This window comes from Aegilops tauschii, chromosome 3 (genome assembly GCF_002575655.3).
Source record: "Aegilops tauschii subsp. strangulata cultivar AL8/78 chromosome 3, Aet v6.0, whole genome shotgun sequence".
In the NCBI taxonomy this organism is placed as follows: Eukaryota; Viridiplantae; Streptophyta; class Magnoliopsida; order Poales; family Poaceae; genus Aegilops; species Aegilops tauschii.
This window is the reverse complement of record NC_053037.3, coordinates 122,776,134-122,848,222: the sequence shown is the minus strand read 5'-3', so window position 1 is coordinate 122,848,222 and position 72,089 is coordinate 122,776,134.

Here is a 72,089-nt window from a genome sequence, read left to right as displayed (position 1 = left end):
ACCAAAAGAAGCCCCCGGAGTAAAAGAGTTGGGCCAGGAGAGTCTCGGGCTGCCCACGAGGGTGGGGGGCGCGCCCACCCCCCCTAGGCGTGGCCCCCTGCCTCGTGGACAACCCGGAGACCCCCCTGACGTGAGACCTACGCCGAAAAATCCTATAAATACTGAAACCTCCAGAAAACAGAAGAGATTGGGAGTTCCGCCGCCGCAAGCATCTGTAGCCACCAAAAACCAATCGGGACCCTGTTCCGGCACCCTGCCGGAGGGGGAATCCCTCACCGGTGGCCATCTTCATCATCCCGGCGCTCTCCATGACGAGGAGGGAGTAGTTCACCCTCGGGGCTGAGGGTATGTACCAGTAGCTATGTGTTTGATCTCTCTCTCTCTCTCGTGTTCTTGAGGTGGTACGATCTTGATGTATCGCGAGCTTTGCTATTGTAGTTGGATCTTATGATGTTTCTCCCCCTCTACCCTCTTGTAATGGATTGAGTTTTCCCTTTGAAGTTATCTTATCAGATCGAGTCTTTAAGGATTTGAGAACACTTGATGTATGTCTTGCGTGGGATACCTGTGGTGACAATGGGGTATTTTATTGATCCACTTGATGTATGTTTTGGTGATCAACTTGCGGGTTCCGCCCATGAACCTATGCATAGGGGTTGGCACACGTTTTCGTCTTGACTCTTCGGTAGAAACTTTGGGGCACTCTTTGAAGTACTTTGTGTTGGTTTGAATAGATGAATCTGAGATTGTGTGATGCATATCGTATAATCATACCCACTGATACTTGAGCTGACATTGGAGTATCTAGGTGACATTAGGGTTTTGGTTGATTTGTGTCTTAAGGTGTTGTTCTAGTACGAACTCTATGATAGATTGAACGGAAAGAATAGCTACGTGTTATTTTACTACAGACTCTTGAATAGATCGATCAGAAAGAATAACTTTGAGGTGGTTTCGTACCCTACCATAATCTCTTTGTTTGTTCTCCACTATTAGTGACTTTGGAGTGACTCTTTGTTGCATGTTGAGGGATAGTTATATGATCCAATTATGTTATTATTGTTGAGAGAACTTGCACTAGTGAAAGTATGAACCCTAGGCCTTGTTTCAACTCATTGCAATACCGTTTACACTCACTTTTACCACTTTCTACCTTGCTGTTTTTATATTTCCAGATTACAAAAACCTATATCTACCATCCATATTGCACTTGGATCACCATCCCTTCGCCGAACTGGTGCACCTATACAATTTACCATTGTATTGGGTGTGTTGGGGAGACAAGAGACTCTTTTTTATTTGGTTGCAGGGTTGCTTGATAGAGACCATCTTCATCCTACGCCTCCCACGGATTGATAAACCTTAGGTCATCCACTTGAGGGAAATTTGCTACTGTCCTACAAACCTCTGCACTTGGAGGCCCAACAACGTCTACAAGAAGAAGGTTGCGTAGTAGACATCAGGCCATCAGGGGGCCCATGAGGCAGGGGGCGCGCCTAGGGGGGTAGGGCGCGCCCCCCACCCTTGTGGCCAGGGTGTGGGCCCCCTCTGGTATTTCTTCCGCTCAATATTTTTTATTATTTCCAAAAATAACTTCCGTGGAGTTTCAGGACTTTTGGAGTTGTGCAGAATAGGTCTCTAATATTTGCTCCTTTTCAAGCCCAGAATTCCAGCTGCCGGCATTCTCCCTCTTCATGTAAACCTTGTAAAATAAGAGAGAATAGGCATAAGTATTGTGACATAATGTGTAATAGCAGCCCATAATGCAATAAATATCGATATAAAAGCATGATGCAAAATGGACGTATCAGGCGCCCCCCTTGCCCAAACCGAATTGGACTAGGGGAGGGAGCCGGCCCCCCTCTTCCCTTCTCCCTCTCTCTCCCTTCCCCTTTTCCCTCTTCGGTGGAAGGAAGGAGGGGGGCCGAATCCTACTTGGACTAGGAGTCCAAGTAGGACTCCCCCCATATGGCGTACCCCCTAGGCCGGCCACCTCCTCCTCCCCCCTTTATATACGGAGGCGCGGGGGCAACCCAAAGGTACAACAGACATCTCTTAGCCGTGTGCGGTGCCCACCCCCCACAGTTTACCACCTCGGTCATATCGTCGTAGTGCTTAGGTGAAGCCCTGCACTGTTAACTTCATCATCACCGTCGCCATGCCGTCGTGCTGATGGAACTCTCCCTCATCCTCAACTGGATCAAGAGCTCGAGGGACGTCATCGTGCTGAACGTGTGCTAAACACGGAGGTGCCGTACATTCGGTGCTAGGATCGGTTGGATCATGAAGACGTTCGACTACATCAACCGCGTTACTAAACACTTCCGCTTTCGGTCTACGAGGGTACGTGGACACACTCTCCCCTCTCGTTCCTATGTATCTCCTAGATAGATCTTGCGTGATCGTAGGAAAATTTTGAAATACTGCGTTCCCCAACAGTTTATAGTTGGAGTCAAATGACTCATCAGAAGAATATGAAGATTCACATGTAAAGCCAGATACGGTGGATGGATCTACGGGAGGTCCCTTTGCAGTGACCCATGAGGTTTTGGGATACTGCTCAGGTTTCCAGTAGGTCCCATCAGCATTGAGTTTCCTCTCAAAGGCAATACCCTCTTTCCTAGGGTTCCTGTTGAGGATCTGATTTTTAAGCACATCACAGAGAGCCTGATGCCCCTTGAGACTTTTGTACATGCCTATCACATAAATTCCTTCAGCCCTGCATTGTCAGTAATACTAGTGGTATCCTTAGATGAGGAATTTGTGATAGCAGAGACAATTGAAGAATTTGCAGCAATAGAAGCATTTGAACTTTCAGGTGAAGAATTAGCAGATTCACGTTCAATGCATTTTAAACATGGTGGAATGAATTCAACCTGAGTGAAACTGATCTGTTGAGCAAGTAGTGAATCACGCTCCTTCTGAAGATCTTCATAACTCACCCTTAGCTTCTCAAGATCCTGCTTTCTTTGAAGAAATTCATAAGAAAGCTTCTCATGATCAGATAAGAGAGTGTTATGATGACTTTGAAGGTTGTCAAACTTAGACTGAAGTCTGTGAAGATTATCAGTCAGAGTTTGAGTTCGATCCATTTCTTCACCCACCAGGTCATTGCTTTTGTCTAGCATATTTTGAACCTTTTCAAAAGCCTTTTGTTGTTTCACAGCAATCTTAGCAAGTTTAGAATAGCTAGGCTTAAGGTTTTCATCAAATTCATCCTCACTTGATTCAGAGGAGGGGTATTTGAGTACCTTGGCACCTTTTGCCATGAAGCAATAGGTGGGAGCATAGTCATCATCACCATTGTCAGCGGTGTTGGGGAAGTCATTTTTCTCAGAATTGAAGATGGCCTTGCTGACGAAAGCAGTAGCGAAGGCTAGGCTCGCCACACCAGAGTCTGACTCCTTAGATGCCTCCTCTTCCTCATTTTCTTCGGATTCAGCTTTAGAGTCCATTTCCTTGCAAATGGATGCCCGAGCCTTTTTGGAGCTGCTCTTATTGTGATATGAAGACTTTGAAGATTTTGACGATGAGGACTTTGAAGATTTCTTCTTCTTCTTTGAGTCATCAGAACTGTAATCCTTGTTATTTCTTCTTCTTTGATTCCTTCTCCTACTGAGGAAAAAAAGTAATGTAGTGACCAGGTTTCTTGCATTTGTGGCAAGTTCTCTTCTTGTAGTCACGAGATGAGGAATCTGATCTCATGTCATCACCTCTTGAGGATTTACCAAAGCAACCACGCCGTGAGAACTTCTGGAATTTCCTCACGAGCATTGCTAGTTCTTGACTCAGTTCTTCAGGATCACCAAGGCTGATACCAGAATCCTCACCTTATAATTGTTCTCACACAATGCCTACTGTACCTTATCATTTCCACAATTTATATTGAGCAATATAAGCCATAGAAACTAGGAAACAAGCAAACTATGCATTGAAAACAGAACCTGTCAAAGACAAAACAGTCTGTAATGATCTAGACAATGACCATACTTCTATTACTCCAAAAATTCCGAAAAATTAGGACAACGTAGGAAATTTGAATATCAATCATCTATAAAAAATCCAGAATATATCACGTTCTGGTGAATTTAAACAATTCTTCTACTGGAAGGAAAAGTTTCTGTTTTTGCACAGAATCAAGTCAGCTATCATCCACACTATCCGAAAGGCTTTACTTGGCACTTTATTGAAACAAAAGCTATAAAACATGATTACTACAGTATCTTAATCATGTTAACACACAAAAATAGTATGGGTGAATATTGGGTTGTCTCCCAACAAGCGCTTTTCTTTAATGCCTTTTTAGCTAGGCATGATGATTTCAATGATGGTCACATAACAAATAAGAATTGAAACATAATAGGAGCATCATGAAACACATGGCAAGCACACTTAAGCCTAACCCACTTCCTATGCATAGAGATTTTGTGATCAAACAATTTATGGGAGCAAGAATCAACTAGCATAGGAAGGCAAACCAAGCAATGCTTCAAAACTTGCAACACATAAAGAGGAAACTTGATATTATTGAGACATGTAAAAGCATGTGTCCCTCTCTCATAATAATTTTTAGTAGAATTATAAATGAATTCAACAATATAGCTATCACATAAAGCATTCTTTTCATGATCCACATGCATAAAAAATTTATTACTCTCCACATAAGCAAATTTCTTCTCATTCATAATAGTAGGAGCAAACTCAACAAAATAACTATCATGTGATACTTGATTAGCATAATCATTCTGAGCATTTAAATCATGATGACAAGTTTCATGGTTATCATTATTCTCTATATCATACATGTCATCACCATAATCATCATAGATAGCAACTTTGTTCTCATAATAATCAATTGAAACCTCTTCCAAAGTAGTGGATTTATCACTAAATAAAGTCATGACCTCTCCAAATCCACTTTCATCAATATTGTGAAAAGATTCAACACCCTCCAAATTAGTAGGATCATTACCTAGAGTTGACACTCTTCCAAACCCACATTCATCATTGTAATCATCATAAATAGGAGCATGCCACCATTATAACAAATTTGCACATCAAATCTTGGGGGACTAAAAATATCATCTTCATCAAACATAGCATCCCCAAGCTTATGGCTTTGCATATCATTAGCATCATGGATATTCAAAGAAATAATAGTAGCAACATTGCAATTGTGCTCATCATTCAAAGATTTTATGCCAAACATTTTATTGAATTCTGGTTCTATGAATTGAGCACAATTTTCCTTTCCCTCATTTTCAAGAAAGACATGCTAAAGACGAATAATATGAGGCAACCTCAATTACATTTTTTGTAGATTTCTTTTATAAACCAAACTAGTGATAAAACAAGAAACTAAAAGATTCAATTGCAAGATATAAAGATATACCTTCAAGCACTCACCTCCCCGGCAACAGCGCCAGAAAAGAGCTTGATGTCTACTATGCAACTTTATTCTTGTAGACTCGTGTTGGGCCTCCAAGCGCAGAGTTTTGTAGGATAGTAGAAATTTTCCCTCAAGTGGATGACCTAAGGTTTATCAATACATGGTAGGCGTAGGATGAAGATGGTATCTCTCAAACAACCCTGCAACCAAATAAAAAAAGTATCTTATGTCCCCAACACACCAAATACAATGGTAAATTGTATAGGTGCACTAGTTCGGTGAAGAGATGGTGATACAAGTGTAGTAATGATAGTAGATATTGATTTTTGTAATAGGAACAATAAAAAACAGCAAGGTAGCAAGTAACAAAAGTGAGCACAAACGGTATTGCAATGCTTGAAAATGAGGCCTAGGGTCCGCACTTTCACTAGTGCAATCTCTCAACAATGCTAATATAATTGGATCATATAACCATCCCTCAACGTGCGATGAATAATCACTCCAAAGTTTTTATCTAGCGGAGAACATAAGAAGAAATTGTTTGTAGGGTACGAAACCACCTCAAAGTTATCCTTTCCGATCGATCTATCCAAGAGTTCGTACTAAAATAGCACCAAGTTATCCTTTCCGATCGATCTATCTAAGAGTTCGTACTAAAATAACATCATATGATACACATCAACCAACTCTAATGTCACCTAGATACTCCAATGTCACCGCGAGTATCCGTGAGTTATTTATATGATATGCATCAAACGATTTCAGATTCATAATACTCAATCCAACACAAAGAACCTCAAAGAGTGCCCCAAGATTTCTACCGGAGAAACAAGGATGAAAACGTGCATCAACCCCTATGCAGGGATTACCCCAATGTCACCTTGGGAATCCACGAGTTGAGTGCCAAAACATATATCAAGTGAATCAATATGATACTCATTGTCACCACAGGTATTCATAACAAGACATACATCAAGTGCTGTCAAATCCATAAAAGTATTCAACCCGATAATAACGAAATCTCAAAGGGAAAACTCAATTCATCACAACAAGATAGTGAGGGAGCAACACCATAAGATCCAACTATATTAACAAAGCTCGTGATACATCAAGATCATGCCAAATCAAGAACACGAGAGAGAGAGAGAGAGATTAAACACATAGCTACTAATACAACCTCTCAGCCTCGAGGGTGGACTACTCCCTCCTCATCATGGTGGCCGCCGGGATGATGAAGATGGCCACCGGTGATGATTTCCCCCTCCGGCAAGGTGCAGAAATGTGGTCTAGATTGGTTTTTCGTGGCTACAGAGGCTTGCGGCGGCGAAACTTCTGATCTAGGCTTATTTCTGGAGGTTTCCGTATATATAGGAATTTTCAGTGTTTGAATCACGCGAATATGGGCCTCAGGGGGCCCACCACCCACCAGGGTGTCTTGTGGGCAGCAGGAGGCCCTCTCTGGTGGTTCTTTGCTCCATTATTTCTCTTTTCTTCCCAAAAATATCGTCAAAAAGTTTCGCTGCATTTGGAGAACTTTGATTTCTGCGCAAAAAAGCAACACCACGGTAGTTCTGCTGAAAACAATGTCAGTTCGGGTTAGTTCCATCCAAATCATACCAAAACCATATAGAATTGTTGTAAACATGGCATGAATACTTCATCAATTATAGATACGTTGGAGACGTATCCGCGAGCGCCGCTGGAGTTCCGACCTCTTTGTGCCTCCCCCCATGTCCGACGTCCTTGTCTTCCCCCACTCCATCACAAAAACCATGCCACCCCTACAACGAACCGCATCTCATCCGAAACCACCGCGCTGGCAACCCTGGAACGAGAACGTGGAGAGGCGCTATCTAGCGGGGAAAAGAGGAAGAGACAGGTAGAGAGATGGTGGGTGATGCGGCTAGAGGAGAGGCAATGACGACCACCCGCTAGCAGAGGAGGAGAGAAGAAAAGGGGAGGAGGAGGGGCACGGCGGCGGCGGTGTGCCTAGGAGAAGAAGGGGAGCGCGATGGCGAGACGCGGGGCTCGCGGAGGGAAGGGGATTGGGGGCTAGGTTTTCACCGCGCGCTCCACATGTCGTGTTTTCTTGTACGCAGGACAGGAGGATAACTCACTTCATTTCCCGGGCCTACACTCAACGAGCCCCATGCTACCTCTTGAGCACTGCGTTGGTTTTCCCTTAAAGAGGAAAGGGTGATGCAGCAAAGTATTGTAAGTATTTCCCTCAGTTTTTGAGAACCAAGGTATCAATCCAGAAGGAGACTACACGCAAGTCGCCTCGTACCTACACAAACAAATAAGAACCTTGCAACCAACACGATAAAGGGGTTGTCAATCCCTTCACGGCCACTTGCAAAAGTGAGATCTGGTAGAGATAATAAGATAAATATTTTTGGTATTTTTATGATATAGATTGAAAGTAAAGATTGCAAAATAAACGACGACAGAAATAGCACGTTGGCGGGAGATTAATATGATGGAAGATAGACCCGGGGGCCATAGGTTTCATTAGTGGCTTCTCTCAAGATAGCATAAGTATTACAGTGGGTGAACAAATTACTGTCGAGCAATTGATAGAAAAGTGCATAATTATGAGAAAATCTAGGCATGATCATGTATATAGGCATCACGTCCGCGACAAGTAGACCGAACGATTCTACATCTACTACTATTACTCCACACATCAACCGCTATCCAGCCTGCATCTAGAGTATTAAGTTCATAAGAATAGAGTAACACATTAGGCAAGATGACATGATGTAGAGGGATAAACTCAAGCAATATGATATAAACCCCATCTTTTTATCCTCGATGGCAACAATACAATACGTGCCTTGCTGCCCCTACTGTCACTGGGAAAGGACACCGCAAGATTGAAACCAACGCTAAGCACTTCTCCCATGGCAAGAAAGATCAATCTAGTAGGCCAAACCAAACTGATAATTCGAAGAGACTTGCAAAGATAACAAATCATACATAAAAGAATTCAGAGGAGATTCAAATATTGTTCATAGATAATCTTGATCATAAACCCACAATTCATCGGATCTCGACAAACACACCACAAAAAGAATTACATTGAATAGATCTCCAAGAAGATCGAGGAGAACTTTGTATTGAGATCCAAAGAGAGAGAAGAAGCCATCTAACTAATAACTATGGACCTGAAGGTCTCTGGTAAACTACTCACACATCATCGGAGAGGCTATGGTGTTGATGTAGAAGCCCTCCATGATCGATTCCCCCTCCGACGGAGCGCCGGAAAAGGCCCCAAGATGAGATCTCATGGGTACAGAAGGTTGCAGCGGTGTAAATAGGGTTTCGTGGTGCTCCTGGATGTTTTCAGGGTATCTGGATATATATAGGAGGAAGAACTAGGTTGGTGGATCTGCGAGGGGCGCACGAGGGTGGGGGCGCGCCCAGGGGGGCAGGTGCGCCTCCCTGCCTCATGGCATCCTCGCTTCTTTCTTGATGTCCACTCCAAGTCCTCTGGATCACGTTTGTTCCAAAAATAACTCTCCCGAAGGTTTCATTCCGTTTGGACTCCGTTTGACATTCCTTTTCTGCGAAACACTGCAATAGGCAAAAAAAGCAATTTGCAGTGGGCCTTCGGTTAATAGGTTAGTCCCAAAAATAATATAAAAGTTCTTAGTAAATCCCATTAAACATCCAAAACAGATAATGTAATAGCATGGAACAATAAAAAATTATAGATACGTTGGAGACGTATCAAGCATCCCCAAGCTTAATTCCTGCTCGTCCTCGAGTAGGTAAATGATAAAAACAGAATTTTTGATGTGGAATGCTACCTAGCATATTTCTCTATGTAATTTTCTTTATTGTGGCATGAATGTTCAGATCTGAGAGATTCAAGGTAAAAGTTTAGTATTGACATGAAAATAATAATACTTCAAGCATACTAACAAAGCAATCATGTCTTCTCAAAATAACATGGCCAAAGAAAGTTGTCCCCACAAAATCATATAGTCTGGATATGCTCTATCTTCATCACACAAAGTATTTAATCATGCACAACCCCGATGACAAGCCAAGCAATTGTTTCATACTTTTGATGTTCTCAAACTTTTTCAATCTTCATGCAATACATGAGCGTGGGCCATGGACATAGCACTATATGTGGAATAGAATGGTGGTTGTGGAGAAGACAAAAAGGAGAAGATAGTCTCACATCAACTAGGCATATCAACGGGCTATGGAGATGCCCATCAATAGATATCAATGTGAGTGAGTAGGGATTGCCATGCAATGGATGCACTAGAACTATAAGTGTATGAAAGCTCAACAAAAGAAACTAAGTGGGTGTGCATCCAACTCGCTTGCTCACGAAGACCTAGGGCATTTTGAGGAAGCCCATCATTGGAATATACAAGCCAAGTTCTATAATGTAAAATTCCCACTTGTACATGAAAGTGACAACATAGGAGACTCTCTATCATGAATATCATGGTGCTACTTTGAAGCACACGTGTGGCAAAAGGATAGTAACATTGTCCCTTCTCTCTTTTTCTCTCATTTTTTTGTTTGGGCCTTTTTCTCTTTTTTTATGGCCTCTTTTTTCTCTTTTTTTTCTTTTCGTCCGGAGTCTCATCCTGACTTGTGGGGGAATCATAGTCTCCATCATCCTTTCCTCACTTGGGACAATGCCCTAATAATGATGATCATCACACTTTTATTTACTTACAACTCAAAAAATTACAACTCAATACTTGGAACAAAACATGACTCTATGTGAATGCCTCTGGTGGTGTACCAGGATATGCAATGAGTCAAGAGTGACATGTATGAAAGAATTATGAATGGTGGCTTTGCCACAAATACGATGTCAACTACATGATCATGCAAAGCAATATGACAATGATGAAGCATGTCATAATAAACGGAATGGTGGTAAGTTGCATGGCAATATATCTCGGAATGGCTATGGAAATGCCATAATAGGTAGGTATGGTGGCCGTTTTGAGGAAGGTATATGGTGGGTGTATGATACCAGCGAAAGGTGTGCGGTATTTGAGAGGCTAGCAATGGTGGAAGGGTGAGAGTGCGTATCATCCATGGACTCAACATTAGTCATAAAGAACTCACATACTTATTGCAAAAATCTATTAGTTATCGAAACGAAGTACTACGCGCATGCTCCTAGGGGGATAGATTGGTAGGAAAAGACCATCGCTCGTCCCCGACCGCCACTCATAAGGAAGACAATCAATAAATAAATCATGCTCCGACGTCATCACATAACGGTTCACCATACGTGCATGCTACGGGAATCACAAACTTTAGAACAAGTATTTCTCAAATTCACAACTACTCAACTAGCATGACTCTAATATCACCATCTTCATATCTCAAAACATTTATCAAGTATCAAACTTCTCATAGTACTCAATGCACTCTATATGATAGTTTTTATTATACCCATCTTGGATGTTCATCATATTAGGATTAATTTTATAGCCAAAGCAACTACCATGCTGTTCTAAAAGACTCTCAAAATAATATAAGTGAAGCATGAGAGATCAATAATTTCTATAAAATAAAACCACCACCGTGCTCTAAAAAGATATAAGTGAAGCACTAGAGCAAAATTATCTAGCTCAAAAGATATAAGTGAAGCACATAGAGTATTCTGATAAATTCTGATTCATGTGTGTCTTTCCCAAAAGGTGTGGACAACAAGGATGATTGTGGTAAAATAAAAAAGCAAAGACTCAAATCATACAAGACGCTCCAAGAAAAACACATATCATGTGGTGAATAAAAATATAGCCTCAAGTAAAGTTACCGATAGACAAAGACGAAAGAGGGGATGCCTTCCGGGGCATCCCCAAGCTTAGGCTTTTGGTTGTCCTTGAATCTTACCTTGGGTTGCCTTGGGCATCCCCAAGCTTAGGCTCTTGCCACTCCTTATTCCATAATCCATCAAATCTTTACCCAAAACTTGAAAACTTCACAACACAAAACTCAACAGAAAATCTTATGAGCTCCGTTAGTATAAGAAAACAAATCACCACCATAAGGTACTGTAATGAACTCATTCTTTATTTATATTGGTGTTAAACCTACTATATTCCAACTTCTCTATGGTTTATACCCTCCGATACTAGCCATAGATTCATCAAAATAAGCAAACAACACATGAAAAAACAGAATCTGTCAAAAATAGAACAGTGTGTAGAAATCTGGATCAAACTTATACTTCTGTAACTCCAAAAATTCTGAAATAAATTGGTGGACGTGAGTAATTTGTCTATTAATCATGTGCAAAAAGAATCAACCTAAAAGCGCTCTCCAGTAAACAATGACAGCTAATCTCGTGAGCGCTAAAGTTTCTGTTTTTTACAGCAAGATCATAAAGACTTCTGCCCCTACTGTCACTGGGAAAGGAGACCGCAAGATTGAAACCAAAGCTAAGCACTTCTCCCATTGCAAGAAATATCAATCTAGTAGGCCAAACCAAACTGATAATTCGAAGAGACTTGCAAAGATAACAAATCATACATAAAAGAATTCAGAGGAGATTCAAATATTGTTCATAGATAATCTTGATCATAAACCCACAATTCATCGGATCTCGACAAACACACCACAAAAAGAATTACATTGAATAGATCTCTAAGAAGATCGTGGAGAACTTTGTATTGAGATCCAAAGAGAGAGAGAAGAATCCATCTAGCTAATAACTATGGACCCGAAGGTCTGTGGTAAACTACTCACACATCATCGGAGAGGCTATGGTGTTGATGTAGAAGCCCTCTGTGATCGATCCCCCCTCCGGCGGAGCGCCGGAAAAGGCCCCAAGATGGGATCTCACGGGTACAGAAGGTTGTGGCGGTGGAAATAGGGTTTCGTGGTGCTCCTGGATGTTTTCAGGGTATATGGATATATATAGGAGGAAGAAGTAGGTCGGTGGAGCTGCAAGGGGCCCACGAGGTTGGGGCGCGCCTCCCTGCCTCATGGCCTTCTCACTTCTTTCTTGACGTCCACTCCAAGTCCTCTGGATCACGTTTGTTCCAAAAATAACTCTCTCGAAGGTTTCATTCCGTTTGGACTCCGTTTGATATTCGTTTTCTGCGAAACACTGAAATAGGCAAAAAAACAGCAATTTGCACTGGGCCTTCGGTTAATAGGTTAGTCCCAAAAATAATATAAAAGTGCTTAGTAAAGCCCATTAAACATTCAAAACAGATAATATAATAGCATGGAACAATCAAGAATTATATATACGTTGGAGACGTATCACCCCACTTGTCATTGACTCAATGGAATTGGCAACATACAACAGGAATGGACGGTCCAACTACCGCCAGCAGTAAAAACACTACAATAGTAAAACGATCACGCGATGGAGGAAGCTTAGTGTGCGCAAACGCTCCAGAATGGTGGGTAGCGTAGCGTCATTTATATCTTTACTCTTATAAAAATCCGATTTGGTGATGATGGTGTGCCTCCCATCCTGCAATATAGACCGTCCAATCTATATCTGACGGATAGAAAGCAAACTATGGCAATTTTGCAAAAATATACCAAGACCTCTCTCCACATTTACATATAAGGCCTTCCCTCGTTCATCCTTGCCTCCCACAACCTTATTGGTGAGCAATTAAAAAAAGAAGCCTTTGAAACAATCTGGCATGATGGCCGCTGCCGGCGTCGTCCATCCCCATGCCTCCGCTCAGTCCAACCACCTACCATCACCACGCCCCACTCTTCCTCACCTTATCTCTCCTCTTTCTCGTCTCTCCTCTTTGGGACACTGATGGCGCTATCGACGTGCTTGCAGAGGTCAGTGTCGGAGAGGATCTACATCAGCGGTGTACGTGCTGAGTTATGTAAACATGCAAATGTCGTTAGTTTTTACACATGAGATTACTCCCTCATAGGTCAATCACAATAGATTTTTTTGTAAAATAACTGCATCCTGGTTCCATGCTGCACGGGCATCTTGCTAGTGTTCGATAAAAAGCTGTGGAGTGGGGAGGGAGGGCTAGGAGGGAATTTCTGAGGGGACCACCTAGCAGCTCCTGTTTTCCCATCCGTTCCCCCATCGCCCGGCTTGTTTTGGTTGCCCGGTCCATAAAAACATCCTCACTCCCCATCGCTCGCTCTTCTGAAGGAAGAAAAAAGGACTCAGGAGCGTCCCTAAAAAAAAAGACTCGAGAAGCGGAACCCTATCCTCACCGTGCCTCCTCTTCTCCTCCGGTTGCCATTCCAAATCGGCCGTACTTTGGTAATCGAAGCACACCATCGTCTTCTGGTAATCGAAGCTTCCCCAACTATCTTTCTTTTCTATGCGGGGAACCTTTATCATATTTTGTTCATTCGAGTTCCAACAGATCTGCGGTTGTATGCATAAAATTTTAATGTTTTGTTACTAGTTCTTCGGACATACCAGCCCTTCTGTTTGCACTATATGTGGATCCCCTTTCTTTTTCCGTTGTCGAGAAGGTTTGCCGTCTTGTTCATTCGAATTCCAACAGATCTGCGGTCGTATGCATAAAGTTTTAATCTTTTGTTACTACTATTTCTTTCGGCATACTAGCCCTCTTGTTTGCACTATATGTGGTTCCCCATTCTTTTTCCGTTGTCGAGAAGGTTTGCCGTCTTCCAGGAAGGCGAAAAAGAAAAGCTGATCTCGAACATCTCTTTTTATGTCCGCGAAATTATAAAATAGCCCTTGTTACAGATCAATAGTTGTTGTTCCAGCTCTCAGATCTGGAGCTTTGTTACATGTAGATCTGATGCAACCCATGGCAGTAGTCACTACTTGATCCTTCACCTTTTTTGCTTCCTACATTGGATATGATGCATGGTCTATGTGCTGTACTACGACAGAAGTAATATTTGTATGTGCCGTATTACGGCAGAAGTAATATTTGCATGTGTTGTATTACGGCGGAACGGCGGAAGTAATATTTGTATGTGTTGTATTACGGCAGTTATGTATGTTTGCATTTCAGTTATTACTCTTCCATTTTAGGCCTGTTGCTGAAAGCATGTTTTAGTTGGCAATTATTTTAAATTTACTTCGTTCTTTGTCTTTTCATGGCAATGAACGACTAGTTGTTGATGAATATTACAGACAAGTGTTGTCCCACGGAAAGCTTAAGCTTAAGACTCATTCCCTTGGTACCTAACACAAACATCGACCTTCGCTATTGGTTGATGAACTTCCATAACTGTTATGCATGTATATGCTTCAGTCAAGTGTCATGATGTCCATACTTGCAATCCGAGTGTCATGTGTGAAACACACATGTGTTATGCTCATGTTATCTGCATCATCTTTACCATATTTCTCTAGAAAAACATACTTAAACATAAGGTCTCATTTTGTCATCATGGTCTTCAACATCGGCATTCACCATTATTGTATAAAACGATTACAGTATATGATCAGGCTTCATTTTGTGAACTGACTTTAAATTCAATTGGGTGGTACTATTTGTAGGAGCAAGGATATAGTAAAATTGAAGCAATTATAGGTCAAAGTTCGCAATATTTGAGTATGAAATTGTGTACCTATTTTGCAAATGTCATATTCTTTATAGCGAACTTTTTGTCTTTTTGCTAAATGATAAAAGTTCCACACTAAGTGTAGCTTTGAGGTTTCTGTTGAAAATTCAGTATTCTGGCCTCATATTGCCTAGTGCAAATTCTTCAAATAAAAAACACGTAACTAAACAAGATAAGACAACATGGATCGTAGTTACAGGCTGCACTTATTTTCAGGCAAATAAACGCTGAAACTGGAATCCCACGCTTGTTCTTCACCAATGGAGATAATGCACAAGGCAACTGAATCTGCTGATGATGAAGATAATGGTAAAGGTAAGGATGTATCAAGCACGGAAGAAAATGATCCATGGAATCCTTCATATTGATGTGCCCCTCGTCCTTGTAAAGACTTGACTGACAATGTCAAATTAATGAAGGAGGAGCAGTAACTAAACCACCTTTATGATATTTCTCTCTCCTGTTTCTTTTTCATACTCATGCCTCTCCATGCTTTATCTCAGGTGTTGCAGGAAAAACATGTTTTGTTTGCTGTCTCCAGAGCAACCCAGACAATCGTCCCAGACCGTACTCCTCAGGTTATTTGCTGTCTTTGTTACTATAATTTGATTGACCTACCGATCTGTTGTCTAATCAAAACCTGCTTATTTCTCTAAGCACCTCTTTAAGCACCTTGTACAGTAGATGGCCATGCATTGCAGCATGTCTTCTGTTTCTCATGTTATGCTTTGTTGATTGAATAATTGATTACCTTTTCACCCTTCTCATTTTTGCATGTATACATCTAGTCAATGAATGATGCCTTCGTCAACAAATTACCCCGCTTGGTGCCCATCCTGGAAAAGGATAGTGTCAGGCTTTTTCTCAACTTATTCAAGCATGACTCAGTGGGATTGGCTTGGGGTTTCGTCATGACGCCACAGACCTTCAATCAGATGATCGTGCAAAATGCCCTGCGATGTGCGAAAGTTGCCTTGGAGGGCAAGGCCCCTGAGCTCAATGGGCACCGCGCCAATCCCAACTACATGAACTCACGTGGGTACTTTCCCCTCCACCAAGCTGCTGAAATGTTCTCTGCTGACATGATCAAGCTGCTCTTCCACTATGGCGCGTCGGCCAATTTGCGCACATCTGGCCCTGAAGTCATCGAGGGCCTACTCCCACTACATGTTGCAGTTGAGAATGCTTGCCGGCATAAGTTTCTTGAGGAAATTCTGTTACCCGACAAAGAGAATACTGACTATGTCTACAGGCTCATTCAACTGGTTTGCTTACCTGAAATGGTTTGTCTCACTTTCCTGTTGATGCATATTACCACTATTTGTTCAATTATCTCTGGTAGATCCATATTCTGTGTACCCATAATAGTTTGTCTCAGATCCAACTCAACATGAATTACTACTTCAGCATAACAAATGAAAGTTCTAATATGTCACCACTAATATATAGTTTCTCTGTATTACTATTTTGTATAATCCATGTGTCACAACCATTTTATTTTTTAATCAAGATAATGAAGTAGCGATTCCAAGTTGCTGTTAACAAATTTGACTGTTTCAATTTGCTTTTGCTTGGCGTCAACAACATTGATGCAAGTTATTTGATACTACTTGCTTGCGTATAACGCCAAATATAGTCAGTATTGTTCCATGTTGGTGGTTTTTGCAGAAAATCTTCTTGGATACAGTCAGACTGATTGCAGAAAGAACAGATGATCTAGTTGCTGAGGTCTGGAAATACATAAAGGATGGAAAGCTTGCTGAAACAGCAGTTTTGCTCCTGGCAGCTCAAAAGAAGATCCGCATGGGATCTTGTCTGAAGCCAGATGGCTATAGCAAGGCAGATGGGTTTGCTGTTCTCTCTAATCTATGTACAGAGGATGTTGTAGCCATAGATTTGGAGATTACTCAAAACAGAGTTGGAAAGAAGCAGCAGCTGGAGGCAGAGAAAAATCTCAAGCATATGGCATTGATGCTTGTTATTGCAATTTCCGAAGCTGGTGAAGCTCTTGATTCATACATTCGGGCACATCCAGAGGTATCAAACCGTTTATATTTGCAGCTATAATGCCTGTATTTTTGTCTTTCCACAAAATATGTAATATTAAGTAAGCACTGGCTTGTAGGAAATCAATGCATTAATCCGATCAATTTAGAATATGGAAATGCCAACATTGATTTAGAGAAAGAATACAACATCCAATGTGCATAATAGACTCGTTATAGGTTGAGTTACGATGTTTGAACTATTAAGTTTCATGCACCAACCAGAATAACCAAAAGTCTGAACTGATGGAGAAGGTTTGGCAATCTACATATACTTAAACATCCGCTATCACGTGTGGCTCGATAAATCCTAAACGTGGCCAGAAAGAGGGGCACACAATTTTTTTTACTTAGATTGCGAAAGCTGAGACTTGAACCCAAGCCCTCTTGGCCCTGGTAAGTTTCATGCACCAACCAGTAGAACTAAAAATTCAACGGCGAAGAAGTTGGGCAAGGGCAATCTACATCATAAACAAATCCTTCATTCAGAACGTAATACCATCAACTGAACCCCTGCAATAATTTTTGTCAATGCTAATTTTGAAAGGAAGGATAACCTCAGATTTCCATGAAAATCCAGCATTGAGCTTGCCATGTCATTTTTTGAATAGCATCCAGATTATGTTGGAGATTATTAAGTTTGCCAAAGGGGCACTGCTTCTCTGGCATTTGAATTAAGCTCAAACTGCCCCTAGTAGTTGGAAGCTGGGGCTCCTGTTATGGTCATGAGTGCGCAAGGCAGCAGATGAGCACATACGTGAAGGCATTGCGTATATTTATGTTGGACATAAGAAGGTCAAGACTTGAGAAGAGAAATAAATAAATCCAAGTAGCAAGCATAACAAACATTGCATGCATGCTGTAAACAACCACTTTCACTATTTTTAGTATTACTTACTAGGTATCAAGGTTTATGAGTTGATGAGTCGTTGCAAGGCTGAGACTCATAGACTATTCGTGACTAGTCTAGACTACTGTTGGACTAGTTGGCATGGTACTGTAGCACACATATTGCAGTAATCAATAACTAAAACCTATTAGTATGTAGTCTATACTATATAGCAGTAGCACAGTACAATATAAATACAAATTGAATGCATGGGAAGTGGATAAATACAAATTTCCCTCTCATGGGTTGCGGCCTGGGCGGCTGGTTCACTTATCCCCTCCCAATCCTTAAAACAAATATATTTTTTAGTTGAACGACTCAAAGTGCACGACTAGTCAAGACTAGTCTACAACTAGTCCCTCGACTCCTCGACTCGGCGAACTAGTCTACACAAACTTTCTAGTTGACATCTAGAATGTGACTCGTAGACTAGTCTATCGACTAGTCGCTCGACTCGTAATGCTTGCGAGGTACGGATTATTTGTTTACAAATGCACACGTTAATTTATAAAAAAACAGTTACTACAATACCGGACTATTACAAGTAACTAGCTTAATGCACATGCTTTGTCAGCGATCAAAATGATATTGTTCAAACGTAGGTTCGGTTTTGTTATGCATGTTTCAGTCCCTGACCAAGCTCTAACCTAGCGCAGCCTTCGATTACTACATCCTCAGTGCACACAATGTTTCCTTTGTCTCCAGTCAATGTTCACATCCTTCATATTACTACCTAGCTAAAATTCAATTATACTGGAACAGATTTTGTGTAGAAAGCATACTTGCAAGAAACTTCTAGTTATGTAACTCAGTCAACACTAAACAACTTCAAACACCTGTTATTCCTTGAAACCCAAATAATAATTCCCCCTATCTTACATGCTAGGATGTTTACTTTTTTGTCTTGAATATATATGATCTGACTTTATTAATTGACCTTTGATCTGATTTGTATAGAGAAGACATCAGATCCTTTGTTATATCCGAAGTGTTAAGGATGAGGGCGTGTATTGTAATGAAACAATAAAAGAAGCTATAACTGAGTAAAATTATGGATATCAGCGTCTCATTTTACCGGCAACTTAACCTTATCTCATGTTACGGTTAATGTTAGGCACAGTGTGATGAATAGAATACACCTGCATGTATTGTTCTCCTGATAATACTTTCTAGATGTTTCGTCTGCAAGAAGCACAATTATTAAATGAAATTAAATGCATATATATTGCAATTCTATTTTAAACTCCTATGATCTAGGCAAAATTCGGACTATCTTATATTTTGTTAATTATTAGATGGCTCCATTGCAACAATTATTTCCATCAACTCACTACAGTGCCATCAGCTGATTCGTGTGGTATCTAGACTGACTTTCTCTCTCTCTCTCTCTCTCTCTCTCACACACACACACACACGCACGCGCACACGCACAGGCATTTTCTCATACAAGTTTAATATGTCATGCAGGTGCCCAATGCCATGCAGGTGGCCCATGTTGAGGTCCTGAAAGGTGTCTCATCGATTCTCACATGGTTTTTGTCCTACTGGAGAGTGCATCAACATAGAAAACCTGTACTTCTTTTACGGTTGTGTTCCGTCTTTTTCATTATTATATTTTGCATACCAATACACAATCGATTTATGTTCATTAAGTTATTCTATCTGTTATTGTAGCCGACCATATGATCAACAATCATCCAGGTTGTCCGATGAAGAGTTGCCCAACAAACATGGGTATGCTACAGCTGATAAGGTAAAAATATTCTAGAACTGATGTTTGTCTATTTGTATGCGGTATGCTTGTTCACTATCCAAATTCTGCACGGTAGGGCATCACACTAAAACTTAATACTTGATTGACAAATTGAAATTATCCTGTCACTAGAGACTAGAGACGTAATCTTTAATATTCTTGCTTTGGTTGTTAGTTAAAATGATCTGAATTCCAAGGGCTAGTCCAAACTGTGTAATGTTATCTATATCGTGGCAACCACAAGATGTTACAGTAAAAGGAGAATAGTAACGATACGTAGCTAGCAAAAGAAGATCTAATTGCATCAGATGGTACTAGAGACGAGACATGTTAGATTTGCTAATTCTTTTTTATTTCATTTAGATATAGTGACATACATTCCTTTTTACTCCGCCTATCCAGGTATCTTCTATTGATGATGGGTCAAAAGGTAGATAAAACTTATTAGCAAATCATAATAGTATTTTACTCCGTAATTTCTACTTGTGAATAAATTTGAAATATTAGATTAAAATATTTTCTGAACCAAGTGAAAGAACATGCGGTGCCCCCGTGTTTGGTTTTGGTAATTGAAGACAATCTCTATGGACTAATGGTTGCCTTGAGTTATATTTGAAGGATTTGTCCATAGGCATTTCTTGAAGTCCATGTGTTGGTTTCAAGGAGTTTATATGGTGACCAAGGTGTTGTTAAGGAATTATCTAAAGATTGGTCATGTGAGAGTTGAGCTTATTGCAAGCATGTCTTGAAGAAGAAGATTGTGTGATCATTCATGTTTACCTTCAAGGCATCATCCAAATGAAGAGAGTTGGAAAGAGTCAAGGTTGATCAAGACTAAGTCAAGAGTGAATCAACTTGATCAACTCACAAAGCATAGAAGATGTACCGGGAGGGATCAAGCGATCCCATGGTGTGATAAGCATTGTCAATTACGCTTTGTGTACTAACCCATGATCTTCGTGAGAGTTCTTTGTGGGGTTAGGTTGCGGTGTGCAAGTTCAAGTGAAGCATCATGAAGAGATCAAATGCTTGAAGCTTGCCGTCCATTGTGGTGACAATGGACTTGTGAAGATGTTGCGGTGTGCAAGTTCAAGTGAAGCATCATGAAGAGATCAAATGCTTGAAGCTTGCCGTCCATTGTGGTGACAATGGACTTGTGAAGATGTGCGGAAGAGTGGCTCACCCATAGTGGAGTATGGGGGAGCAATCAACTAGTCTTCATCGAGCCAACGCAACCAAGAAAGGTGGTCCAACTTGAGGGAGTCAAGATCGTCATCATCTAGCTCAAGTGGACCATGTGCAAGGCAAAGGTTTGCCCTTGACAGGTTTTCTATGTTACCGGTCTCATGATGGTAGTTGGGAGACTGTGTTATAGGATCGATTGCCGTACTATCAATGGGGGGATCTCGATGAGTAGCTTGATCGTATCGTTCATAGAGAGCTCAAACCATTGCATCCTTGCATCATCTTTATTGGTTCTTGTTTGGTTCTTCTCTTTGTGAGTTTTGGAGCTTATGGTCATCTCAATGACAAGCTCGAGTTCATCGAAAACGGAGTTCACTCGCATCTTCAATGATGTTTTCGATGTTGGAGGTTATGCCGGTTCTTCTCGGTTGGAGGTTTCACTTCTTGCTGTTTTGATGCTACTCGTCGTCTTGTATCCAACAAGCTTGAGTTTGCTCAATTCGGAGCTCATATGAAGAAGTTTTGGCAGTTCTGTTTGGTCCAAGCGGTAGTACCGCGGGCCGGAGCAGTAGTACCGCTTGGGTGCTACAAGCGGCAGTAGCGCTCCATAGCGGAAGTACCGCTAGTAGCCCCCAGCCATAGTACCGCTACGGCTTCGTGCTAGTACCGCCTCGATTCGAGGGGTCTTTTTCCATGTCGGGTTTTACGGTACTAGCCGCGGTAGTGGAGGCGGTAGTACCGCTCGTGTGCGGTAGTACCGCCCTGACCACCGCGGTAGTACCACTCTAAGCCTAGTGGCAGTACCGCGAGGGGGAGCGGTAGTACCGCTGGGCAAGCGGTAGTACCGCTCTCTGCGGGGCTGTTTTGGGGGGTAACGGTTGGATTTTCCCCCTCCTATAAAAGGGGGTCTTCTTCCCCATTCTACCTTATCCTTTGAGCTCGTGTTCTTCCCCCATTGTTGACCTTCTTCGAGCTTGCTAACTCTCAATCCCTCCATGGATTCTTGCTAGTTTTTGAGGGAAAAGAGAGAGGAGATCTAGATCCACATTTCCACCAATCACTTTCTCCTCTATGTGAGGGGAACCCCTTGGATCTAGATCTTGGAGTTCTTGGTGTTCTCCTTCTTGTTCTTCCTCTCTTTTTCCTCCCTAGCATTAGTTGCTTCGGTGGGATTTGAGAGAGAAGGACTTGGGCACTCCGTGTGCCCTTGCCATTGCATTTGGTGCATCGGTTTGAGTTCTTCACGGTGATACGTGGAAGTTACAAGTTGAGAATCTTATTACTCTTGGGTGTGTGGTGCCCTTGAGCTTGTTCCTCTTGGGTGCTTGGGTGCCCTAGACGGTTGGTGGTGTTCGGAGCTCAATCATTGTGGTGTAAAGCTCCGGGCAAGCGTCGGGGTCTCCAATTAGGTTGTGGAGATCGCCCCAAGCAATTTGACGGGTTCCGGTGACCGCCCCAAGGGTTGCCAAAGTGTACGGGTTCGGTGACCGCCCCCAAGGGTTGCCATTTGTACGGGTTCGGTGACCGCCCTCAAGGGTCCCTTAGTGGAATCACGGCATCTTGCATTGTGCGAGGGCGTGAGGAGATTACGGTGGCCCTAGTGGCTTCTTGGGGAGCATTGTGCCTCCACACCGCTCCAAACGGAGATTAGCATCCGCAAGGGTGTGAACTTCGGGATACATCATCGTCTCCGCGTGCCTCGGTTATCTCTTACCCGAACCCTTTACTTATGCACTTTACTTTGCGATAGCCATATTGTTTCTTGTCATATATCTTGCTATCACTTAGTTGTTTATCTTGCTTAGCATAAGTTGTTGGTGCACATAGGTGAGCCTAGTTGTTGTAGGTTTTGTGCTTGTCAAATTAACCGCTAGGTTTATTCCGCATTTGTTCAAGCCTAAACCGTAATTATTTTAAAGCGCCTATTCACCCCCCCTCTAGGCGACATCCACGATCTTTCACCAAGGGTTTCCAGGGCGACGAATCTTACCTTATAGTTTATACCCTGTTATTTGCGGTCAGCTTGTATTGCCTATAAACTCGAATGGTCCATTTGCCATCTTTATAGTATCCCAATTGTGATATGCATGTGTCTTAAATGCTGATGGAACTAAGGTGTTTCACATGAAGCTGCACACGCAGAAAAGGTAGAATGAACAAACGGGAAACTAAATGGAATAGCTCTTGGTTGCAATCTTTGGGGAAACTATGGTCAATGACACTACTATGCTGTTGTTTATACTCCTTCCGTCCGGAAATACTTGACATCAAAATGAATAAAAGGGGATGTATCTAGATGTATTTTAGTTCTAGATACATCCCTTTTTGTCCATTTTGATGACAAGTATTTTCGGATGAAGGGAGTAACAATTAACATCCATTATAAATGACAGCAAGGGGTCCACTTCCACTTGTTAGTCCCATACTGTTTGCTTATTTTTTAACTTTCATGATCTTAGCAGTGATGCTCAATGATATATACTGTAGGGTTTACTCAATGCTTGTGAGAATTTGTTTTTCTTCTCTTGAATTCAAAAATATGACTGGATTTGTGAAGGAAGGAGCAATTCTAGAGGTAACTAACAAAATGCCGTGTGTTGCTATGGAACCACAAAAATGATTCAGTTGTATCAGATTAGTTGGATATAAAATGCACGTGCAACATTGGGGAGAAGAAACTCAATTAAGCAGCCAATACTGCACTTTCGTAACTGCAGCAGCGATGGGAGAGGCATTGCAGGATGTTTTTTTTCCTCTTTAAATTGGAGGGGTCTGCTGGGTTCTGGTTGGATGAGGAAGATTGGGGTGGAGTAGGGGAGTGGACTCACCACCACGAACTCCAGTTTATAAGATAATAGAGATTAAAATTGGAAGGGGTTCTAGTTGGACGAGGGAGATTGGGCTGGAGTGGGGGAGTGAACTCACCACCACCACCAACTTCAGTTTATAAGGTAGTAGAGAACATCTATACGGAAAGTCAATTTGGCTCCCGGGCCCAAAAAAAATTTTGAACTAAAAAAAAATCAAGAGAGTGCCAGATGGATGAAGTGGCGCCAAGCTTCTGGCATTCTCTGTGACAAGAGAGTGCCACAAAAGCTAAAAGGCAAGTTCTACAGGATGGCGGTTCGACCCACAATGTTGTATGGCGCTGAGTGTTGGCCGACTAAAAGGCGACATGTTCAACAGTTAGGTGTGGCGGAGATGCGTATGTTGAGATGGATGTGTGGCTACACGAGGAAGGATCGAGTCCGGATTGATGATATATGAGATAAGAGTTGGGGTAGCACCAATTGAAGAGAAGCTTGTCCAACATCGTCTGAGATGGTTTGGGCATATTCAGCGCAGGCCTCCAGAAGCTCCAGTGCATAGCGGACGGCTAAAGCGTGCGGAGAATGTCAAGAGAGGGCGGGGTAGACCGAATTTGACATGGGAGGAGTCCGTTAAGAGAGACCTGAAGGATTGGAGTATCACCAAAGAGCTAGCTATGGATAGGGGTGCGTGGAAGCTTGCTATCCATGTGCCAGAGCCATGAGTTGGTTGCGAGATCTTATGGGTTTCACCTCTAGCCTACCCCAACTTGTTTGGGACTAAAGGCTTTGTTGTTGTTGTTGTTGGTAAAAAAAATCAAGACAATTTTGTGTGTGTACTTCATCACATCCAAATGCTACATGCAGTTTTTGAGACAAAAAGGTTAAACATTTTGGCCTGTACAAAAAAACAAATTGAACACCAAAGGTTACCCCAAAATGTCACCCCGAATTCATTTTTTTTCTGACGAAACACCGCCGATCCATTTCGCATGAAAATTGTCATGTATGCTTGTGACACTAATACAAACTTCTACAAAAAATTCAGAACTTTTTGAAAACATTTAATATTTTTTGTGTTACTGTTCACCCAGGAGCATGTGCTCCTAGGAGCCAAAACGCTAGCCCGACATCTATACCACTATATAGTGTACCAATTGTAGAACATATGAAACCGGTGGACGATCTCATCCGTTGGATCATTACAATCAGACGGCTCTAATTGATATCTTCGAAAAGGGGAACTCATGGCATCAGCTGCACCATTGGACCAGGCAGTCCTAGGACCCATATTGAAGGGATTCGCGGTGTGGATCACTACCTTGCCTGCAATGTGATCTGACTCTTGCTCTAGAACTTCCATCTGAGCTACCTTAGGTTTGGTTCTAGGCACTGATTACGAGTCGAAGGACTAGTCGAGACTAGTCGATGGACTAGTATATGAGTCGCACCTGTGGTGCCGATTGCAAATCTCGTGTAGACTAGTTCGACGAGTCGAGCGGTCGAGAGACTAGTCTGGACTAGTTGTGTACATTAAGTCGAATGACTAAACTTTTCTTTAGAGGAGAGTGACTTAAAATTGGAGGGGATAAGAGAGGCGCTCGGCCCGCGAGCCCGTCAGGAATTTTGTGGCTAGGTTTCAGTTTCGCTCCAGAGAGAACTGCCCACTCCTCTGGAGCTCTCCCTCTTCACTGGTTCTGCTGTCCAGATCTAGCCCTATCTCTGCTGGTTCCTGGTTCCTGGACTGGTTCATCTGCTCCTGGATCCTTGCTTTGCAAGTAGTTTCTCCCTTCTCTTATCCTCATATATGGTTCCTCTATTGCTTGTTCCTTGGCTGGTTCCTCTACTGTTGGTTCCTGGTTTAGGTTTGCTTGTTTCCATTCAACATCCTTAGGTTTGAGCAGAGCTAGAGTTACAATGTCTACAACACCAGAGATATCTCAGACAGCATGCTCAGCAGCCTCTGAGGATTATGATCCATCAAAGGATCTTGTGAGGAAGCCAACTAGGACCAAGGACCCAGCATGGAAGTATGCCTTTTGGCCTCATCTGCAGGATAAATTGACAATCCAGTGTGTTTTGTGTGGCAAAAACATCTCTTCTGGTTACACAGTGGTGTTAATGTGTCTGAAAGCAACCGATGAAATCAGGAAAGACATGCATTTGTACATGAAGACTAACTTAACCAAGTTCAAAGCCATGCATTCATTTGTATTGTATACTGTACTTGTATACTTATATAGTGTAATACTACATACTACTACCAGGTATTAGCAGTTATGTACTGTAAGTTCAGTGCTACAGTGCCATGTAGACTAGTCTCGCACTAGTCTAGATTAGTCACGATTAGTCTATGAGTCTCAACCTTGAAACGACCCGACGACTATTTGACTCGTAAACATTGGTTCTAGGTCTTGCAACGCCACACATTTTGTGCCAAACTTGCCTAAGTTTAGTTTAATAAAATGAAAGCCACAAGTAGGCAAGCCCAAGGGAATCTTGTCACACTTTTTGAGTGTATGTGATGTGGGGCCATAGTGTGGTGAAAGGCATCTTGCCTAAGGTGAGGCTTGAACCAAACACCCCCCTAAGTTGTTCGAACTTGTCTAATCTTAGGTGTGACAACCTAAAGCAACCTTAGTCACAGACTAAACAACCCCTACTACTTTAAATAAAAGGAAGAAATCCTTCCGCACATGCATTCAACAATACACTCTATGGTAAAATATATTCGCACGCATTATGCTATATATGTGCGCACTTATTAGTGATCAGCTCCCCCTTAAAAGTGATCAGTGTTGTTATGTACCAAGGGCCCTAGGCAATCCCACATTTTCTTTGTGTTCGGTGTAGGACACAATCATGAAATATGTATAAATTAGGGGAACTGCTACCTTGCCCGCCATATGATCTGGCTCTTGCTCCAGAACTTCCATCTGAACTAGCTAGACGTGGTGAAATGGTCACAACAGACAAGTAGCGCAGGCTAGAAACATCTCGATACGTGCACACGTATAGGCTAGCAACCTAACATCACAGTGCACTGTTGAATACTTGAACGTATGTTTGGAATGATTTCTTCCTTTTTTTTAAGTAGTAGTAGCATTTACCCATAAGAATAGGATTATTTTCAATGAGTAGTTGTAGGTTAAATGTGAGCACCAGGATTTGAACCCTGGTTGGTGGAGTCGTGGCCCCACAACTACAGCACCGCGCCATTGATCATTGATAAGGGGGAGAAATGTTCAAACAACCCCTGAAAAAGCAAATTTACATTTTTTGTTTTGTTTTCGGTCTAGGAAACAATCATGAAAGAGAAATGAGGAGAAATTCCGACTTAGGGTGAGAAAGAGGGAAAATGAAAAAGTGAATAGTTGTTACATCAAGTTTATTCTTTTGATATTTCCATTTTGAATTAAAATATTTAAAAAGTTCAGTGTCGATGACATTTGTTTTTGAAGAAACAATGGTTGTGTCTAAAACATTCCTCATAAAGAAAAAAATGTTGCACTGTTGTGATTTGATGCGAAGAACAAGTAATCTTCCATGAGTTCTCATGAGAAAATAGGGATCTCTTCTTGAAAATTTCAAGATGAATTTATCATAACATATGTTCTTTAGCTTTAATTTTAATGTTCTAGTATTTTTCTTATTACTCCCTCTGTAAAGAAATATAAGAGCGTTTAGATCACTATTTTAATTTTTCGATGATAAGTATTTCTTTACGGAGGGAGTACATAACAATCTCTCGTAAAAGCACTTACGGGTGACCAGTAATAGTAGAGATAGAGATATCAATGGCATATGTCCCAATCACTTTACATGTCCCTTGAATGCAGCTTACTTGTTCAGCTGCTTGCCATGCTAGATAAGTGATATACTCTAAAAAGAAATATCTGAAAACATCACATATTCCAGAGTAATCCAAATGTAATATGTAAGATCTCAGTGGGTCATATTTTTTGTGTTGGGTGTTTTTAGCATCAACTTTATTGATCCATGATACAGGCTGCCAGGAAGAAACAACCTAGAGGATGGAAGCTCGAACATGCAAGGAGAAGCTTCATCCCATGCTGGAAATCAGTGCTATCATCAACCAAGTTGGAAGCAAAGGCATCTCCCTTTTGTCCCTTGATAGAACTAAAAAGCATGAGAGAGACTCAGGAAATTTGGAATAAATTAGCAGCCGAAAGATCCTCTTCAGTTCCAACTAAAAATCTTGGTTTGCTGGGAAGAGTTCCGCAATTAACAAGTAGTTATCAATCCAGAAGGTTGTTCTGTACTGCTGCATTGACGGCCTTCAAACTTTTAAAGCATGCATGAGTTGAGAGGTATGCCATATGAGCTGTATTTTGTATTTCATACTAACAAGGCGGCATAATATAAAAAAAACATCATGAAAGAATGGCAATTTTCTGATTTAACTTAATAAGTGGATGGCAATTTTCTGATTTAACTTAATAAGTGGTCTGTGCAGTGGGCACCTCATATTTAACACATACAACTTGTTTTTCATTTTGCAGTTCCTCAGAAGAGAAGTTACTTCTATCTCAAATCATTTTCAAGTCTGCTTATTATTGCTTGCATGCTATCTAGCCAGTGTGGCTTTCGATCTACGTAGCTACAGAAGTGCCTGTTTCTGACCTTATGCACAGATGTGGTGCAAAACATATTTTATTTCAGTGGCTTGCTCCTAACGCTCTCTTATATACTCGCTCTGTCCGAAAATACTCGTCATCAAAATAGATAAAAAGGGATGTATTTAGAACTAAAATACATCTAGATACATCCCCTTTTATTCATTTTAATGACAACTATTTCCGGACGGAGGGAGTATTTTATTTCAGTGGCATGCTCGCTTAAGCGCGTATGTATCCCTCACATTTGCCTGGATTTAAAGCTACCTATAGTAGCATTTGAACCGCTCTGACCACTGAGCTTGCGTACATGGTCGATCGTGCATTCCTTGCGGATATATTAAACAGTTTGCGTGTATATGATTTTACTCTCTGTGCTTGGGTTACCGTACATGTATAACATCCCAACTTTTGACCTTAAAAATATCAACCAGTGCTAAAAATTTCTACGGATCTCGTTGAATTAACTGAAGCTTAAAATAGATTTTACAGTCTAAGATGTAATAGGATATATTTCAACTCAGAACATAAGTTGTTTAATTTTTATTTTGGTTTGTCTTGGGACCTTAATTAATCAAAGAAAATGCGACCCTGTTTGTTCGCATGCCAGGAAAAGAGGGATCTACCCTAAAGTGGGACTATATATAGCATAGAAGTTCAGCGATGGCCTTTGCCCTTGCCACTGCCCTCTTCGCCGCGGTAGTGTGCTTGAAGGCAACATCAAACACAATAAGTTGTGGGAGAAGTGCACTTCCTCGCATTGTCCACGTCGGCAGGGCTGCAACTGTTTTATGTCGCCCAATGGGAGCGAGGCGTTGAGCCAGTCAGCTAATAAGCTGTGGGAGAAGTGCACTTCCTCGCATTGTCCACGTCGGCAGGGCTGTCACTGTTTTCTGTCGCCCAATGGGAGCGAGACATTGAGCCAGTTAGCTGTTGTCATTGCCCAATGGAGCGCTTGGAAGTGTTAGGATTAATTAATGATTATTAATTAAGGGATAATCCCTGCTTTTACTAACCGCATGCAGTTGCATCTGCCGCGTCGGTTCCTGCCGAACACGCCTTCCTAGTGGTGTCTCTTCACTTTGTATAAATAGCAGATCTCATCTAATAAAGGACACAGTTTTCATTACCTTTCTCGTTTTGCTCTAACACGTTATCACACACTTTGCTCTGCCAAAAGTGAGAAGGCCAAGAAACTCGCTTCCAAGGCTATAGGAACGACGAGCGAGGCGGCCAACTCGAGTGACCGACGCCCGCGGTGGCCCGACTCCGGCGACTCCGCCCCCGGCCCAGCAGCCTGGCCTCCGCGCTCTTCCCGTGGTTGCGCAGCGCCCGGCTGCTCGCGCCCGGCCGCGCTGCGCCCCAGGCCCTCGGCCCCATCTCTGCCCCCGGCGAGGTTCCACCCATCCGCGGCTGCCCAGATCAGAGAAAGGAAAGGAGCCGGTGAACCAGTCTGTTCACGGCAAAGGGATCGGCATGCATGCATGCATCCACACAGGAGAAAGAGATCAGGAACACTAAATTCATTTCTTTTCTATGATTAAAGAAGGAACTTGCATGGTTGTACATGTGAAAGTGCGTTATATCGACTAGAGGGGCGGTGAATAGGCGATTTTTATGAATTCTTCACTGAGGAATTTGCAGGTGAGGAAATTCCTAAGCGAAGAACTACTTGCAGCGGAATAAGTACTCAGATGCAACCATAACAGAACATAAGCATGGTCATCATGATGAAATGTAAACACACATAGAGTACAGAAAGTGTAACACAGGATAAAACATGATGAAGACAAACATACTGAAGAAATTGAACTGAGGAAATTGAGAAAGTCTTCAGTCAAAGTCTTCAAACGGATATGAACAAGCATACAACAACTGTAATGAGGAAATGAAAGAGTTGAGGAAATAGAACCAGTTGGCTTGGTGAGGACAATGATTTGGTAGACCAGTTCAATTGGCTTGGTGAGGACAATGATTTGGTAGACCAGTTCCAACAGCTGTGATAGTTGTACGTCTGGTTGGAGCGGCTAGGTATTTAAACCTGAGGACACACAGTCCCGGACACATAGTCCTCACCGTATTCTCCTTGAGCTAAGGTCACACAGACCTCGCCCAATCTCTCGTGGTAAGTCTTCGGGTGACTTCCAAACCTCACAAACTCGGTCACTCGGCGATCCACAATTTCCTCTTGGATGCTCAGACCATGACGCCTAACCGTCTGAAAGAAGCACATTCTTCAAAGGTAACAAGCGTCGGATCTATGCAAGATCAATCTCTTCAGTGATGCTCAATCACTTTGGGTTTGTAGGTGTTTGGGTTTGGGTTTTCCTCACTTGATGATTTTCGCTCAAAGTCCTCGGAGGATAGGATGCTCTCAAATGACAAGTGCCAGTTTCTCTCGGAGCAGCCAACCAGCTAGTGGTTGTAGGAGGCGGCTATTTATAACCTAGGGTGCAGCCCGACATGATAAGACACAAATGCCCTTCAATGATATGACCGTTAGATGGGTAGATATTTTGGGACGCGTAGCACATCAACGGTCGGAAATTTGAGTATCAAATTCCTCAGGGCTATCATGTTCCTCACTGTGTAGGCAATCCGCACTGGCGAATTTCTAACTCCTCAGTCAGAACAAATTCCTCAGAGACCAGAAGAACTTCGTCTCTGTCACTGAAGAAATTGACTGAATGTATGAGATTTCCAATGGCTTCAATCGAAGGGATTGGTTGGTGTAGGATTTTGAGTTGAGCATCACATGGAAATTTTTCCTTAGTATTTCCTCGACCCCGTTTAACAGTACAGTGTTTCCTATGACTCAAGAAAGAGAAAATGAAACTACGAAAACAAAAAGTCTTCACGCTTCATGTTCCTCGAATGAATGTCAAGTCTTCAAGGTCACACCAATTTCTTCACTTTCAAAGTCTTCAGAAATCCAAAATCTTCAGTCGAAGATATTCATTTTTAGGGATCGACTTTCTCTGTAAATATCAAACTCCTCATAGACTTATAGACCTGTCTACACTCATAAACACATTAGTCCCTTAACCTATAAGTCTTCAATACACCAAAATCACTAAGGGGCACTAGATGCACTTACAATCTCCCCCTTTTTGGTGATTGATGACAATATAGGTTAAGTTTTCAACGGGGATAAACATATGAGGTGTAAGTACTGATATTGAGGAATTTGATTGCAAGATATAGAAGAACTCCCCCTGATGATGTGCATAGTGAGGTATTTGCTTTTGAAGCAATGCACACTTGAAGAGTAGAATCATGGAGATCTCCCCCTATATCTTGTAACTCACACACGCATTTGACATATAATATGAAGAATTTGAAATGCATGATGAAATATGGCGACTGATGTAATTCAGCATGCGCGCATTAACATTAACGAGGAATAAGCATGCAGAAAATCTCAACAAAAGTATCAAACCACCATAGAGTTTAAGTTTACAACTCGCTCGAATAAAGTCTCAGAAGAACGAGAGTTGTAACTTAGCAGAAAAAAACGCCCATATAGATAGACCCTCTTGAAGACTAACTCAAATTTCTCCCCCTTTGTCATCGAATGACCAAAAGGATCGAAAAATGACGACTAACGCCCCTGAAGAATATCAAGTTGAAGAAGGAGCGCCAGAGTTGTTGGGGTCGTTTGTCGTTGTAGGGCCTGCCGCAGTGTCGTCCAAGTCTTCATGCTCATCGGTTTCGCGTGATGAAGAATATGAGCTGGCCACTAAGGAAGGAACCTTGACCTTCTTGAATTTCTTCGGTGAAGGAGCAGACCAGTCAAAATCCTCCTTGAGACCCATTTGCTTCAGATCTTCTTCACCATATAGATGTGACAGAATAGCCCAGGTGCGACCGAAGACTTCATGGAGGTAGAAATGGTTTTTCTTCACTGCATTGTGTGTAGCAGTCATGTTGTGAAGAATAGAACCAAACTGACGCTTAACCCATTTGTGGTTTCGATCCACCTTCTGGTGAAGACTAAGAAGAAGCTCACGGTCAGTCATCACCCTGGGAGTTGTGGCTTGAGGATTTGGCTTTGATGCATTAGCGGCAGAATCATGAGTGGCAGAGTCATCATTGGTGGAGTAAGATGCAGCTTTGCGAAACTGACCATCCAATGGACGAATGCCTTCATCTATAACTGCAGCGGCCTTGCCCTTTTCATCAGCTGAGGAAAATGTCCTTTTGAGGACTTCAATGGGGGGCAAGTAGCTGCCATGGTTGAGAGTATCAGCCTTGTAGTTGAGTGAAGACCTTGTTCTGATGAATCTCATAATCCAAGGAGCATAAGGATTCAACTCAAACGGAGAGAGTGCAACATTTGCCAGAGTCCTCATGAAGAAATCATGATAGTTCATAGGAATGCCATGCATGATATTGAACAACAGATTCTTCATGATGCCAACGACTTCTTCATCAGTTGAGTCGTGGCCTTTGATTGGACTCAAAGTCTTCATTAGAATGCGATAGACTGTTCTTGGTACATACATCAATTCCTTCACGAGGAATTTGGTCCTTGGGGCTTGACCGGGCTTCAGAGGCTTCATTAGAACTTGCATGTAATGGGCAGTGAGTTCAGGCTCATGGTACAGGCAACGAGCTCCTTCAAGGGTAGGACTGATTGGCAGGGCGTGAAGCAATCCAGAGGTCGGTGCTTTATAATGAGTGTTTTCGATCATCTAGTCCAATAACCAAGAGTTGATATCATCAGCATCTCCTGTAACGTGAAGAGTTGCATAGAATTGAAGAATGAGCTCTTCATTCCAATCGCAAATATCTGTGCAAAAGTTGAGTAGTCCTGCATCATGAAGCACACTGAGGATTGGGGTAAAGCAAGGCAGTGATTCCATGTCCACGTGAGGAATATGCTCATGGTTGAAGACCTTGTCCTTGTTGAAGAGAAGTGAAGAATAAAAATTTGCTTGGCTGGCAGTCCAGAAGCGCTTCCTTCTAAGACAAGCAGATTCATAGGGATTATAGTCTGTGAAGAACACATGCTCGCCGAAGAAGTCACCAGCCTTGAATTTCTGCTTCTTCGAGAAGGGATCCTTGGGCTTGGGCTGAGGAGTATCAGTCAATTGCATCACCACCTCAGGAATCGCAATCTCAGGTTCCACAGGCTGAGGAATTTCAGCTTCTTCTTCAGTGGCAGCCTGGGTCTTCAATTCTTCATTAACATTTTCTTCAGCACTAGTGGCTGGAATCTCTTCATGGACAGACGGTGTGGCATCAGGTTCTTCAGATCCCATTTGTACTTCAGTATTCACAGGGGACTGAGGAATTTGTTGTAGGGGTGTGAACAGAGGAGAATTGGGGTGCTGACTTTCCCAAAAATCATCGTTCAACACTGGAGTTGTGCACCCAATGTCCACTTCTTCTTCACTCTTTTCTTCAACGCCGGCCTCTTCAGCAGTGAACTGAGCCATGGGCGATGAGACTATTGGGGTTGAAGGGATGGCATCCGCTTCAATCTCTTCATCCAACTGCTCTGACGAAGCAGCAGAAGGAATCTCTTCATCGGATCCACTTGGGATCACATATTCTTCATCAAAAGGAACAAGGTCCTTTGATGTCATGGATGAGACCGGAATAGCATCAATTGGATTTTCAAAAGAGCTAGTCAATGGCTTCATCTTCTTCGGAGCTGAAGAATCTGATGAAGTTGATGCTTTCCTTTTCTTCACAGATGCACGCTCTGTAGCCTTGGTCTTCTTCACATCTGATGCAGACGGAAGAATCGTAGTTGGGGTAGGTGCAGGAGGAGCAGAGGAATTTGGTTCAATTACTTCAGGCACAAGTAATGCAGTTGCCCTGACTTCAGTTTCTTCAGGGGCAACACTAGTGGTCACCCTGGCAATTTCTTCAGCGGCTGGAATGCAGTCATCAGCCCGGGCACTCTGAGTTTCTTCAGCAGCCTGATTTTCATCAGCAGTGCTGGCATGTTCTTCAGTTGGCTGAGCAGATGCCTCAGCCTGAGGAAATTCTTGTTGCGATGGAGCTGCAACATTGGTAGTGAACTTCTCGGTTAACTTCACAAACCTAACTTTGGCTCCAAGCCAGTCAGCGCGGTACACGTCAAATTCATCAATGAGTTTCTTGATTTCATATTGAATAGTGACAAGTTCTTCAGTTGTCATAGAGACAACGTTTTTCTTTAGGAACCGCTCCTTCTTGTACTGCGCTTTCCTCAACTGCCTGGCCTTTTCAAATTTCCATTTTTCTTCCTGAATGAAGGCAGTCAACATATGACTTTGGCCAGGAGTCAACTTGAAGTCAGGCATAGGAGTGTTGGGGTCCTTGTGCTAGAGATCAATATAATCAAGGATCAATTTTGGATCCAAAAGCAGAGGCACATTTGTGTCTTTGGCTCTAGCGGCCCTGAGTTGCCTGTCTCTGATGATTTCAGCAAGTTCTTCATCATCAGCTTCATCTTCATTAGACGACACTTGAAAGGCAACTTGCTTCTTGTGAGGACTTGGTCGAGAACCTCGTCCGGCAGTAGCCTTTTTCTTCAGTAGAGAGGGGCCAGTTGATGAATTGGGTGGAGCTGAAGAACTAGCAGAAGCTCCTGAGGCAATAGAGATGCCTGTTGTCCTTTGGCACGTGGCGAGATGCACAGGTGCTGAGGATTTTGTCGGAGGAGCTGAGGACTTTGTAGGAGCTGGAGCAGCTTGAGGAGTTGGCCGTGAGGACTTTGAAGAATCTGGCCGTGAGGGCATTGCTTAGGAACTTGGCCGTGAGGGCATTTGGGGTGAAGCACTTGGCTTATGAGCAGGCTTCTTTGCCATGGCCTTCTTTGGCTTGCTTGCAGAGGCCTCAACAGTGGTAGCAGCAGCAGCAGAGTCTTCATTAAATTTCCTCACTGCTTCCTTAACTATTTTGGTTATCTTGGCCTGGCGCTTGGCCCATTCATCAGGATAGTCCTCACCACACTTGAGGCTGGTGGGATCAGCTTCTTGGCCAGGTGCCAATGGAGCTCTTGGGCATGGAGGATTTAGAGCGAATTTCTTCATATACTTGGGAGTAACATATCTGTACTCCCTCCATTCGCGTGCCCATCTCCTCTCTATCCTTTGTATGTGCACCTTGCGCTGATTTTTGTCCTCCTTGCCAAACTTGGCCTCATCAGGAGTGCAATAATCCTTGTATATGTCATCAGGGATCTCAAAAGCAGTATTGACCTCAGGCCTCTTTCCTCCCTTCTGTGTCTTCTTACCGTCAGCCATTTTCTTCAGCTGAGGAATATGAACAACATAATTTTCTGAAGAGGTGTGCAACTTTTCTTCGAGGAATGCTGCAAATGAGTTAAGTTGATGAGAACCTAGTGATTCAGCAGCGGACATGAGTACATGCTCTATAGAAATGTCGCCCTTCCACACATGATCACGAAGAAAATGATGATGCATCTGAATGTGCTTTGTCTTTGAGTGCTGAACTGGGTTATGAGCAATCTTGATTGCACTCTCATTGTCACAGTAAAGAGTTTGCTTCATCCACAGTAATTGAGCACAACAAGAACTAGCAGCAATGTACTGAGCTTCAGCAGTAGACAGTGATACACAGTTCTGTTTCTTCAAGGACCAACAAACCAAAGATCGTCCGAGGAAATGGCATGTGCCAGATGTTGACTTGCGGTCCACACGATCACCAGCATAATCAGAGTCTGAATATCCAATGAGATCAAAAGCCGAGCCCTTGGGGTACCATAATCCAAGTGTTGGTGTGTGAGCTAGATATTAAAGAATATGCTTCACAGCCTTATGGTGTGATTCCTTCGGTGTAGCTTGAAATCGGGCACACATGCAAACACTAAGCATAATGTCTAGCCTAGATGCACATAAGTACAATAAAGAACCAATCATGGAGCGGTATACCTTTTGATCGAAGTCAATACCATTTTCATCAGTGCATAGATGGCCATTGGTGGGCATAGGAATTTTGACCCCTCTGCAATCTTGCATGCCGAATTTCCTCAGTACATCCTTGAGGTATTTCTCCCGAGATATGAATATGCCATTGCGCTGTTGACGAATTTGAAGACCTAAGAAGAATTTCAATTCTCCCATCATAGACATCTCATATTCCTCCCTCATCATATAACCAAATTCGTCAGTGTAACGTTGGTCAGTACAGCCAAAGATAATATCATCAACATATATTTGGCACACAAACAATTCACCATCATAAGATTTAGTGAAAAGAGTAGGGTCAAGTGAACCGGGTTTGAAGCCTTTCTTCATGAGGAATTCCTTTAAAGTATCATACCACGCCCGAGGGGCCTGCTTGAGGCCATAGAGGGCCTTATTGAGTCTGAAGACTTTGTCAGGATGCTTTGGATCTTCAAAACCTGGGGGTTGAGCAACATATACTTCTTCCTCAAGCTTACCACTGAGGAATGCACTTTTCACATCCATTTGATATAAAGTGATATCATGATGGTTAGCATAAGCAAGTGTAAATAGCCTCAAGTCTAGCAACAGGTGCAAAAGTTTCATCGAAATCAATTCATTCAACCTGTGTGTAGCCTTGAGCTACAAGTCGTGCCTTATTCCTCACCACAAGGCCATTTTTATCTTGCTTGTTGCGATAGATCCACTTTGTGCCAATGATATTGTGTTTGCGAGGATCTGGACGTTTGACCAGTTCCCAGATGTTGTTGAGCTCGAACTGATGTAATTCTTCTTGCATAGCTTGAATCCACTCAGGCTCGAGAAATGCTTCATCTACCTTAGTGGGCTCTGTGATAGAGACGAAAGCAAAGTGCCCACAAAATTTAGACAAATGTGAAGCTTTTGAGCGTGTGAGAGGACCTGGAATGTTGATGTCGCTGATGATTTTCTCAATCTGCACTTCGTTTGCAACGCGAGGATGAGCGGGTTGTCGTCGAGGAATTTGATCAGCATTTTCTTCATCACCATTTTCTTCAGGTGCATCAGCATGACGTTCTTCATGTTCTGGAATGATTTCTTCAACAGATTCTTTGGTAGGAATGACATCCTCAGTAGCCTTGAACTTGATAGTTTCCTCAGGTGACTGTTCATCTAACACAGAAGATAGGTGCTCTCTTTGCGAGACATTAGTTTCATTGAACCGCACATCTACAGTTTCAACAACTTTGTGGAGAACGTTGTTGAAGACTCTGTAGGTGTGCGAGTCCTTTCCGTAACCAAGCATAAAACCCTCATGTGCTTTCGGTGCAAATTTTGAGTTGTGATGGGGATCTCTAATCCAACATTTAGTACCGAAGACTTTGAAATAACTCACATTGGGTTTCTTGTCAGTGAGGAGTTCATAAGCAGTCTTCTTGAAGAATTTGTGAAGATATACCCTGTTGATGATGTGGCATGCAGTATCAATTGCCTCAATCCAGAAACGACGAGGCGTCTTGTATTCATCAAGCATAGTGCGATCCATCTCAACAAGAGTCCTGTTCTTGCGCTCCACGACGCCATTCTGCTGAGGAGTGTAAGGAGCAGATTCTCGTTCAATGCACTTCAAACATGGAGGAATGAATTCTTCCTGGGTAGCGCTGATTTGTTGAGCAAGAAGTGAATCGCGCTCCTTTTGAAGATCTTCATAACTCACTCTTAGCTTTTCAAGATCTTGATTTCTTTGAAGAAATTCATAAGAAAGCTTCTCATGATCAGATAAGAGAGTGTTATGATGACCTTGAAGGTTGTCAAACCTAGACTGAAGTCACTGAAGATTTTCAGTCAAGGTTTTAGTGCGATCCATTTCTTCACCCAACATATCATCACTTTTGTCTAGCATGTTTTGAACCTTTTCAAAAGCCTTTTGTTGTTTCACAACAATCTTAACAAGTTTAGAATAGCTAGGCTTGAGGTTTTCATCAGATTCATCCTCACTTGATTCAGAGGAGGGGTATTTGAGTACCTTGGCACCTTTTGCCATGAAGCAATTGAAGGAAATACGCCCTAGAGGCAATAATAAAGTTATTATTTATTTCCTCATATCATGATAAATGTTTATTATTCATGCTAGAATTGTATTAACCGGAAACATAATACATGTGTGAATACATAGACAAACATAGTGTCACTAGTATGCCTCTACTTGACTAGCTCGTTAATCGAAGATGGTTGAGTTTCCTAGGCATGGACATGAGTTGTCATTTGATTAACGGGATCACATCATTAGGAGAATGATGTGATTGACTTGACCCATTCCGTTAGCTTAGCACTTAATCGTTTAGTATGTTGCTATTGCTTTCTTCATGACTTATACATGTTCCTATGGCTATGAGATTATGCAACTCCCGTTTACCGGAGGAACACTTTGTGTTCTATCAAACGTCACAACGTAACTGGGTGATTATAAAGGTGCTCTACAGGTGTCTCCGAAGGTACTTGTTGAGTTGGCGTATTTCGAGATTAGGATTTGTCACTCCGATTGTCGGAGAGGTATCTCTGGGCCCTCTCGGTAATGCACATCACTATAAGCATTGCAAGCAATGTGACTAATGAGTTAGTTGTGGGATGATGCATTACGGAACGTGTAAAGAAACTTGCCGGTAACGAGATTGAACTAGGTATTGAGATACCGACGATCGAATCTCGGGAAAGTAACCTACCGATGACAAAGGGAACAACGTATGTTGTTATGCGGTTTGACCGAGAAATATCTTCGTAGAATATGTGGGAGCCAATATGAGCATCCAGGTTCTTCTATTGGTTATTGACCGGAGACGTGTCTCGGTCATGTCTACATAGTTCTCGAACCCGTAGGGTCCACACGCTTAACGTTCGGTGACGATCGGTATTATGAGTTTATGTGATTTGATGTACCGAAGGTAGTTCGGAGTCCCGGATGAGATCGGGGACACGATGAGGAGTCTCGAAATGGTCGAGACGTAAAGATCGATATATTGGACGACTATATTCGGACATCGGAAAGGTTCCGAGTGATTCGGGTATTTTTCTGAGTACCGGGGAGTTACGGGAATACGGGGAAGAAGTATTGGGCCTTAATGGGCCTTAGTAGGAAAGGAGAGGCAGCAGCCAGGAGGGGGCGCGCCCCTCCCAAGCCCAGTCTGAATTGGACAAGGGGTTTGGGGCGCGGCCCCCCTCTCCCTTCCTTCTCCCCTCCCCTCCTTTCCCCCCTTCTCCTAGTTGGACTAGGAAAGGTGGAAACCTACTCCTACTAGGAGTAGGAATCCTACTCCCTTGGCGCGCCCCTCCTAGGGCCAGCCTCCTCCTCCCTTGCTCCTTTATATACGGGGGCAGGGGGCACCCCAAGACACACAAGTTGATCTGTTGATCTCTCCCAGCCGTGTGCGGTGCCCCCCTCCACCATATTCCACCTCGGTCATATCGTAGCGGTGCTTAGGCGAAGCCCTGCGTCGGTAGCAACATCATCACCGTCATCACGCCGTCGTGCTGACGGAACTCTCCCATGAAGCTCTGCTGGATCGGAGTTCGCGGGACGTCATCGAGCTGAATGTGTGTTGAACTCGGAGGTGGCGTACGTTCGGTACTTGGCTCGGTCAGATCGTGAAGACGTACGACTACATCAACCGCATTGTGCTAACGCCTTCGCTTTCGGTCTACGAGGGTACGTGGACAACACTCTGCCCTCTCGTTGCTATGCATCACCATGATCTTGCGTGTGCATAGGAATTTTTTTGAAATTACTACGTTCCCCAACAGTGGCATCCGAGCCAGGTTTATGCGTAGATGTTATATGCACGAGTAGAACACAAGTGAGTTTTGGGCGATACTAGTCATACTGCTTACCAGCATGTCATACTTTGATTCAGCGGTATTGTTGGATGAAGCGGCCTGAACCGACATTACGTGTACGCTTACGCAAGACTGGTTCTGCCGACGTGCTTTGCACACAGGTGGCTGGCGGGTGTCAATTTCTCCAACTTTAGTTGAATCGAGTGTGGCTACGCCCGGTCCTTGTGAAGGTTAAAACAACACTAACTTGACGAAATATCATTGTGGTTTTGATGCGTAGGTAAGAACGGTTCTTGCTCAGCCCGTAGCAGCCACCTAAAACTTGCAACAACAAAGTAGAGGACGTCTAACTTGTTTTTGCAGGGCATGTTGTGATGTGATATGGTCAAGACATGATGCTAAAATTTATTGTATGACATGATCATGTTTTGTAACAGAGTTATCGACAACTCGCAGGAGCCATATGGTTGTCGCTTTATTGTATGAAATGCAATCGCCATGTAATTGCTTTACTTTATCACTAAGCGGTAGCGATAGTCGTAGAAGCAATAGTTGGCGAGACGACAACGATGCTACGATGGAGATCAAGGTGCCGCGCCGGTGATGATGGTGATCATGACGGTGCTTTGGAGATGGAGATCAAAGGCACAAGATGATGATGGCCATATCATATCACTTATATTGATTGCATGTGATGTTTATCTTTTATGCATCTTATTTTGCTTTGATTGACGGTAGAATTATAAGCTGATCTCTCACTAAATTTCAAGGTACAAGTGTTCTCCGTGAGTATGCACCGTTGCCAAAGTTCGTCGTGCCGAGACACCACGTGATGACCGGTGTGATAAGCTCTACGTTCATATACAATGGGTGCAAGCTAGTTTTGCACACGCAGAAATACTCGGGTTAAACTTGACAAGCCTAGCATATGCAGATATGGCCTAGGAACACTGGAGACCGAAAGGTCGAGCGTGAATAATATAGTAGATATGATCAACATAGTGATGTTCACCATTGAAAACTACTCCATCTCACGTGATGATCGGACATGGTTTAGTTGATATGGATCACGTGATCACTTAGATGATTAGAGGGATGTCTATCTAAGTGGGAGTTCTTAAGTAATATGATTAATTAAACTTTAATTTATCATGAACTTAGTCCTGATAGTATTAGCATATCTATGTTGTAGATCAATAGCTCGTGTTGTTGCTTCCCTATGTTTTATATGTGTTCCTAGAGAAAACTAAGTTGAAAGAAGATAGTAGCAATGATGCGGACTGGGTCCGTGATCTGAGGTTTATCCTCATTGCTGCACAGAAGAATTATGTCCTTGATGCACCGCTAGGTGACAGACCTATTGCAGGAGCAGATGCAGACGTTATGAACGTTTGGCTAGCTCAATATGATGACTACTTGACAGTTTAGTGCACCATGCTTAACGGCTTAGAATCGGGACTTCAAAGATGTTTTGAACGTCATGGACCATATGAGATGTTCCAGGAGTTGAAGTTAATATTTCAAGCAAATACCCGAGTTGAGAGATATGAAGTCTCCAACAAGTTATATAGCTAAAAGATGGAGGAGAATAGCTCAAGCAGTGAGCATGTGCTCAGATTGTCTGGGTACTACTATCGCTTGAATTAAGTGGGAATTAATCTTCCAGATAAGATAGTGATTGATAGAATTCTTTAGTCTCCATCACCAAGTTACTAGAACTTCGTGATGAACTATAATATGCAAGGGATAAAGGAAACGATTCCCAAGCTCTTCGCGGTGCTAAAATCGGCGAAGGTAGAAATCAAGAAAACATCAAGTGTTGATGGTTGACAAGACCACTAGTTTCAAGAAAAAGGGCAAAGGGAAGAAGGGGAACTTCAAGAAGAACGGCAAGCAAGTTGCTGCTCAAGTGAAGAAGCCCAAGTCTGGATCTAAGCCTGAGACTAAGTGCTTCTACTGCAAAGGGACTGGTCACTGGAAGCGGAACTACCCCAAGTATTTGGAGGATAAGAAGGATGGCAAAGTGAACAAGCTATATTTGATATACATGTTATTGATGTGTACTTTACTAGTGTTTATAGCAACCCCTCGGTATTTGATACTGGTTTAGTTGCTAAGAGAAGTAACTCAAAACGTGAGTTGCAGAATGAACAAAGACTAGTTAAGGGTGAAGTAACGATGTGTGTTGGAAGTGGTTCCAAGATTGATATGATCATCATCGCACACTACCTATACTTTCGGGATTAGTGTTGAACCTAAATAAATGTTATTTGGTGTTTGCGTTAAGCATGGATATGATTTGATCATGTTTATTGCAATACGTTTATTCATTTAAAATCAGAGAATAATTGTTATTCTGTTTACATGAATAAAACCTTCGATGGTCATATACCCAATGAAAATAGTTTGTTGGATCTCGATCGTAGTGATACACATACTCATAATATTGAAGCCAAAAGATGCAAAGTTAATAATGATAGTGCAACTTATTTGTGGCACTGCCGTTTAGGTCATATTGGTGTAAAGCGCATGAAGAAACTCCATGCTGATGGGCTTTTGGAATCACTTGATTATGAATCACTTGATGCTTGTGAACCATGCCTCATGGGCAAGATGACTAAGACTCCGTTCTCCGGAACAATGGAGCAAGCAACAAACTTGTTGGAAATAATACATACTGATGTATACGGTCCGATGAGTGTTGAGGCTCGCGGTGGGTATCGTTATTTTCTGACCTTCACAGATGATTTGAGCAGATATGGGTATATCTACTTGATGAAACATAAGTCTGAAACATTTGAAAAGTTCAAAGAATTTCAGAGTGAAGTGGAAAATCATCGTGACAAGAAAATAAAGTTTCTACGATCTGATCGTGGAGGAGAATATTTGAGTTACGAGTTTGGTCTACATTTGAAACAATGCGGAATAGTTTCGCAACTCACGCCACCCAGAACACCACAGCGTAACGGTGTGTCTGAATGTTGTAATCGTACTTTACTAGATATGGTGCGATCTATGATGTCTCTTACTGATTTACCGCTATCGTTTTGGGGTTATGCTTTAGAGACGGCTGCATTCACATTAAATAGGGCACCATCGAAATCCATTGAGACGACACCTTATGAACTATGGTTTGGCAAGAAACCAAAGTTGTCATTTCTTAAAGTTTGGGGTTGCGATGCTTATGTGAAAAAGCTTCAACCTGATAAGCTCGAACCCAAATCGGAGAAATGTGTCTTCATAGGATACCCAAAGGAAACTGTTGGGTACACCTTCTATCACAGATCCGAAGGCAAGACATTCGTTGCTAAGAATGGATCCTTTCTAGAGAAGGAGTTTCTCTCGAAAGAAGTAAGTGGGAGGAAAGTAGAACTTGATGAGGTAACTATACCTGCTCCCTTATTGGAAAGTAGTTCATCACAGAAACCGGTTCCTGTGACACCTACACCAATTAGTGAGGAAGCTAATGATATTGATCATGAAACTTCAGATCAAATTACTACTGAACCTCGTAGGTCAACCAGAGTAAGATCCGCACCAGAGTGGTACGGTAATCCTATTCTGGAGGTCATGTTACTTGACCAAGGCGAACCTACGAACTATGAGGAAGCGATGATGAGCCCAGATTCCGCAAAATGGCTTGAGGCCATGAAATCTGAGATGCGATCCATGTATGGGAACAAAGTGTGGACTTTGGTTGACTTGCCCGATGATCGACAAGGCATAGAAAATAAATGGATCTTAAAGAAGAAGACGGACGCTGATAGTAGTGTTACTATCTACAAAGCTAGACTTGTCGAAAAAAGGTTTTTGACAAAATTCAAGGAGTTGACTACAATGAGACTTTCTCACCCGTAGCTATGCCTAAGTCTATCCGAATCATGTTAGAAATTGCCGCATTTTATGATTATGAAATTTGGCAAATGGATGTCAAAACTGCATTCCTGAATGATTTTTGGAAGAAGAGTTGTATATGATGCAACCGGAAGGTTTTGTCGATCCAAAGGGACCTAACAAAGTGTGCAAGCTCCAACGACCCATTTATGGACTGGTGCAAGCCTCTCGGAGTTGGAATAAACGTTTTGATAGTGTGATCAAAGCATATGGTTTTATACAGACTTTTGGAGAAGCCTGTATTTACAAGAAAGTGAGTGGGGGCTCTGTAGCATTTCTAATATTATATGTGGATGACATATTACTGATTGGAAATGATATAGAATTTTTGGATAGCATAAAAGGATACTTGAATAAAAGTTTTTCAATGAAAGACCTCGGTGAAGCTGCTTACATATTGAGCATCAAGATCTATAGAGATAGATCAAGACGCTTGATAAGTTTTTTCAATGAGTACATACCTTGACAAGATTTTGAAATAGTTCAAAATGGAATAGTGAAAGAAAGAGTTCTTGCCTGCGTTCCAAGGTGTGAAATTGAGTAAGACTCAAAGCCCGACCACGGCAGAAGATAGAAATAGAATTAAAGTCATTCCCCATGCCTCAGCCATAGGTTCTATAAAGTATGCCATGCTGTGTACCAGATCTATTGTATACCCTACCACTGAGTTTGGCAAGGGAGTACAATAGTGATCTAGGAGTAGATCACTGGACAGCGGCCAAAATTATCCTTAGTGGAATAAGGATATGTTTCTCGATTATGGAGGTGACAAAAGGTTCATCGTAAAGGGTTACGTCGATGCAAGTTTTTGACACTCATCCAGATGACTCTCAATCTCAATCTGGATACATATTGAAAGTGGGATCTATTAGCTAGAGTAGCTCCGTGCAGAGCATTGTAGACATAGAATTTGCAAAATACTTACGGATCTGAATGTGAAAGACCCGTTGACTAAAATTATCTCACAAGCAAAACATGATCACAACTTAGTACTCTTTGGGTGTTAATCACATAGCGATGTGAACTAGATTACTGACTCTAGTAAACCCTTTGGGTGTTGGTCACATATCGATGTGAACTATGGGTGTTAACCACATAAAGATGTGAACTATTGATGTTAAATCACATGGCGATGGAACTAGATTATTGACTCTAGTGCAAGTGGGAGACTGAAGGAAATATGCCCTAGAGGCAATAATAAATTTATTATTTATTTACTCATATCATGATAAATGTTTATTATTCATGCTAGAATTGTATTAACCGGAAACATAATACATGTGTGAATACATAGACAAACATAGTGTCACTAGTATGCCTCTACTTGACTAGCTCGTTAATCGAAGATGGTTGAGTTTCCTAGCCATGGACATGAGTTGTCATTTGATTAACGGGATCACATCATTAGGAGAATGATGTGATGTGATTGACTTGACCCATTCCGTTAGCTTAGCACTTGATCGTTTAGTATGTTGCTATTGCTTTCTTCATGACTTATACATGTTCCTATGACTATGAGATTATGCAACTTCCGTTTACCGGAGGAACACTTTGTGTGCTACCAAACGTCACAACGTAACTGGGTAATTATAAAGGTGCTCTACAGGTGTCTCCGAAGGTACTTGTTGAGTTGGCGTATTTTGAGATTAGGATTTGTCACTCCGATATATTGGACGAGACATAAAGATCAATATATTGGACGACTATATTCGGACATCGGAAAGGTTCCGAGTGATTCGGGTATTTTTTGGAGTACCGAGGAGTTAAGAGAATACGGGGAAGAAGTATTGGGCCTTAATGGGCCTTACTGGGAAAGGAGAGGCAGCAGCCAGGAGGTGGCGCGCGCCCCTCCCAAGCCCAGTCCGAATTGGACAAGGGGTTTGGGGCGCGGCCCCCTCTCCCTTCCTTCTCCCCTCCCCTCCTTTCCCCCCTTGTCCTAGTTGGACTAGGAAAGGAGGAAACCTACTCCTACTAGGAGTAGGAATCCTACTCCCTTGGCGCACCCCTCCTAGGGCCGGCCTCCTCCTCCCTTGCTCCTTTATATACGGGGGCAGGGGGGCACCCCAAGACACACAAGTTGATCTGTTGATCTCTCCCAGCCGTGTGCGGTGCCCCCTCCACCATATTCCACCTCGGTCATATCGTAGCGGTGCTTAGGTGAAGCCTTGCGTCGGTAGCAACATCATCACCGTCATCACGCCGTCGTGCTGACGTAACTCTCCCGTGAAGCTCTGCTGGATCGGAGTTCGCGGGATGTCATCGAGCTGAACGTGTGCTGAACTCGGAGGTGCCATATGTCCGGTACTTGGATCGGTCGGATCGTGAAGATGTACGACTACATCAACTGCGTTGTGCTAACGCTTCCGCTTTCTGTCTACGAGGGTACGTGGACAACACTCTCCCCTCTCGTTGCTATGCATCACCATGATCTTGCGTGTGCGTAGGATTTTTTTTGAAATTACTACGTTCCCCAACAGCAATAGGTGGGAGCTTAGTCATCATTGCCTTCATCAGCCTTGTTGGTGAAGCCATTTTCTTCAGAGTTGAAGATGGACTTGCTGACGAATGCACTAGCGAGAGCTAGGCTCGCCACACCAGACTCGGACTCCTCAGGCCCTCCTCTTCCTCATGTTCCTCAGATTCAGCCTCAGAGTCCATTTCCTTGCCAATTAATGTCCGAGCCTTCTTGGAGCTGCTCTTCTTGTGAGATGAAGACTTCGAGGATTTTGATGATGAAGACTTTGAAGATTTCTTCTTCTTCTTTGAGTCATCAGAACTGTAATCCTTGTATTTCTTCTTCTTTGATTCCTTTTCCCACTGAGGACAGTCTTGAATGTAGTGACCGGGTTTCTTGCATTTGTGGCATAGCCTCTTCTTGTAGTCACTGGATGAGGAATCATTGATCCTTGAGGATTTTCCAAAGCGACCACGTCTTGAGAACTTCTGGAATTTTTTCACGAGCAGTGCTAGCTCCTGGCTCAGTTCTTCAGGATCACCAAGGCTACTACCAGAATCTTCACCTTCAGATTCAGAAACTGCCTTGGCCTTCAGGGCACATGATCTGCCATAGCTCGAACCATAGAGATCTCTCTTCTCAGGAAGCTGGAACTCATGAGTGTTTAGCCTCTCGAGTATATCAGCGGGATCAAGTGACTTGTAATCTCCACGTTCTTGTATCATCAGTGCCAGAGTATCAAATGAGGAATCAAGCGATCTCAGCAATTTCTTCACCACCTCATAGTCGGTGATGTTAGTGGCACCAAGTGCTTGAAGCTCATTTGAGATGTCAGTGAGGCGATCGAAGGTTTGTTGAACATTTTCATTGTCGAGCCTTTTGAAGCGGTTGAAGAGATTGCGAAGAACGTCAACTCGAGAGTCACGCTGTGTTGAGACTCCTTCATTGACTTTGGACAGCCTATCCCAGATAAGCTTAGCAGTTTCCAAAGCACTCACTCTTGCATACTGCCCTTTGCTCAGATGGCCACATATGATGTTCTTCGCTTGAGAATCAAGTTGCTTGAATCTCTTCACATCAGCAGCATTCAGAGAACGTGTGACTGAGGGAACACCATTTTCCACAACATACCAGGGATCGTTATCAATTGCCTCAACATGCATTCACATCTTATTCTTCCAGTAGGGGTAGTCCGTCCCATCGAAGGTAGGACACCCAGCAGAGACCTTGATCATACCTGCGGTCGACATAACTAAAACTCCAGGCGGTTAAACCAAAATCACACAGAACAAGGGAGTACCTTGCTCTGATACCAATTGAAAGTGCGTTATACCGACTAGAGGGGGGTGAATAGGCGATTTTTATGAATTCTTCACTAAGGAATTTGCAGATGAGGAAATTCCTAAGCGAAGAACTACTTACAACGGAATAAGTACTCAGATGCAACCATAACAGAACATAAGCATGGTCATCATGATGAAATGTAAACACGCACAGAGTACAGAAAGCGTAAGCACGGGATAAAACAGGATGAAGACAAACAGACTGAAGAAATTGAACTGAGGAAATTGAGAAAGTCTTCAGTCAAAGTCTTCAAAGAGATATGAACAAGCATACAACAACTATAATGAGGAAACGAAAGAGTTGAGGAAATAGAACCAGTTGGCTTGGTGAGGACAATGATTTGGTAGACCAGTTCCAACTGCTGTGACAATTGTACGTCTGGTTGGAGCGGCTAGGTATTTAAACCTGAGGACACACAGTCCTCACCATATTCTCCTTGAGCTAAGGTCACACAGACCTCGCCCAATCACTCGTGGTAAGTCTTCAGGTGACTTCCAAACCTTCACAAACTCGGTCACTCGGCGATCCACAATGTCCCCTTGGATGCTCAGACCATGACGCCTAACCGTCTGGAAGAAGCACAGTCTTCAAAGGTAACACGCGTCGGATCTACGCAAGATCAATCTCTTCAGTGATGCTCAATCACTTTGGGTTTGTAGGTGTTTGGGTTTGGGTTTTTCTCACTTGATGATTTTCGCTCAAAGTCCTTGGAGGATGGGATGCTCTCAAATGACAAGTGTCGGTTTTTCTAGGAGCAGCCAACCAGCAAGTGGTTGTAGGGGGCGGCTATTTATAGCCTAGGGAGCAGCCCGACATGATAAGACATAAATGCCCTTCAATGATATGACCGTTAGATGGGTAGATATTTTGGGAAAGCTGGCGCGTAGCACAGCAACGGTCGGAAATTTGAGTATTAAATTCCTCAGGGGTATCATGTTCCTCACTGTGTAGGCAATCCGCACTGGCGAATTTCTAACTCCTCAGTCAGAACAAATTCCTCAGAGACCAGAAGAACTTCGTCTCTGTCACTGAAGAAATTGGCTGAACTATATGAGGTTTCCAATGGCTTCACTCGAAGGGATTGGTAGGTGTAGGATTTTGAGTTGAGCATCACATGGAAATTTTTCGTTAGTATTTCCTCGACCCCCTTTAACAGTACGGTTTTTCCTATGACTCAAGAAAGAGAAAATGAAACTATGAAAACAAAAAGTCTTCACGCTTCATGTTCCTCGAATGAATGCCAAGTCTTCAAGGTCACACCAATTTCTTCACTTTCAAAGTCTTCAGAAAGTCTTCAGAAATCCAAAATCTTTAATCGAAGATATTTATTGTTAGGGGTCAACTTTCTTTGTAAACATCAAACTCCTCATAGACTTATAGACCTATGTACACTCATAAACACATTAGTCCCTTAACCTATAAGTCTTCAATACACCAAAATCACTAAGGGGCACTAGATGCACTTACAACATGTCTCGATCGTCCTCACCTTAATTTGAGTAAGATTGGCAGGATTGGACGGATGCCATGAATTGAAGACCTGGGAAGGAAAACAATCGGGCTTTGGCCTCCATCGTTCACAGAAAATAGAAGAGAAGAATAGGGGAGGTACGATTCTTACATCGCTTCTCCTTGATATCCTTCAGGCCTCATTTGGCAGGAAGGGATTGTGGAGGTTTTGGAAGGAGGGGATTTCAGGGGATTTGGTGAATCCCCCTCTTCCACCCAATCCCCTTGAAACCTCAAATCCCCCTCCAGCCACACATCCCCTCGATATGGAACAATGTTTGACAGGGAGGGATTGCCATATTGAATTAAAATGGTGTAAAATATTTAAAAATCTAATCTTGCTATAATTATTCACATCACAACATAATTTGCTTGACTTGAAATCAATATATCATCACATAATTGTGCAGTCACACACAACAACATAATCCCTCATAGCGGCATGACTTGGAACCAGTAATATCTCATAGGTATTCGACATTCGCAAGTCCCGGGAAAGGCATGCGTACATTTAAGTATGCTGGATAACAAAATACATAAGCATGCTGAATTATTGGTGCAACATAGAGATAAGCATCGCTTCTGTTCTGCAACGATTGCTGGAAGAGAGTACATGACAGGAGCACAAATTCCAACCACAAGACAACTGTAGCACTGAAACAAAAGCAACCGAGGAGACTCTCAAACGGATGATTTAGAGGGGCCCTGCAAATGTCCCATTCTCCCTCTGGTCATTCCACTTCTTAACCTGATTCAGTGAGACAAAAAAAGATGATGATACTGAACAAAACAAGGTGACATTGCTACTGTTAACAATAGAAGTTCCATGAATTTTCAAAGGAGTTGCGTTTGAGCCTAAGAGAGGTGATAGATATGGTCCGGCACGCCAACATCACTGAAGCATTGAGACGTAGATGAACTGCTCGGCGTGAAGTGTAAAATTCAACATTGATTTTCAACCCTCGAAAAGCTAATATATGAAGCGGATGGTTGAGAACAAAAAGAATTGCTTGAGCAGGCATAGTTAATAAATGCGTCTCAGAAAACAAGGTTCATCATTGCTGTAGCTGTATGATAAATCAAGCCATTGCCAGTTTCCCAAATGGAACACAAGGCTTTCTATGCGCCTTTTGTTCTTTATTTTCCAGATTTATGACTATATTCATTTAATCAGGTCCATTTATTAGCAAGAGAAGTGACAGGTTTGCGCTTGTCAAATCCCAATTATTCTACATTAGCAAATTTTTTTGTTCACTGTGAGCACAGATGCAATCTGCAAATTGCTGCACAGAGTGCTGGAGTATCCTAATAACTTTAAGAGGTCAATAGTAAAGTCGAATACAGAGAAACTCATGTGCTACTTACTACTCCTACAGAGTCATACACATATACTGGCAGAAACAACTAACTTGATTCAGATGGATTTGCAAATCCATAAGCAATAGTCTGGTCTTAGAAGTAGTAATTCATTTAGTAATATATTTCTTATCTTCTGGCAAATTCACACATTATGCATTTAATCCAACTTCTAAATTCTACTGAAAACTTAGGATGGGAAATCCAGAAACCTATGGCTGATGTAATATATATAAAATGGGTAAGAGAGAAATTAGCCTGGAACATGAAGAATGGAATGCCAAAGAATCGAAGCGGCAAGTTGTCAAAATAAGAACATGAGTGTAGTGCGTCCTGTAGATGAACCTCTTTTGTACCTTTATCAGCTCTCATGCATGCATGATTTGAAAAAAAGAACTAATGGCCAAAATAGTACTACATTGCTAACAGTTTACTCAACAGTAATCAGCAAACCATCTGTACATTTGCTAGTTAAGACTTAAGAGCGACATAATTAAGTTGTATATGCCACTTCTGATTTATCCAAGAACACTCTGGTTGCAACACATGAATTCCAGCACAAATCTTACAGTAGGCTAACATGGTTAGAGCATACGCCATCTGTTAGAGTAAAACGAGATTGAAAGCGAAAGGACAATCAGTCCTTGTTTCCATTGATTCTCAAGTATATATACATCTGGAAGAGATGGGAAGAAGAGGTGTCTGTTCGGAGGCATCCCTCCAGAACAGGTGCCTGTTGGCAATAGAAAGAGAGAAGGGACATGACTGTTCGGGGTTGGACACACCCATTTGCTAATGATTATTCATTAATTAGCATGTGCTAATTAATCTACTAATTAATTCCTAACACTTCCCCTTGTACAACACCGCTCCTTGAATGTTTCATCATTGGAAACTTCTTGTACATTGATCTTCCATCTTGAGAAATCTTCCGTATAATCTTGAGAGTCTCCCCCAAAAACCCTGTGGGAAAAATATGAGGAGAATAGAGCAGATATGTTGCTAAAACTCCTTTAAACCCAATGGGAAAATAATAAGGAGAAAAAGTGCAACATATAATAATTATTGTCTCCTTGATAACTCATATGAGAAAAACCAAAGTTTAGAGGACAATAAATATGTCGTGTATACTTTCCTAAAATCCCCGGTGGGGAAAACAGAAAGTATGACATATGATCTCATGTTGATATTACCTCATTAAAAACCTTGATGAGAACCTGTAAAAGTAAACTCATAAAGTGAAAAAGAGTATAATATGATGCTTTGAACATGAGTAATTCAAGAAGATACTCCCCCTGATACTTGCAAATCCTGAAGTCGTCGAATACCAATTCCATGAACATGTTTCTGAAATGTTCAAGTTGGTAGAGACTTCATAGACAAATTAATGAGTTTGTCACGTGATTTGATTTGCAAGATGAGCACTATAGTGATATTGCTTACTATGTAACCTGTTTGCATCCAACAACACAAGCAACATTATCTTTGAGATAATGGTTGGTGGATGTAGCCACGAGGTCTGTTTCGAAGACCTTCATGGGATGGCTACCACACCTAGCTGGAACACATAGCTTGTCTATGATCTAGCATAGTAGGGATCTGATCAATGGATCCTATGATATTGGTGTCCAGATTTCTCTGAAACTGAAAGACTCGGACAAAATGTTTGATGCCTTGGAGATATTGAAAGATATTCTTAACTCCCAACCAATTGTGTTTGGTGGGTCCAATGGCACAAGGATATGGAACTTTGTGTCCCAATATCTCATTCCCATCAACTCATGGTTTTAATGGATATTTCTCTACATCTAGAGAATGAATCCATGTGAGTTATGGATGTATAAGATTTGTCCACAATGAATTTCTCCAATATATTTTAGATATAGACATCATAGTGTACCATAATGTATGAGTGAAGGTTCTCGAGGTTTTACCCAATCCTTCATCTCAAAACCCGCCACTAATATGATCATATGCTTCGTCATTGCAGGAGTAATCCCTGTGTATAACAGACATGCATGGGTAATCATCATTGTAGGAGTAATCCTTGTGTATAAGGAACTCACTATGTCGGTTGTACCAAAATGTACCGACAACAATAAGTCATATGGTGACTTATTGGTTTTTACACAGTGTAAGTTGTGTTTTGCATTTCGATTCAGAAGTGAGATTCCATTGGGAACCATCTATGTCTAAATCTAGTGATCAACATGGACATGTTATTACTACATCTATCAATTGCATAGATAGATGATTTTGTACTGCCAACGATATAAGTTATCGGAATGAGATTTCACCTCTAGAGAAGAGTTGGGTATCTGCGTGAACCCTTGTACTACAATACTTGCTCTATGTTTCACCACCTCGTCGTTCTCAGTTCTGTTTCTAGAAGGAAATTGGTGTAGGTATTGCTTATGTGAATACCTTTCCCTTTATTGAGCAAGATTATTTCTACCTAGATTATACCCTTTGCTCGAGTTCAGTCCGAGTGTTGTTCACACTGTCCCATGGCCATGGTCTTTGGACCTGAATCATGTGAAAGGTTTTTTCAATCTAGTTGAGAAATGTATGTCGACAATTGTAGACTTCCGGTTATATGTTTCTCCAGAATCTATATACCATTATAGAGTTGATGGAAATATCATTACCCATGGTGACTGTTCAAGATTTCCAATGCGGTTGCATCGGGTATCCCGATGTCCCGGTCATTGTGTGCACTATGACCTGGGTTGGTGGAGATTGCCCGTCCACTTGGTGTATACTACCCATTAGGTGTCTGCCAACGTGAAGTTGACTTGCATTTACCGATTCAGAGGCCTCGATATCCTTGCTTGCGAGAAGCCGAATCCTGATGTACTATTGCCATACTTCTCCCCCTGTTGCTGTGAACAGCGAGTTGAGTGGTTTTGTTGGTACCTCCACTCTTTCGGGCATATTTTTGCAGGATTGTAGGAATATGTGACCTTTATTTTCAGTAAATGAATCTGGCAGGTTATTTGCAATGCGTTGCAAATCTTCTGAACGCATGGTTCAGATCTTTGAGTACGTGGACTTGAGGCAGAAATGCGTTGAGCATTCCACTAATTTCCTGGTATTCTGTATGGTAATTGAAATCTCCCCCTAATGCCTGGAAATGTTCCTCATTGAATCAACATACTGACCTTGAACAACTACCCATGTGAGGGGCTTGAGGTATTGACGGTTATACAGTTATTCCTCACATAGATCCCAAATATATGTTGAGGGGCCAATGATGTATGTCGGGGTGGTGATATCGGTATGCAACCGAATTACCGCAGATGGGAAATACTTGGCAGATTTCCACGTATCAAAGATAGAGGGGAATAACATTATGCAGTTTGGCCATGAGCGTGCAAAACTGCATGACTCCAACGTAAAGTTGGTAAGTTGTAATTATGAGGTTAAGATCATGGAATGAGCTTAATTCTTTGGATAAAGGATTCTACTAAACCAGTTTGAGTCTAGACATATAGGACAAAGTGCTAAACTTCAATCCTAGGGCCATAGTGAAGGCACGCAAGGAGAATTCTACAAAGTTGTCCATTCAATTTTGATTGTAATTGATGTTCAGGATAATGAGCCAATGGTTTCATGTGGATAAAGCACACTTGAGACCATCGTATAGATGTGTCTTTTAGAACCATGTAATACCTGAATAGTCTAGTCAATGGTTAGGAAGAGCCACTTTCCTCAACTTGATGTGTTCAAGGAGTTTGAGTGGTTCAGCGTAGACTTTAAGGTGCGCGAGCCTTAAAATTAGCTTCCCTGCATCACATATAGTGCACATAAAATTCAAATATTGCTAGAATTTAGCATCATAATAGTCATAAAACAATGAAATTGCTGATAGTTTCTGTTTCAACCCAGTGTCCCGATGACCAAGGCGAGTATGCCATGTTTGTCATGCAAAAGACATTCTGGAAAACTATCTTGTACGCAACATGTGCTACTGGTTTTGTAGTATGTGTAGTGCAATCATGATGATACATAGATAATGTGTTTGTCATATTCGTTGCATATGGTAAAGAGAATATATTCCTCTTTGTTGCCATCATAAGTTTCGCTGTGGAAACTATTTTGACAGATACTCTATAGTTTAGTAGGATACGAGTTGACCTAGACACGATAAAGCATCCCTGATTCTGCTCGAGTACCCATAGGGATAGTAAATATGAACTGAGTTGAGCCAACAATTACCTCATCGCGTCTAGCAAAAATATATCCTTTTGTCTCAGCGAGAATGGAAATATTTTACTTCGCTGAGTATAGAGTTCGCGGTGCATATGCCCACAAGACACATATAATCTTTCATCTGACTGACCCCGTAGAAATCTATATATATACTTGAAGATTCTGAGTATGAAAAATCTTGTTTATATAGAATACATACAATTATATTTGTACCAAAGTGCTGATACAAAGTATTGTCATATACAATATATGATGACAATAGTACTTATGTTGTTAATTTAACATCATAAATGGACATAAATAAATAGATCACTAAGGAGATTAAGAGACTAGCTAAAGTCTCCAAACACGTCGATTAGGCATACTAAACCAACATGTACTCCGTGTCAGCAAGGTCCTCTGGTTGATAGAAAGTCATGGTGTTGCTCGGTTCGAGGGGAACATCGTGCGAACAACCTATTCCATTTGCACTGTGTGGGTGAAGGCTGAACTTGGATTCAAACCTTTTCCCTTGAGTTCATTTGCGTCTTGAGATTGCTCACGCTATCCCACGGGACAAAATATAAAGATCTTGATATCCATGACCCACGTAAGGTAGTTGTGGCCATTAAGGGCGAGTGCCTCAAATTCTTTAGCCATCCGTTGCTTACATGGTACGCCAGATATAATTAATTTATGGGCGGTGCTACGTCTTGAGCATGCGTTGGTTTTCCCTTGAAGAGGAAAGGGTGATGCAGCAAAGTAGTGTAAGTATTTCCCTCAGTTTTGAGAACCAAGGTATCAATCTAGTAGGAGACAACGCACAAGTCACCTAGTACCTGCACAAAGAATCAAGAACCTTGCAACCAACGCGATAAAGGGGTTGTCAATCCCTTCACGGTCACTCGCAAAAGTGAGATCTAATAGAGATAGTAAAGTAAATATTTTTGGTATTTTTGTTGTATAGATTGGAAAGTAAAGATTGCAAAATAGTAAACGAGATGCGATGTAAATAAAAGAGATGTAATATAATAGGAAAGAGACCCGGGGGCCATAGGTTTCATTAGTGGCTTCTCTCAAGATAGCATGTATTACGGTGGGTGAACAAATTACTGCCGAGCAATTGATAGAAAAGCTCATAGTTATGAAGATATCTAAGGCAATGATCATGAATATAGGCATCACGTCCGTGTCAAGTAGACCGAAACGATTATGCATCTACTACTATTACTCCACACATCGATCGCTATCTGGCATGCATCTAGAGTATTAAGTTCATAAGAACAGTTTAACGCATTAAACAAGATGACATGATGTAGAGGGATAAACTCAAGCAATATGATATAAACCCCATCTTTTTATCCTTGATGGCAACAATACAATACGTGCCTTGCTTCCCCTACTGTCACTGGGAAAGGACACCTCAAGATTGAACCAAAAGCTAAGCACTTCTCCCATTGCAAAAAAGATCAATCTAGTAGGCCAAACTAAACCGATAATTCGAAGAGACTTACAAAGATATCAAATCATGCATATAAGAATTCAGAGAAGAACCAAATAATATTCATAGATAATCGGATCTCGGCAAACACACCGCAAAAGAGTATTGCATCGAATAGATCTCCAAGAATATCGAGGAGAATTTTGTTTTGAGAATCAAAGAGAGAGAAGAAGCCATCTAGCTAATAACTATGGACCCGAAGGTCTGTGGTAAACTACTCACACTTCATCGGAGAGGCAATGGTGTTGATGTAGAAGCCCTCCGTGATCGATACCCCCTCCGGCAGATAGCCGGAAAAGGCCCCAAGATGGGATCTCACAGGTACAGAAGGTTGCGGCGGTGGAAAAGTGGTTTCGTGGCTCTCCCTGATGTTTCTAGGGTATAACAGTATATATAGGCGAAATAAGTACGTCGGTGGAGCTACGTGGGGCCCACGAGGGTGGGGGCGCGCCCTCCTGCCTCGCGGAGTTCCAGACTTCAACTCCAAGTCTTCTAGATTGCTTTCGGTCCAAGAAAGATCATCGCGAAGGTTTCATTCCGTTTGGACTCTGTTTGGTATTCCTTTTTTGCAAAACTCTAAAATAGTAAAAAAAAACAGAAACTGGCACTGGGCCTCCGGTTAATAAGTTAGTCCCAAAAATAATATAAAAGAGCATATTAAAACCCATTAAACATCTGAAACAGATAATATAATAGCAGGGAACAATAAAAAATTATAGATACATTGGAGACGTATGAGGCGGCAAATTAAAGTCCATCATGGTTAATCTTGTAATGAATTTTGCAAAATTAATGAAAATTTCAAGAAGTTGGCTTGAAGTCATTAGTGTGAATCTCAAATTGCTAAACATGACACCTTGAAGATAATCATCAAAATGGAGTAGATCTTGCAGCACTAGGGAGTATAATCTGATGAAATCGATAGATACTCATTCCTAATGCCTTATGTCAAGACTTAGTAAAATGTGTGGAAGAGCATTTTGTAAAGCAATCATAATGTCGAAATGACAAAGTGTTGGCTTTAACAGTAAAGGTAATACTCTGCAATGTAGTAGATCTACACTCTACCACGTGATCTCAAAACATCAATTTGAAAAAATCACTTCGAATTTTGCACATCAATTCTTACTCGCATTAAGCCAAAAGGCTCAATTAAGATGATTTGATTTTTTTTATTTGCAAGAAATTGAAAATCGCAATTGCAAACAGTGGAAGTAATTAATCTCAACATGTCGGAAACATGGAAATATGTTACATCATAGTTCTGGAATACAATGTACTGCACATATATACACTACTAATGTAATGAATAATAATGATGTTGCAAACTTGATGCTCAAGTGAAAAACTTGAAATGTATAGACCTCAAATTAAAAGAGATAACCTTGTATCAAGTTGCAAGCTGATTCAGCTTGGTGAATTAATATTTGCGAGAGAAAACTAATCTCAATCACAATGAGATTGTTTTGCGAGAAATAAAATATATTTCTGAATCGCAAATCAATATCGTTGTACAAAATAGACATGTTGTACAGATTGCAGGCCGCCGCTGGGGGCGTCAAAGGGCTTCCGCAGTTCGTCTCCATCACTGCCAGAATGGAGATAGCATGTTTTTGGTTGAGAAGAGCCTGGTAAAATATTCATATGCTAGTTCCGTCAGCAGGAACTACACCGCCGTCGTCCTTTGCCTGAAATAACAGAAATAGGAAGGACAAAAATGTAAAGCATTCAAAGAGATAAGGTCATCTTCCCCTGTGCGGTTTCTCATCTGAAATACTACTGCTTCTGTTACGGACGCCGCTGCATAGGAACGACGCGACCGTCGCAGTTCACGGTGTCGCTTGGGTCCGCCCGCCGTCTTCCGCGCATGCGTCTTGAAGTTTGAAGGACCGAAGGCACTTCGCGGGGCCTCGCGTTGGAGTTCGCCGGCATCCGCTGGATGCCGCAACAGGCACCGCACCATGCCGTGGAGGGCCGTGTCCTTCGGCCGCTACTCCTACATGCAAGGGCTGGCCATCGACACTGAACCGAGCGCGTAGCAAGGGGCGCAGGCCAGCCGGGAGCCACCGCTGTGTCTCGAGGCTGACACCAAGTCATGGGCGGCGCCGGTGGGTGCTGCCGCCACCCGCTGGCTTCCGGGCCGTGCCGGACGACTGCCAGAATCCGTGTGTTGAGTATATATTTTGTATTGCATGTGTATTGGAGTTGTGGCCCACCTCCTAGTCTTGTATAGTTGAGATAGATGCCTTCCCTTGTATTATATATAGGTGCACCAGCACCCCATCAATACATCGTATTGCAAATCATCTGTTAACATGGTATCAGCCTTTTCGGTTTAACCCTAGGGCCAGCCGCCGCCGCAGCTGCCGCCGCCACAACCCACCTCCGCACCTGCCGCCGCTGCGCCCCTCCACCTACTACCCCGCGCCGCCGCTGCTGTGCCTCGCTTCCGCCCTCCCCGTGCGCGCGCCTCCTGCCGCTGCTTCGCTAGCCCATCGCGCCGCGTTGACTGCCTCGCTAGCTAGCCAGTCGACAGCCGCGCCCGCGCTACCGCTCTTCGCTAGCCAGCCACGCTGCTGTGCCTCTGCTATTCCATCCCGTGCCGCGCTCCACCAGCCGCCGCGCCTTCTCTTGCTGCAGCCGCACCCCACCGCTGCTGCCACCTCCTCTCCCAACCTTAACCCTAGCCGCTACCTGCACCCGCAAGCCGTCGCCATGTCGTGGCCCTCCTCTCCCAGCTCCTCCACCACCCACTTGTCCAACCCCTTCGCTGGCCCCGAGCCCTCCGACGCCGCCATCCGTGACCTCAATATTGAGGCCCGGGTCCCTATCCGTCTCGACAGCTCCAGCACGTCGTACTACGCGTGGAAGACCTACTTCAACCTCGTCTTCCGCGAGTACTATCTCACCGAGCACATCGACGGTTCCGTGGACAGCGCGTACATGCGCGACGACCCGGAGTGGTCCGCCATCGAGGCCACGATCATCCATTGGTTCTACCAGACGGTCTCGAAGGACATCTTCCACACGGTCGTCGCCGAGGACGACGACGCCTGCATCGTGTGGGGCAAGATCAACGCGCTCTTCGCCGACAACAAACTTCAGCGCCTTGTTTTCTTGTAGCAGGAGTTCTTCGGCTGTCACCAGGACAACTCCACCATCGACGAGTACTCCATGAGGCTCAAGATGCTCGCCGACGAGCTTCGCGACATCGGCGCTAAGGTCTATGACGACCTCATGCTGAGCACCCTCACCGCCGGTCTCAATGAGGACTTCGGCAAAGCGGCGTCCAACCTCACCCTGCTGCTGCAACGCACTTTCCAGCGCGTTGTCACGTACCTCAAACTTGAGGAGCGCCGGATGACGAAGCTGAAGCAGTGGGTCCAGCACACCGCCCTCGTTGCCGGTACCACCCGCGGCGGTGATACGTCTCCATCGTATCCACTTTTCCAAACACTTTTGCCCTTGTTTTGGACTCTAACTTGCATGATTTGAATGGAACTAACCCGGACTGGCGCTGTTTTCAGCAGATTTGCCATGGTGTTATTTTTGTGCAGAAATAAAAGTTCTCGGAATGACCTGAAACTTCACGGAGAATATTTTCGGAATTAATAAAAAATATTGGCGAAAGAATCAAGACCAGGGGGTCCACACCCTGTCCACGAGGGTGGGGGCACGCCTACCCCCTGGGCGCGCCCCATGTCTCGTGGGCCCCCTGGTGCTCCACCGACCTCAACTCCAACTCTATATATTCACGTTCAGGGAGAAAAAATCAGAGAGAAGGATTCATCACGTTTTACGATATGGAGCCACCGCCAAGCCCTAATCTCTCTCGGGAGGGCTGATCTGGAGTCCGTTCGGGGCTCCGGAGAGGGGAATCCGTCGCCATCGTCATCATCAACCTTCCTCCATCACCAATTTCATGATGCTCACCGCCGTGCGTGAGTAATTCCATCGTAGGCTTGCTGGACGGTGATGGGTTGGATGAGATTTACCATGTAATCGAGTTAGTTTTGTTAGGGTTTGATCCCTAGTATCCACTATGTTCTGAGATTGATGTTGCTATGACTTTGCTATGCTTAATGCTTATCACTAGGGCCCGAGTGCCATGATTTCAGATCTGAACCTATTATGTTTTCATGAATATATGTGAGTTCTTGATCCTATCTTGCAAGTCAATAGTCACCTATTATGTGTTATGATCCGTTAACCCCGAAGTGACAATAATCGGGATACTTACCAGTGATGACCGTAGTTTGAGGAGTTCATGTATTCACTAAGTGTTAATGCTTTGGTCCGGTACTCTATTAGAAGGAGGCCTTAATATCCCTTAGTTTCCAATAGGACCCCGCTGCCACGGGAGGGTAGGACAAAAGATGTCATGCAAGTTCTTTTCCATAAGCACGTATGACTATATTCAGAATACATGCCTACATTACATTGATGAATTGGAGCTAGTTCTGTGTCACCCTATGTTATAACTATTGCATGAGGAATCGCATCCGACATAATTCTCCATCACTGATCCAATGCTTACGAGCTTTTCACATCTTGCTCTTTGCTTAGTTACTTTACCGTTGCCACTGTCACAATTACCACAAAACTGCTACTGTTATTTTTGCCACTCTTACCGTTACTTCCATACTACTTTGCTACTAAATACTTTGCTGCAGATATTAAGTTATCCAGGTGTGGTTGAATTGACAACTCAACTGCTAATACTTGAGAATATTCTTTGCCTCCCCTTGTGTCGAATCAATAAATTTGGGTTGAATACTCTACCCTCTAAAACTGTTGCGATCCCCTATACTTGTGGGTTATCAAGGCTATTTTCTGGCGCCGTTGCCGGGGAGCATAGCTCTATTCTTTGAGTCGCTTGGGATTTATATCTGCTGGTCACTATGAGGAACTTGAAAGACGAAAGAACTAAGATTTTTCCCTCAACTACATGGGGAGGTAAGGAACTACCATCTAGCTCCGCACTTGATTCACCTTCTGTTTTGAGTAAGCTTGCGACACCTAAACCTGCTTCTGCTATTAATTCTGATATGTCGCATGTTATTGATGATGCCACTTCTCCTTTGCATGATACTTATGATGAAACTACTTCTATGCTTGATACTACTGTGCCATTAGGTGAATTTCTTGATGAACAACTTGCTAGGGCTAGAGAGAATGAAATTATTGAAACTGATAATATTGATGAAAGTGATGATGAAGATTCTCCCCTAGATATGAATTGCCTGTAGTGCCTGAGGGTTATGTTATGGATGAAGAAACTGCTAGAGACTTTCTTGCTTGCAATGATAGAAATGATCTAAAGAAATTGTTACCTAAGCTTAAAGAAAAATCTCTGAATGCTAGAATGAAATATGACACTGCTTTTGCTACTTTACCTATCTGCGTTACTAATAAGGATTATGATTTCTCTGTTGATCCTGAGATAATTACTTTGGTTGAATCTGATCCTTTTTATGGCTATGAATCTGAAACTGTTGTGGCACATCTTACTAAATTAAATGATATAACCACCCTATTCACTAATGATGAGAAAACTCGCTACTATTATATCCTTAAGTTATTTCCGTTCTCATTAAAGGGTGATGCTAAAACATGGTTTCATTCTCTTGATCCTGGTTGTGTGTGTAGTCCCCAGGATATGATTTATTACTTCTTGGCTAAATATTTCCCCGCTCATAAGAAACAAGTTGCTTTAAGGGAAATATATAATTTTCTGCAAATTGAAGAAGAGAGTCTCCCACAAACTTGGGGGAGGCTTCTCCAATTACTTAATTCTTTGCCTGATCATCCTCTCAAGAAAAATGAAATACTTGATATCTTTTATAATGGACTAACCGATGCTTCCAGAGACCACCTGGATAGTTGTGCTGGTTGTGTTTTAAGGGAAAGAACTGTTGATCAAGCTGAATTGCTATTGAATAATATGTTGACTAATGAAAATAATTGGACACTTCCTGAACCAACTCCTAAGCCAATTCCGAAGAAAAGGGATATTCTATTTCTCAGTCCTGAAGATATGCAAGAGGCAAAGAAATCTATGAAAGAAAAGGGTATTAAAGCTGAAGATGTTAAGGATTTACCACCTATTGAAGAAATACATGGTCTTGATAACCCGACACAGGTAGTAAAGGTAAATTCTCTCTATAGATTTGATGAAGGTGATATTCCTCGTTATAAGTCTGCTAGCCAATGCTTAGATGAGTTTGATAATTTTATTGTCAAACAAGAAAACTTCAATGCTTATGTTGGTAGACAATTGAAACGTAATGCTTATATGATTGAACACTTGAGTGATTATATGTCTAGAGTTAAAGGTGAACTTAAACCCATTAGTAAACATGCTTCTATGGTTACCACTCAATTAGAACAAGTGCTCAAAGCTCAAAATGATTTGCTCAATGAATTAAATAATAAGAAAAATGATAATGCTGTTAGAGTTATGACTAGAGGGGGTAAAATGACTCAGGAACCTTTGTATCCTGAGGGCCACCCTAAGAGAATTGAGCAAGATTCTCAGAGAACTAATGTTGATGCACCTAGTCCTTCTAAGAAGAAGAAAAAGAAAAATGATAGGACTTTGAATGCTTCTAGTGAACCTGTTGTAGACACACCTGAGAATCCCAATGATATTTCTATTTGTGATGTTGAAACACAATCTAGTAATGAACATGAACCTAGTGATAATGTTAATGATGATGTTCATGTTGATGCTCAACCTAGCAATAACAATGATGTAGAGATTACCTACTGTTGATCTTGATAACCCACAATCAAAGAATCAACGTTATGATAATAGAGACTTTGTTGCTAGGAAGCACGGTAAAGAAAGAGAACCATGGGTTCAGAAACCCATGCCTTTTCCTCCTAAACCATCCAAGAAAAAGGATGATGAGGATTTTGAGCGCTTTCCTGAAATGATTAGACCTATCTTTTTGCGTATGCGTTTGACTGATATGCTTAAAATAAATCCTTATGCTAAGTATATGAAAGATATTGTTACAAAAAAGAGAAAGATACCAGAAGCTGAAATTTCCACCATGCTTGCTAATTATACTTTTAAAGGTGGAATACCAAAGAAACTTGGAGATCCAAGAGTACCAACTATACCATGCTCCATTAAAAGAAATTATGTTAGAACTGCTTTATGTGATCTTGGATCCGGTGTTAGTGTTATGCCTCTCTCTTTATATCATAGACTTGATTTGAATAAGTTGACACCTACTGAAATATCTTTGCAAATGGCTGATAAATCAACTGCTATACCTGTCGGTATTTGTGAGGATGTGCCTGTTGTGGTTGCAAACGTTACTATTTTAACGGACTTTGTTATTCTTGATATTCCCGAGGACGATAGTATGTCTATTATTCTTGGTAGACCCTTTATGAATACTGTAGGGGCTGTTTTTGATTGCAACAAAGGCAATGTCACTTTTCATGTTAATGGTAATGAGCATACGTTACACTTTCCGAGGAAACAACCTCAAGTCCACAGTATCAATTCTATTGGAAAAATTCCAACAATTACTATTGGAGGTTTTGAATTTCCTCTTCCTACTATCAAGAAGAAATATGATATTCTTATTGTTGGGGATGTGCATATCCCCGTTGAGGTAACCTAGTGTTATTCGAAAATTCTCCGTTTTCATGCGATTCAGAATGAGTTTGTTAACAAGAGTTGATCAACTTTGTTAGTGGATTCCTTTTGATGAGCATGAGATGGATGAAGTTAGAAAGCACAACTTTCTGTACCCTCCTTTTACTTTCTGTTATTTAGATTAAATAAAGTAAAAATAGTATTTTCTGTCTGTTTTCTGAATTATCCGTGCAATAAAAAATACCCTAAAATAAAAGTTCTCCAAATGTCCCGAAAATGAAATATGATTTTTTCTAGAATATTTAAGAATATTTGGCACTGAGAACACATCAGGGGGAGCCAGCACCTGGCCACGAGGGTCCAGGGCGCGCCCCCTGCCTCGTGGGCCCCTGGTAGCCCCCCTCCACTTATTCCAGCACCCACACACTCAGTCTTCCTCCAGAAAAAATCACCCTCCAGCTCAAACCTGTGTTCTAGCTCATCTTGCTGCCATTTTCGATCTCCTTGCTCAAATATCTACTCACAAAACTGATTTGGGGGATTGTTCTTCGGTATGTGACTCCTCCAATGGTCCAATTAGTTTTGTTCTAGTGCTTTATTCATTGCAATATTTTGCTGCTTAGGTGACCATGTTCTTGAGCTTGCATGTAAAATTTATATGGTCCCAAGTAGTTATAATGCATGATATAGTCTCTAGGCACTTGTGGGAGTAGTTGCTATCAATTTGTTGAGTTTGGTTCACTTTTATTTTGAGTTACTAAAATTGTCAGAAATTTTTCAGAGGAAGAAATATGTTTAGGAAAATGTACCAAGGTGGTTCTTCAAGGAAGCAAGGACTCAGGCCCGCAATACGAGCCGAACCATGAACTACCAAGAGAAGCTCAAGTGCGGCCTTGTGAATGACCGTCAGAAGATTTAATGGTTCGAGCAGGAATTAAGGAGGAATTTGACGCATATGTGCGTAATGCTGAAATCGAGGGCTTCATGCTAGATAAGTGCCCTCAGTATTATCACCTAACTGATTCCTTTGTGAGAAGTTTTAAATCTACATCTTCACGCAATTCTCACACTGTCCTATTTGATCTTTATAATAAATCTTATACGATGGACTTAGAAGATTTTAATACAGCTTGTAAGCTCCCGTAACGGGGTAGTGTTAGTGAACCTCGCAAATCTGAGTTTAAAGATTTTCCTGCTAGTATCACTATGGGGGAATCTAGAGAAATAACACAAGCTACCATAGGGAGCATCCATTTTCCTGCTATACATTATTTTGCTCTCTTTATAGGTAGATGTATTAACGGTAAGAATGAGGCATGTCACATGTGTGTCCCGGATCTTAGTGTTCTCAAGAGTACTGTATTAGGAGATAAACAATATAACTTGGGGGCCATTATTGCACGTAGGTTGCATAATAATAGTACTAATGGAGGTTTGGTGGAATTTATGCAACCCGTGTGGCTAATTTTCTTGAGATACCCATACATGAAAATGATATGGAATTGCCTCCTGCTTATTTAGATTTTAATGCTATGGTTCGCCATCAGTTTATTGAGAGGAATGAACAATCTCTCTAGTACCGACTAATTTTTGACAAGCGCCGCACTGTCCATGTTGCTCTCCCTGCTCCTACTTTCTTTGACTTTCAGGCAAAAGGGAGATATATTATAACCAGGGAGGAGGCGAATGAGTATGAGAGAAGTACAGAGGCAGCTCGCCTCCAAGTTGCAGCTCATGAGGCAATAGCTGCTGCATCTCAGTACGACCCCAGCTACAACTTTGATCCATGGGCATAGACCAACTTAGGCCAAAAGCCTAAGCTTGGGGGAGTGCGTATTCCTCACCGACATTAAATTCATGTTCACACACTCATTCTAGTTGTTGGTGCTCATAGTTTTTTTCATTGTACTATCCATGCTAGTTTATTTTCTTCTTCTCGCTTTCTTCTTGTGTGTTTGAATAACTTTAAGAAAAACAAAAAAATTAGTTGTAGCTTTTAGTTGGTTTACTTCCCATGCCTATGGTAGTAGTAATTAAAAGAAAACCCAAAAAGATTTCTTGTTCTTCTTTTACTTGTTGGGAGCTTTCCCGTGTAGATAGTTTTATTTCTTTTCTTTGGGGGTCGGGAGGAGAAGACCATAATGAAAATGTTGAAGTGGCTCTTGTATGCATTATTGTTGATTTAACAAAGAGCCCATGTTATCTTGTCTTCTCCCTTGTATTGAATGCTTGCAGAATCCAGCTTAGTCCAATGCACGTGCACTATTATTATTATCCACACCGTTCGGTCGTGCAAGTGAAAGGCAATAATGACGATATATGATGGACTGATTGAGATGAGAGAAGCTGGTATGAACTCAACCTCTCTTGTTTTTGTAAATATGATTAGTTCATCGTTCCTGGTTCAGCCTATTATGAATGAAACATGTTTGCAATGACAATTACAGATTATAGTTTCTTATGCCATGCTTAATTAGCTAGGAGTTTATAATGGTTTACCTTGCGTGCCAACATGCTATTAGGATGGTTGTGATGTGGTATGATAGGGTGGTATACTCCTTTGAATGATTCACGTGGCTTGACTTGGCACATGTTCACGCATGTAGTTGAAACAAAATCAACATAGCCTCCATGATATTTATGTTCATGGTGGATTATATAATACTCATGCTTGCACTCAATGTTTATTAATTTTAATGCATGTTCATGACTGTTGTTGCTCTCTAGTTGGTCGCTTCCCAGTCTCTTTCTAGCCTTCACTTGTACTAAGCGGGAATACTGCTTGTGCATCCACTTCCATAAACCCCAAAGTTATTCCATATGAGTCCACCATTCCTTCCTATATGCGGTATCTACCTGCCGTTCCAAGTAAATATGTATGTGCCAAACTCTATACCTTCAAATGAAATTCTGTTTTGTATGCTCGAATAGCTCATGTATAAACTAGGGCTTTCTATATCTTCCATGCTAGGCGGGTTATTCTCAAGAGTGGACTCCGCTCCTCACTCATGAGAAAATGGCTGGTCACCGGGATGCCCAGTCCCATGCTCAAACCAAATCAAAATAATTGCAAACAAAACTCCCCCGGAACTGTTGTTAGTTGGAGGCACCCGTTGTTTCGGGCCAGCCATGGATTGATGCTTGTTGGTGGTGGGGGAGTATATACTTTACCATTCTGTCTGGGAACCGCCTATAATGTGTGTAGCATGGAAGATATCGAGATCTCTCGGTTGTTATGTTGACAATGAAAGTATGCCACTCAAATATTATTCATCTCTATTTTAAAATCGAGCTCTGGCACCTCTACAAATCCCTGCTTCCCTCTGCGAAGGGCCTATCTATTTACTTTTAAGCTGAGTCATCATCCTCTTATTAAAAAGCACTAGTTGGAGAGCACCGCTGTCATTTTCATCAATTACTATTAATTTATATTGGGTATGACTATGACTGGATCTCTTTTACCATGAATTACAATGTTTAGTCAGTCCTCGATCTTCAGAGGTGCTCTACATTTATGTTTTGCAGTCTCAGAAAGGGCTAGCGAGATACCATCTTGTTATATCATATTTTGATTGTTTTGAGAAAGTGTTGTCATCCGAGATTTATTATTATTGCTCGCTAGTTGATTATGCCATTGATATGAGTAAACATGAGACCTAAGTGTTATTGTGAATATGGTTAGTTCATAATATTTGCTGAAAACTTGAATGCTGGCTTTACATATTTACAACAACAAGAGCAAACAGAGTTTGTAAAAGTTTTTCTTTATCACTTTCAGTTTATCAACTGAATTGCTTGAGGACAAGCAAAGGTTTAAGCTTGGGGGAGTTGATACGTCTCCATCGTATCTACTTTTCCAAACACTTTTGCCCTTGTTTTGGACTCTAACTTGCATGATTTGAATGGAACTAACCCGGACTGAAGTTGTTTTCAGCAGAATTGCCATGGTGTTATTTTTGTGCAGAAATAAAAGTTCTCGGAATGACCTGAAACTTCACGGAGAATATTTTGGAATTAATAAAAAATACTGGCGAAAGAATCAAGACCAGGGGGCCCACACCCTGTCCACGAGGGTGGGGGCACGCCTACCCCCCTGGGCGCGCCCCCTATCTCGTGGGCCCCCTGGTGCTCCACCGACCTCAACTCCAACTCTATATATTCATGTTCGGGGAGAAAAAAATCAGAGAGAACGATTCATCGCATTTTACAATACGGAGCCGCCGCCAAGCCCTAACCTCTCTCGGGAGGGCTGATCCGGAGTCCGTTTGAGGCTCCGGAGAGGGGAATCCGTCGCCATCGTCATCATCAACCTTCCACCATCACCAATTTCATGATGCTCACCGTCGTGCATGAGTAATTCCATCGTAGGCTTGCTGGACGGTGATGGGTTGGATGAGATTTACCATGTAATCGAGTCAGTTTTGTTAGGGTTTGATCCCTAGTATCCACTATGTTCTGAGATTGATGTTGCTATGACTTTGCTATGCTTAATGCTTGTCACTAGGACCCGAGTGCCATGATTTCAGATCTGAACCTATTAAGTTTTCATGAATATATGTGAGTTCTTGATCCTATCTTGCAAGTCAATAGTCACATATTATGTGTTATGATCCGTTAACCCCGAAGTGACGATAATCGGGATACTTACCGGTGATGACCGTAGTTTGAGGAGTTCATGTATTCACTAAGTGTTAATGCTTTGGTCCAGTACTCTATTAAAAGGAGGCCTTAATATCCCTTAGTTTCCAATAGGACCCCGCTGCCACGGGAGGGTAGGACAAAAGATGTCGTGCAAGTTCTTTTCCATAAGCACGTATGACTATATTCAGAATACATGCCTATATTACATTGATGAATTGGAGCTAGTTCTGTGTCACCCTATGTTATAACTATTAAATGAGGAATCGCATCCGACATAATTCTCCATCACCGATCCAATGCCTACGAGCTTTTCACATATTGCTCTTTGCTTAGTTACTTTACCGTTGCCACTGTTACAATTACTACAAAACTGTTACTGTTACTTTTGCCACTGTTACCGTTACTTCCATACTACTTTGCTACTAAATACTTTGCTGCAGATATTAAGTTATCCAAGTGTGGTTGAATTGACAACTCAACTGCTAATACTTGAGAATATTCTTTGGCTCCCCTTGTGTCGAATCAATAAATTTGGGTTGAATACTCTACCCTCGAAAACTGTTGCGATCCCCTATACTTGTGGGTTATCAGGAGGCCCTGCTCCTCCGCCCCCCCCCCCCCCGCCAACCCGCGCCACCCGCGCCTTCCGGCTACTACCCGCTGCCCCCGTGCTTCCCCAGCAGCCGCAAGGTGGCTGGGGCCGGTGCAACCGGCGGGGTGGCGGAGGCGGCCGCCAGTAGCAGCAGGCGCCAAGTGCGGGGGGGGCACTTCCAGCAGCCGCCCCCGCCGTGGGCCGCCGGGCAGAACCCGTGGACGGGCGTCGTCCACGCCTATCATATGCTCGTCCTGCGGGCCCCTGCACCGGGTCTCCTTGCACTACAAAAAAAAGACACATCCGTGACATTTTGGGCCAAACGAAATTTTTTTCTGTCATACATATGACACTTCTATGACGATAATTGTGACAAAACCCGGTATCATCATAGATGTGGTGGGCTCCTACTTCTATGACAAAAAATCGTGACAGAAAATGGGCTTTTCGTCCTGGGCGGGCCGGAGACGCAGCTGCATGACATTCTTTGGGCCGTCCATGACGGAAAAAACCGTGGTAGAAGCGAGGGCGAGGAAAATTTCGGGGATTTGCCGGTTACGGTGGGAGGTCGGGGACCGAGCGATGCGCGTTTCTCTCGTACACATACGCGCGTGTGTGCGAGGCGTTGGCTCTAACTGAACCCGAGCGAGGCGTTGGGCTCTAACTGAACCCGAGCGATTGCACTGCAGGCTACGCGTTACTGAACCCGAGCGATCGATCGATGGCTGTTAACTGAACCCGATCGAGCGATTCCTTCGCTACTGCTGCTAACTGAAGCCGATCGATGCTGCCTCTGGGATGAACAGCGAGCGTTGCGGGGGGTTTGGATGAACAGTGAGCGGTGGCGTTGCCTCTGGATGAACAGGACCCCGTGGTGTGGTGGAGGGCTGGATGAATAGTAGACGGTGGAGGGGTGCCCGTGGAGGGGTGGTTGAACAGGACCCCGTGGTGTGGAGGGCTGGATGAACAGTAGACGGTGGAGGGGTGCCCGTGGAGGGGTGGTTGAATAGTAGCCGGTGGAGTAGCGCGCGGTGGAGGCTGGATGAACAGGAGCCCGTGGAGGCTGGAGGAGGTCGACGGTAGCCCGTGGAGGCTGGAGGAGGTCGACGGTAGCCCGTGGAGGCTGGAGGAGGTCGATGGTGGAGATGAACAATATCCCGTGGAGTCCCGTTTTGCGGTATGCCACACCCCTCCCGATGAACAGGACCCCTGTTTCGACCGTAGGAGGTCCGTTTCGTCCGTTTTGCGGTACGCCACACCCCTCCCGATCAACAGGACCCCCGTTTCGACCGTAGGAGGTCCGTTTCGTCCGTTTTGCGGTACGCCACACCCCTCCCGATCAACAGGACCCCCGTTTCGACCGTAGGAGGTCCGTTTCCTCTGTTTAGCGGTACGCCACACCCCTCCCGATCAATAGGACCCCTGTTTCGACCGTAGGAGGTCCGTTTCCTCCGTTTTGTGGTACGCCACACTCCTCCCGATCAACAGGACCCCCGTTTCGACCGTAGGAGGTCCGTTTCCTCCGTTTTGCGGTACGCCACACCCCTCCCCATGAACACGACGCATTCCATTGCCTCCCCATGAACACGACGCATTCCGTTGCCTCCCCATGAACATGACGACGACGTTGTTTCTCCGTTCCGACCCAGCCATGTACACGAGCCCTGGCCGTACGTATGCGCGAGTAGGCGTTCGAGACCCCGCCCGTATGTACACATACGTGGCCGTATTTTCTTTCTTGCACCCTGGCCGCTGTACGTACGTGTACATGCTACGTGCGCGCCTCTACTACGACACGTACGCGCCTCTACTACGACACGTGCGCGCCTCTACATCCACCAGTATATATGTACGTACACGTTCGCGACCAGAATGACAACGCTACGTACGCTTCGACCAGGTGGGTCCCGACTGTCAGGCACTTCCTTGCCTGCGAAGATGTAGCTGGTGGGTCCCAGCAGTCAGGGGGCGAACCATTTTTTTTTGCCCGGACGCACTTCCTTGCGTGCGAAGATGTAGCTGGTGGGTCCCAGCAGTCAGGGGCAAATGTTTTTTTTTCGCGAAATACGGTGGCCCGTCCGGTGGGTCCCCGCTGTCAGGTGGAGGAATAATTATTTTGCACGTAATAAGGAGGCACTTCCTTGCTGCGGCCTTGGACCCAGCTGTCAGCCTCTCCACGTACAATCCACGTCTAATGGAAGCCGTTCCTTGACCACGCCGCGCCGAGAGCACCAGGGCGGTGGACGACGGCGAGGCCTAGGAAGGGGACGACGCGGAGCCGGGGAAGACGCGGCAGTGGATGCCCACGCGTAGAGGAGTACGAGGGTTCACTGGTTCGCTACGGTGTGAGGCTGCCGTCGCCGCAGAATAACAGGGGGTGTGGGTGAGTAGAGGGATGGCCTAGCCAGCGGTGGGAGTAGTAAGGGGCGGTGAGGCCTCCGCCGCATCGCAGCCGGCCACGGGAGGCAGGAGCCCGAGGCACGACCGTCGCTGGTTTGGGCGGCTGGAGCAATAAGACCAGAGGTTGAAGAAGCACTACGGCCAGTGGATGGACATCGTACGGTCACTGGAGCTAGAATCGTGCATATTGACTAAGTTGACAAAGCCCTCCGTCCCCGTCAACTTAGTAGGCCCACAAGTCAGCCTGCCACTATATTGGGTCCCAGCTAACAGGGGGAGTATTCTTTTTTTTGTGCGTAATAAGGAGGCACTTCCTTGCGTGCGAAGATATAGCTGGTGGGTACGAGCTGTCAGCGGCGGTAACGTTTTTTTCACGAAATACAGAGGCCCTTTCGGTGGGTCCCTGATGGCAGGTGGAGGAATCATTATTTTGCGCGTAATAAGGAGGCATTTCCTTGCGTGCAGCCGTGGACCCAACTGTCGGCCTCTCCACGTACAGTCCACTTTAGATGCATGTCGGTCGTTGACCACGTTGACCAGGCCGTGCCGAGAGCACCACGGCGGTGGACGACGGCGAGGCCTAGGAAGGGGACGACGCGGAGCCGGGGAAGACGCGGCAGTGGATGCCCACGCGG